Source organism: Mus pahari, chromosome 15 (assembly GCF_900095145.1).
Source record: "Mus pahari chromosome 15, PAHARI_EIJ_v1.1, whole genome shotgun sequence".
NCBI classification, from domain to species: domain Eukaryota; kingdom Metazoa; phylum Chordata; class Mammalia; order Rodentia; family Muridae; genus Mus; species Mus pahari.
The window spans coordinates 27,760,396-27,813,964 of NC_034604.1; the positions used below are offsets into that span (position 1 = coordinate 27,760,396).

At 47.1% G+C, this 53,569-nt stretch overlaps 1 protein-coding gene across 1 annotated transcript; it reads right to left on the bottom strand.

The window, feature by feature from the left end:
- Nucleotides 1-12,691: 12,691 nt before the first annotated feature.
- Nucleotides 12,692-44,507, bottom strand: Gypc (glycophorin C (Gerbich blood group)). Its single transcript, XM_021214822.2, has 3 exons — nucleotides 44,255-44,507; nucleotides 17,021-17,071; nucleotides 12,692-14,585 (listed from the first exon to the last, which is right to left on the bottom strand). Exons 1-3 carry the CDS (start codon nucleotides 44,292-44,294, stop codon nucleotides 14,389-14,391), a joined length of 288 nt encoding a protein of 95 aa, XP_021070481.1. The 5' UTR covers nucleotides 44,295-44,507; the 3' UTR covers nucleotides 12,692-14,388.
- Between the last annotated feature and the right edge of the window lie 9,062 nt (nucleotides 44,508-53,569).

Genomic DNA, 53,569 nt, shown 5'->3' on the forward strand with positions numbered 1-53,569 from the left:
TTGACAGTGTCTTTTGCCTTACAGAAGCTTTGCAATTTTATGAGGTCCCATTTGTCAATTCTCGATCTTACAGCAAAAGCCATTGCAGTTCTAGTCAGGAATTTTCCCCCTGTGCCCATATCTTCGAGGCGTTTCCCCACTTTCTCCTATTATAAGTTTCAGTGTCTCTGGTTTTATGTGGAGTTCCTTGATCCACTTAGACTTGACCAGTGATCCTAAGATCGCACGGGCCGTTCTCTAGAGACCGTGGAGGTGTCTGCCAACTCCAGGCCCTAGGTGACCCAGTGCTGGTGCAGACTGGAAGGGCTGGAGTCACAATTTCTGAAAGTATATAAAATAACCTAAATCATAGGAGATTCCCTATGTGACATGATTTTTGGACCTGCCTTTGCTTTGTAACCTACCAGAGAAAAGGGGTTTGGCACATGGGGTGTGAGTGTTTGTGTGTTGGGGGTTGAGGATGTACTTACTGTAGCTGAGGTGTTACTCAGGGAAAGGAAGCGAGATACAAACTTCATTCTGTGCATGTCCCCTCAGAGCAAACATGTTTCTCTAGTTTAGAGAGATTTCTTTCTTTCTTTTTTTTTTTTAATCCTGGATTATTTTCTGTTTCTGTATGAAGTTGAAATTTTTTTTCAATTTCTGTGAAGAATTATCTTGAAATTTTGATGGGAATCATGTTGATCCTTTGGATGGCTTTTTAAGTTAGTTATCTTCACTGTATTAATCGTACTGATTCATGAGAGATCTTTCTACTTTCTGATAGCATCTTCAATTTCTTTCCTCAATGTCTTAAGGTTTTTTTTTTTTATTATTATTATATAAGTCTTTTACTTGCTTGGTTAGAGTTACCCAAAGTATTTTATGTTTTCTGAGGTTTTGTGAAAAGTCGTATTTCCTTGATTTCTTTCTCAGTCCATTTGTTGTTTATATACGTGAAGGTTACTTATTTTTCTCTGTTAATTCTGTGCCCAACTACTTTGCTGAAAGTGTTTATCAGCTGGAGGGGTTTCGCTGGCAGAATTTTTGGGGTCACTTATGTATACTATCATATCATCTGCAAATAAAGATACTTTGATGTCTTCCTTTCCAATTTGTATCTCTTTGATCTGCTTCAGTTGTCTTATTGCTCTAAATGTCTGCTAGAATTCTACTGCCAGTACCCGTGTCTGCAGAGGGTGTGTGTGTGTGTGTGTGTGTGTGTGCGTGTGTTTTGTTTTGTTTTTATTTTGTTGTGTTTTGAGCTGGAAGTCTTTTATTTCTCTTTCAACCTTCTCCTTGTTAGGAGTCTGTTGAGGTGGACGTCGTTTAACTTTGGTGGTTTGGGCAAATGCAGAAACCCATTCATTTCTTTTTGGTTTTCCACACTAACAAAGTAAGTTTTTTTTCCCCACAATCTTTTCTTATTCTGAATTTCTTTGATGTCTGTGTTGTGTTTGTGTTCGTCTCTGATTCTGCTCATTTGGGTCGCGCCTTTCTTTGTTTTGGTTATTCCGGCCAAGGATCTGTCCATGTGTTTATCTTCTCAAAGAGCCAGCTCTTAGAGCTGTTGATTTTTGTATTACTCTCTTTGTTTCTATTTCTCTGGTTTCTGCTCTGCTTTTTGTTATTTCTTGCCATCAGTTGGGTTTGGATTTGGTTTGTTCTTGTTTTTCCAGTGTTTTGATTCTAATCACTTGTTTCTGATTTTTCAGTGTAGGCATTTAGACCTGTAAATCTCCCTCACAGGACTGCTCATGTCCCAGAGCTTTTGTTGTGCGCTGTGTTTTCATTTTCATTTAGTTCCAAGATATTTTTTATTTCTCTCTTGATTTTGTTTTTGACCCACCCATCATTAAACACTGAGTTGTTTAATCTCCGTGAGTTTGTCTATTTACTAAGTGTTGTCTGGTGTCGGTTTTAAGTTTTATTGTAGTGTGCTCAGATAGGGTGCAATTTGTGATTTCAGCCATTTTGAATTTGTCCTGGGATTTTGGTCTATTTTAGAACAGCTTCCATGCACTGCTGGGTGTCCCTGAAATAATCCCACTGTAATGATCATGCAGAATTAGGATGCAGGCATCCATTCTCGTGAAGATGTGCCTGCACATGTATTGATACATACATGCACACCATGTACTTGTATTTTCTTTCTCATTAATGCAGCTGCACAATTTTTTTCTGTTAGACTTATTTTCCAGTGGCAAGGGATTGATATCAGTCAGAAACAAAAAGTTAGAGAACTTCTTTCTGTCTCCCTAGTGGCTAGCTGCAGATAGCTGCCAAGAATTGACTACATCTTGGCTGTTTGAATTTTCAGTCTTCTTTTTTTTTTTTTCAAATAAAACATGTGTTAATATAAATAAAAAGCACTTTGTAAGGTAGGAACAGAAAATAGTTGTGATGGATAATTATTATTTTCATTGTATGAGGAATCACTGCAGAACCACACCTTTGTGTGTGCGTGTGTGTGTGATGACCTTGCTGGCTTACCTTAATTGATGTTGCAAAGGTAGGTGGTGGCATTCCGTGGGCTGACCCCACAGACTGAATAAAAACAGAGAGTGAGCTGAACATCAGCACTTATCACAGTTTGCTTCCTGACTGTGAAAGCAATCTGACCAGACGCCATTCGCTCGTGCTATAGTGACTTCTGAAAAACTCTTCCTTTCTTACAGGTATTTGATCACAGCAACAAGAAATGTGCCTCTAGAGTAGTCATGACACTGAGAGGCCAAACCTACTTCACCTTGAAACCAGCCTCCATCTTAAGAGAAACTTGACCTGTAGCTGAAACCAGGCTGCATCCAAGTACCAGGAAGGACCCCATGGCTTGTCCTTGGCCCATACCCCAATGTTACTCCCTAGCTGCTCCCTAGCAACAGTCAATCAAAGATAAGTCTGACTGCTTCAGATGTACTTTCAGACTGCTTGTCCTTCAGAGCACCCACCTGTCTATTGGCTTACAATAGTCATTCCCTTATTGATGCTCGCCAGGCTAGAAACCGCCTTGCTTGCTCTCCATTTCCTATAAAACCTTGTCCCATTGAGAGCTTAGGGCTGCTTCACTAATCCATCCTGCTGCATCAGAGTCAGTGGTGAGTAAGCCTGAACTTGAGCTTGTAATAAAGAGATCCTAGTGCGATTGCATTGGAATTGGTTCCTTAGTTGTTTTTTGAGGTTCACAAAACAGGCACAACAACATGAATCTCTCTTCAACTTTAAGCATCATTGCATCTCACAGAATTGACTTATTTTAGTAGTTTCCTGAGAAAAGGAGGGGCAGATTATTATTATTATTATTATTATTATTATTATTATTATTATTATTATTATTTTGCTTGCATGCATGTATATTTGTGTAAAAGTGTCTGGTTCCCTAAAACTGGAGTTACAGTCAGTTGTGAGCTGTCATGTGGGTGCTGGGAATTGAACCTGGGTCCTCTGGAAAGCAGTCAGTACTCTTACCCACTGAGCCATCTCTCCATCTCCTATTATATATTTTTTAAGTTGAGAGGAATTCACATCTCCAAGTGGATACTCCAGCGTGTCTTCTTCAAGTAGTGGTAGTCATCTGTAAGACACCAAGAAGCTCATTTCGACTATAAACTCTGAGTCTGGTATTCATATCGCTTAGATACTCCTCCTTTAGAGAGAGCAGGAGTAGGGAACAGGAGTCAGTATCACTCAGGTGTGGGTGTGCTGGACTGGATCCACACATGTGCTCAGTACTGCACTAGTGCTCAGTATTAAGGAGCTACAGGACATACTGGAGTTTGGATGGCTCAGTGCTTAGCACCACATCAGTATTCACTAAGTCAAGGATGCCTGGTGTGGCACAGATGTTAGTAGAGTTGAGATGCTGGTATTGCACAGGTGCCCAGTATTTAAAAAGTGTGTAGAGCCCATATCCTCTTGAGTCTTCAAATTGACATTTGGCATGACAGAAAAATGAGAAGACTAGACACAATCTCATATTTTTCTTAAATATGACATTTTAAAACATTCCTTTTAAAATAATCAGATTAGCCTGATTGTGTTCCAGCTTCTTCTCTGTGTCTAGTTTCTCAATAACTGGGCTGTCATTCAACATGAGAGAGCTGTCCTAGCTAAGCCTTGATATGGTGTTGAAATGGTAACTACCTATATCCTTTGCTGTGTCCACCTTTCTCTGCATCATACACCCACCCTTTCCATGATGGTACACTTTTGTTTTGTTTTGTTTTTTGTTTTTCGAGACAGGGTCTGTGTAGCCCTGGCTGTCCTGGAACTCACTCTGTAGACCAGGCTGGTCTCGAACTCAGAAATCCGCCTGTCACTGCCTCCCAAGTGCTGGGATTAAAGGTGTGCGCCACCACTGCCCAGCTGATGGTACACTTTTGATTGTCAACCCGATGTTACATAAAATTCCCTTGGAAAGAATCTCTGACTTATCTATGAGAGATTATCTTGTAATGAGAAAGTGTTTTCATTTTAATCTCAGGTGTGGGATATGGAGCTGCTTCACACTGTCCACAGCAGCTGACAACAATTTGCTTCATGCTCTAGGAGAGGCATGGTTTTGTCAGCTGCAAATAGTTTCTGCAATTGCAATGTTTGGAATTCTGGGAATGTTTCAGAGGGTAGGTAAATGCTAGAGCCCCGAGAGATAGGTTTGATGGTTCTTGGTCACTCGGGGATTGGTTGTGGTTTGTTATTAGTTATACTGAAAGAAGAAACAAGAAGAAAGCTCACCTTGGTATCTGAGATGCCATATTGAACATCTTGAATTTTTTGTTTTTAATCTTTCCTTTCAAATTCTAGACAAGTTTCTTTTCACCAATGGAGTACATCTAGTTCAGTGGTTCTCAACTTGTGGGTCATGGCCCTTTTCACAGGGCTCACCTAAGATCATTGGGAAACACAGATATTTATATAATTTTATGGTTGGGATGGTCACTGTATTGAAGGGTTGCAGCATTAGTAAGAACCATTGATCTAGGTGCTCACAAAGAGCTGGACTCATTTTATATACGCTTCGGTTACAAAGGAGCAGTCTTTGTTCAAACCCAGAGAGTTCATTTGATCTTTTGTCCCATGGGCTGTAGTGATCTATGTATGTGGTGCCTAGCAGCTGATACAGGCTCAAGTGGATTCTTAGCCCTGCCCCCATCTGTCTGGCTTTCAATAGGGTATTTCACATCTGGCCAAGAGCAAGTCAGTTCAGAAGCACAGCACAGCAGGAGTGGCTCCTGAGGCTCCACCCCTACCTGAGGGGCTATTGGCACTTAGTGGATGGCTTCTGGGGAAGACATAGTTACTTTCTTTGGGAAGTAGCTACTGTTAGGTTGTTCATGTGCCTATGGATGACATTATCTGTGAGCATATATGGGAGGCACTGATTGTACTCAATGGGTATGATGGGTTTTAAGGAAAATCTCTCATAGGTTCATATGTTTGGATGCTTGTTGCTCAGTGGGTGGAACTGTTTGGAAAGGATTAGGAGGTGTGGACTTATTGGAAAAGATGTAACATTCTTGGAGGAAGTGTGTCATGGGAGGGAGGAGTAGACTTTGAGGTATCAAAAGCCTACACCATTTAATCTAACTCTCTCCCTCCCTCCCCCTCCCTCTCCCTTTCCCTCTCTCCCCCTTCTTTCTCTGCTCTATGGTTGTTGTGTCAATACACAAGTTCTCAGCTACTGCTCCAGCACCATGCCTGTCTTCCTGTTGCCATGATTCCCACCATGATCATTGGAGACTCCATTCTGAAATTATAAGTAATGCCCCAATAAACTCTTTTTTTCCTTTTATAAATTGCCTCAGTCATGATATCTCTTCACACCAATATAAAGGTAACCAAGACAATGGGTTATTCAAAAAAGAAAAGGACATGAAGTTGGGAGTGAGGCGTGTTGAGGGAATCCAGAGGGAACTGGGTGGAGGGAGTTGGGGGTAGCTATGATAAGGATATGTGTCTTAGTTAGGGTTTCATTGATGTGAAAGGACATCATGACCATGGCAACTCTTATAAAGGAAATGTTTCATTGGGGCTGGCTTACAGCTTCAGAGATTTAGTCCATCATCATTATGGTGGGAAGCAGGGCAGCATTCAGGAAGACATGGCATTGAAAGAGCCAATAGTTTTACATCTTGATCCAAAGGCAGCCATGAAGAGACTATCTTCTGCAGGCAGCCAGGAGGAATCTCTCTTCACTGGATGGAGCTTGAGCACTATGGCATCCAGCCTTATGGGCTGGGCACCTACTGGACTGTCACCTTCCTGACAAGTGTGAGGCAGCCTCATTGAGGGTACTCTAACTGCTGAGGTAACTTTCTTCAGGGACAGAGAAACTAGCACTGCCTACATAGTGACACACTTCCTCCATCGGGCCACACCCATTCCAACAAGGCCACACCTCCTAATAGTGCCATCTCCTGTGGGCCAAGCATTCAAACACATGAGTTTATGGGGACCAAACCTATTCAAACCACCACAATATGTACACTGTATAAAAATTTTCAAAGACTAAGAAAGTAAGGTGTATTTGGGCTTGAATAGATTCCACTCTATCTTTCCAGAATACGTCTTCTAACTCATCTTCAGCATTTCCTGCCAAAGTGTTTGGCATACCTGTGCTCCGACAAGGACCTCACTCTCCCAGTGCCCCTCACCAAGGACTCTTGGTACGTAGAAGACAATATCCAAAATCCCCAACATGGAGGTCCAGACCCTGGTGATCTGGTTCTTTGTAGCTTTTTGGCTTCAGCCTGTCCTTACTCCCTTCCATGTATTCCATGTATTTGATGGTTGGTTTTAATGTCAACTTGTGTGGGGCAAGTGGACCGTGCCACCAGACAGAAGAACTGGTAAGGCTGAACAAGCCCAAACCCTGGGAAATCTCAGGACTGAGAACGGCAGGCATGGGGCCAGCTCACTGCCAAAGTCGACTTGTTCTGGAACATGTAACCATGACACCTCAATGAGAGGGCCATGACAATCAGTCACATAAGGACAACACCTGAAGTCCTTCCCCATGCAAATAGAGCATCCCTAACATCTCAGACTGAGCCAATGGGAAGCGCCTACCCCTGGATCCCACCCTACACTCCATGTTTATAAAGTCCTGATCCACATGGAATAAAGTGCAGGAGTTATTTACGAAGAATCATCTGAGGGTGACTGTTTTACTGAGCTGTAACACTCTGGGGAAGAATTTTCCTTCCCAAAGCATTCATCGCTGGATCTTGGGTCCCCCGCAGGCTGGGCTCATACTCCTGCCATTGAGCCTCCAGCTCTCGTTCTCTGCTGCTTGCTGCTGCTTGCTGGGGTGGTCCACCACTGCTGCTGCTGGCATGGGTGCAGGAGATAGCGAGGAGAGACCCTGGCTACCTGCCTTGTCTGGGCTTCCCTTCTAAGAGCTGTAACACTTTGGCTATTCCAGCCAGACCAGAGCTGTGCAGAACCTATTGTTCAGGCCGGACCAGAGATCCTGGGAATTTATTCCTCCTGGTTCTGGGGAAAACAATACCTGGGGACTCTTATCACAGATTGCATTCTGCCTCCCCTGAGTGTCTGGAACAGCCCCCTGTGGCGAGGCAGACAGGCAGCCTGACAGACCGACAGACTTGCCACTAATTAGGCTCACCTGAGCGGTGAGTCTTAATGGATCTATGTAGAGGGTCTCCAAATGTGGGCAAAGCCTTCCAGTGGCAGACTGGATAACAGGGTGTAGCAGAAGGGAGACCATTCACCTTTGCTTGCCTGCCTTCCTTGGTTTTCCTTCCTGCTGCTGAGTTGATGTATACTGTTACTGCTGCTGCTGTTTCTCTGCTATAAGAACCAGTGTTTCCTGGCTTTCATCGACTGAGGACCGGAGCTCTGCATGAGTCTCCAGGTTTTTGGTGCCAAATTGGAACTGATGAGCGACCCAGCCTTGTGGACTGGGAAACTACTGGGTTGTCACGTCCTGCCCAGCGTGAGGTAGCCCCAGTGAGGGTACTCTGACCGCTGAGGTAACTCTCCTCAGGGAGAGAGTAACCAACCACAGGGTTCTCAGCCTCTCAGGCGGGATTCGGCCGTTGTTACTCCCTCGTTCCAGTGGGTGCGGTCCTCCAGAGAACTGTGTGTGACTGGTGCGCGCATGCCCTTGAAAGGACGCACAATCACAACTTCCAGTCTCCTCCCCCCCATTCGTCACCTCTCCTAACATAACTCAGACAGCTCTTGGCTCAGAAGTCCATCTCCAAACCTCCCTCCCTGCCCTGCTTCTCAGGATGCTGAGTTCGCTTGACCTCCAGCAGTTGCAGCTGTTTTAATTTAACACCTTAGTTACCACGGTGAATACTCTTCAGCTAATGTGCTTGCCACATGGTGTAAACTTGGAACACAGATGTGGAATGTGACAGAATCTCACTGTGTGGATACATGCTCACCATCCTATTATTCTATCATTCCCCCTATCATTCTAATTGCTGAGTCTCATGCCAAGGACAAACCAAACAAGGTGCATGAGGAATGACATCTGAGGTCATCTGACATCCACCTGCACACTTGTGCATGCCCTTTCCCACACATATGTACATTACCCTCCAGTACCCCGCAATGAAATATTCAAGACCCCTAACGTTCCAGCATTTTGATTTGCTCACGAGAACCTGGAGTGTGACAGAGTCAAGTAATTCCTCTCCTAGGTCACAGAGAGTCAGAGCTGGAGGTGACAGTTTTGTCTGACTCTAGCCTATTCCAGAACCATTCTCCCGCTTTTAACACTACGTAACACTACACGGATACACTGAGTTGCAATGTCTGCCATTCTGTTCGTGGCACTGAGCCAGCTAAGATCCTGTGGGCCCTAAGGCATTCCGATGCTCTGTTGAGAAAATGTTCAGGAAAGGCATGGAAAACAATCTCGCAGCTTAAACAAGATAAAAGTGTCAGGAGTTCTTTCCAGGGAGATACAGTCCTCCTCTGGGATTTACACGGTGCTTGGCTCTGAGCCCGGGACTCAGTGCCCCACCTCCTGGAGAGGCCAAACTCCACACCTCTCTTGACAGGATGGGATGAATACTGTAGATTCCAGCCTCAGCAAAGGGATCTCGGGAGCAGAGTGTGAGCCTTGTCCAGCCTGTGTGCGCATGCGTGTGTATGCATGTGTGTGCAGGTGCGAGTACACAGCTCATGTGTGGGACTTGAGGTGAACCTGCGGTGTTTCGGAGAGACCTTGGTCGTTCTGTTTGTAACCCCCATGTAAGTCTCCTCTGTGTGGGAAGAGCAGCAGAGTGACTGCTCTTTGGAAAGCTAACTGGTTCAGCCGTGTGGGCTACACTTTCCCACCTGTACAACCAACACCGAAGCCCGGTGGTGTAGTTGTGGACCCTAGGTTGGAGATTAGATCTGTCTCTCAGGGATGAGGCAGAGCTGAGGAAAGGAGAGGTCTGAGCACACTCTGGGAGGCTGTGAGGAAATGCTGACTGAGCTCAGCCTCCATGCCTTGTAGTGAACACCCTTGGGGAAAACCTCACTCTAGCCTGTGGTATTCGACATTCCAAATCTGGGTCTCTCTGGGGTCCACAAGGCCACAGCTGTGGTTTTTCAAGAATGCCTTTCCTCCTAGGCCCCTCTCTTCATCATTTATCTCATCTATCAGTCTGTCCGTAGCCATAACTCTGCTCTCTGTCTCTAAAATCCTTTCTAATCTCTCGATAGCAGGGAGTTGAGCACCCAGACCCATTTCTTCTCTGCCCTGGAATCTCATCTCCTAAATACAAATTAAGAAATGAGGAAGGATGAACTGTAGAGGGAAATGAGATAGGACAGCTTGTGGTTTTGAATCTGGGTCTGTTATTATCTTAGGCTGGCCCAGGGATCTGTCTGTCTCCTCCTCCCACCCTTAGAATACAAGTATGCTTACTACAAGGTCTGGCTTTGTCTTTCAATGTGTTTTTATTTATTCTTTGAGAATTGCTTACATGTGTTCATGTATTTTGACTGGATTCAGCTTTACGCTCTCTCTTTTTCATAAGCCCCGGGTTCAGTCAGCACTGCCTGTACGTGCTTGGGTGTGAATCTATCCACTGGAAGATGGGCCGCTCACCTGGGCCCTCATCCCTGAAAACAAGTAACTCTCCATCCCGGAGCAGCCTTCAACTTAGCTCCTCAGCTAGGGGCAGGGCCCCGGGAGTCCCTCCCCAACCCATGCTGTGGAGCTGATTGGCTTGCTCTTGTGCAGGTTTCGTTCAGACGACCACAGAGGCTGCGAATGTTCAGAAGGTGCTATTTTGCAATGGTCCTTTCCAAACGCTGTCTCTTACAATCTTTTAGGCCATGTTTTTGTGATGTTCATTGAGCCCTGGGGATTGGGTAGTATGGTGCAGATGCTCCATTTAGGACTGCAAAATAAAGCTTCATCCAGCAGTTTGAGAGGGTTCTGGGGGGTCCACCTTGAGTCCTTATGTTTGCAAGGCAAGCACATTACTGACTGAGCTATTTCCCAGCCCCCTGGCCTTCTGTTGATTTCCATGGGCCATTTTCTGCATGATTTGGCCACCGAATTTTCCTTATAACAGATGTTGACCTGTTATGTTAGGGACTCCAGATACACAGGTAACAAATTCCAACTTCCTTACCTTGGGGCCTCAGCTCTCCAATGGTCTAGCCCTGTTCTGCTGACCCAATATCCTTCCTCTCTGTGGCTCTTCCTAAGTCTGTCTTACTCTTAGATTGAACTCTGTCTCTCTCTCTCTCTCTCTTTTTTTCTTTAAGTTCTCAAATTTGTATCTCTTGGCCTTTAGCATCTGCAACACTTTAGAGCTATGAACATTTGTGTACACTTTCCCTACAAAGTCTCAAACTCTTGAAGGCAAAAATAGTATTTATAGCTATGCTATGTAATCTCCACAGTTACACAGGTCCCTAATATATGTTTGTGGCTGCTTCTTTGCATGCTCGAAAACACACACACACACACACACACACACACCTGCCTTTAAAGGTCCTTATTAAATAGAGATGATTCCTGACCCCTAACTGCTCTAGCTCAGCACTTTTCTGCTGTATGTCAGGGTGAAAGTATATATACACACACACACAAAATCCTTCTGTTTTCTTCTCTTTTACACTTTATCACAACAGTCAAGAAATTACACAAGGCAGCCAACACTTTATTATCCTAAGGCATTGGATGCAGTGGTTTTCCCCAGCTCTCCTGGCAAGAGATGGAAGTGCTGTGAGCACCTGAAAGGCACCGGAGCCCCAGCGGAGTTTGACATCAGGTGTGTAAAATACGAGTGTCTGTGGATGCGTGTGCTGTTACAGCACAGGAGTGGAGAGAAAATCAGCAGATTTGATGGAAGGAAGTGAGACCAGCTACCCTTCAGATGGGGAATTCAGTAACTCCAAATAGATATTGCTGCCTTCTTAATTATACTCTCAATGACAGGCCAGCGGCTCCATGTGATGGTTACCCTCACAGAAGGTTCTCCCAGTCGGTCAGCTCTCACGACAGATGGGGATGGTGTCTCAGGATGACAGGTTTTGTGGGCAAAGGTGCTGGACAGCAGACACCTGGTTTGGGGTGTTTGGCTCCTTCACTAGTGAATTGTTCTAAAATTCCAAGCCTTGGGTATTCCTGCACTGTTCTCTGTAGAGCCCCAAATCATGGTCTCCCACCTGCCAAATGTCTGGTGTTCCTCTATTGTCAGAAGCGGCATGAGCTCTGGCAGCCCCCAGCCTCTCTGAGTCTCTAAACCTGAGGGGCAGGAGAGGGTCTGCACTGACATGGTTACTGTGGAGTTAAAGGAAGCCTTCACACTGTGGAGCTGAAACTTCTCACTGTGTGCTCAGGCCTCTACCCTCTTCCCACAACTTTCCTCCCTGAGGCCCCCTTTCTGCCTCTCTCCCTTCTCTTCCTCTTCCTCCCCTCCCTCTTATTAGTTTGTGAAAACTTCAATGTGCCCTGTGCATGCATTCCCAGAACATCACAGATGCTTTGGGGCCTACTAGGGGAAGGAGGAACAGATGCCCAGACAGGAAAGCCAGCCCTCTTGGAGGCCTGGGAACTCTCAGACCATCCTATGCAAGGAGGAATATGTCTGTGCTTGCTTGGGTACCTCTTCTGAGCCTACTGAACAGAACAGTCACTTGCGCTCACATCTATGAAGACAAAGCCCCGAACGGTGCACCCTGAAATGCTAGAAGTGATGTCACCATAGGGAAGGAAATTAGAAGGCCTTTAGTGTTTCCTAGACATGTTCCCAGGCCCCACATCATAGGAGAGAACCAACTTCCTCACAATATCCTCTGAAGGACACGTATGTACATCAGCACTCCCCCCTCCATAAATATGAAGAAAATCCACAAATATTCTGTGAAGATATGGTGGGTCTCTGGCCAAGTCCATTTAAAATTGTAGCATTTTTCAGCTACCCTCTTCAGGGTCCAGTCTACCTGGCCTTGTAGTGACTGAGATACATCACTTGAATTCAACTCTGATTAATTATGGTATTTTCTCAGCTCCTCCATAGACATGTGACTACACCTTTTGTTTGTTTGTTTGTTTGTTTGTTTGTTTGTTTTTCTACAGTTAATTTCCTAGGCTACTGTTGCGTAGTGTCATCTCCAGGATGGGCAGATATGGTAGCGGGCCCATCCATATGTGCTTTCTGAAGTTGTAATTACTCATAGCCAAACTGTCATCTGAGAATGTTAATTGAAAAATTCCAAACCTCAACAATTCATAGTTTCAAAAATCTTTTATTATAGCTTTGTAGTTCTAATTATACCATGGTGCTGTTAGTTACTGCAGTTAATTTCTTACTGTGCCTAATTTATAAATTAAATCTTAACATAGGTATGTGCAGAAAAGCCAAATACAAGGGGGTTCAATACTGCCTTGGGTTTCAATCATCCGCTAGGGAGTTCAGATAAGGTCTCTCTAGATTACTGGGTGTCAACTGTGGCCAGCCTTTTACTTCACAGATGAGAACACAGACATCCTCCATTCCGGGGTCATCTGGCCCTTGTTACAACTGACTCACTGCTTCTCTTCCCCGCAACATTCGGGGGAATCATAGCTCCTTTGGCGGGTGGCCATACTTGACTAAACTTCTGTCCTCATTAGTCTCCCAGGGATCATGACGTGACGTGGCTCCTTTTTTGCTGGCTGCTAGGTGGAGATAGCGCAGCTGGGGGGGCTCCTGAGGGGCGGTCTTTCAATACAGCAATGCTGACCTTAGAGAGACTGCAGAGCCGCTGGCAATCTTACCTGGAAGGGGTTGGCTAATTCGTTCATTTCCCCCCTGTTATTAAATTTAAATTAGTGACTTCTCAGGAGGCTTTTAGAGGTGGTGCAAAGATGAATTCTTATTGGCCAACATAGGCAGGCAAGGCATGCATCCAGTGTGTTAGTGATGCTGTAATGCAGTGAATGCCTAGCAACTGATGCTTCTGTCCCTGCCCACAATGCTGGGAGTCAGGAGCCAGAGGTAACGCAACTCAGCATCATTTCCACTTGAGAAAGGCAAACGTTAAAGCTGGAGAGGTCAATTACATGGCTTAAGGACCTAAGACCTATAAAGAGGAGCTGGGAGCCAAACCCAGGGCTGGGGATCTACAGTCTCTTCTAACACAGAGAGGCATTTCCACTGGGACACTGGCATGATGGAGTTCACTCATGGTTGTTGAACACAACTCTCTTTTTTAAATTGTTTATCAAGAAATCAGTGCTTCAGCCAGTGACCTGGTTACTGTGTATCCTCTTTCCGTTTGTTTCCTGTAGCTGGTACTGGCGAGGGGAAAGGTCACCCTTCCCCCTCTTCTTTGGACAGAACTAGACAATCCTTTCCCGGTGCACGAAGACACAATGTTATACCAGAGAAAAGCCAGCAATGGGTGGCATTTACATTTCCCAGACACTTAGAGTAGTGCCGTTTGAAACAGAATGCTCAGTTATATTTCAAACTTCTTTGCAATCGTCTTGAGCTGCGTGGGAGATGAAGATGCTCTGGCATCTGCTGGTCTTCCCAAATGTCAATGACTGACACTTGATGCCATCATCTCCAGGCAGCTTCTAGATGTCCCACTTCTATATGTCCCACTCCCAGGTCCAGACCACCTCATGCACACTGAGGAGGATGTTCATGCTGGTGAGATGATAACCTGCATTGCCCAGGGAGACCTGCGTATCCAGATGTTCTCTCTTCCTTGCGGTGCCAGTGCCACTGGGTGGCCACTGAGTCCCTGGAAGAGGTGCTCTGCGCTTTGACTCCTCCCATCTGTATCGGTTTCCTGGCAGGCACCCAGTGTTCTGCAGTAAGAGTCTTGGGGTTCCCTCGGGGGCTTCCTGGTGCTGATAATGGTGGCACACAGTGGGGGTACTTTCTCTCCTGCAGCCAGAAGCATCTTGCAGGGACAAGTCAAGTCTGCTATCCCTCAGATAAAGTATTCCTTCTTGCTGGTGTCCCCAGCATCCTGGAGGGCAGGGTCACTTTGCAGGGCCGCATCAGCACTCTCTGCAAACTCTGTGCCTTTGGCCTCATTGGTGTGGTAGGTGCCCTTGTGCCTGTACAGGTAGCGAAGCATGAGAAAGAGGAGGCAGACGAGGACCAAGGCCACAGCAGTGATCACAGCTGCAAGAGGGAGACAGGATGCAGGTCAGTCTCGGGTAGTGTTGCAGCATGACTCTTTCCTCTGGGAGCGGAGTACTCTTTGGCAAGATCAGGTAGCCATGACCGATCAGCAATATAGTACAGGGATATCTGGGCCTGTGGAACTACTGTTCAAAATCCCCACTGGAGGAAAAATAATCTCTATTCACTAGCTTATGTCTATGCATGATTAAACATGTATAGGATTAAAATAAGATGCATCGTGGGAAAGGACGTGCCCAGTATACAAAGGCTCACATAGCCAGAGACCATCAATCAACATAAAAATTCACCCAATGGCTGCCCAAATGTGAGCCGAACAAGGCCGACACCAATAAACTTGCCAGACTTGCCTGAAACATCCCATGAGGCCTCAACCTATGTAAAGAACTGTAGGCAACTGAGGGAAGCTGGGAATGGACAGGAGGCCTTCCCCCAAGGAAAAGAAGACCAATTGGTTGATTAGTGCCAAATGGTCAGTACTGAAAACATATATATTGGTTACCCTTCCCATAGAGTCCACAAGGGGGAAAGACCAGGTATGGTATGATGGGGTGGGGGGAGGTGTTTTTTGGAGAGCCATCTCTACCAGCTGCACCATTCATTCTTGTGGGGATTTCCTAAGTCTCCGGGGAGAGGTGGACTAGGTCATTCAGTGGATGATGTGCCCAGGGTATTGCCAAGGATGTGCTAGGTTCCAGGAGTCAGAGAAACAGAGCAGAAGGTGGGACAGGAGGGGTTAGATCACTCAGGGTCTGGAAAGGGAAATGTACAAGGTTCCGGGGCAATAAACCTATGGGAGGTGTTTAAAATCTGGTCACTAGGTTTGAAGCTGTAGAATCAACCTACAGGATTACTGCAGAAATAATGTTGGGGAACGTAGCTCCCATGTCTCATTTGTATGGAACAGTTTCCTAAGCTCCCTACAACTGTGACAGGAACTGCAAAATCTCCTCGAGACAAAGAAGGACCCAGGATCTGCATGAATGGGAGAACGGTCGGCTACACGAAATCGACAGGTGTCTGTGATAGCTTCCTGTCGCGTCTCTATTTTTAGCTAAAGATGATCCCTGAGCTATGCATCAGCAAGCGAGAAGGCTGGATCGCACAGAAGGGAGCAGCGCAAGACACCACCCAAGCTTGGTTGCTCTTGAGTCACGAGTAGGAAGCCACCTGCCCAGGGTCCAGCCTTTAGGATGGAGGTGTGAGCCAGGGCAGGGACTGGCTAGCACATGAGATGAGGGAGATGTGAAATCTTAGAAACCAGGGTTAGCTTATCTCCGTGTGCCTCATACTTACAGAGTTAGGTCACAGACCTGTTAGCTGCTGCTCTCTTGCTCATAAAACTCAGGCCACTGGCCTGCAGTCTCTCAAATCCAGCCCCGGAGAGTGACGGGGACCCTGCAATTCTCACACTCAATCAAGTCTCCCCCACCCTTTGCATCTGGGAGCAAGCCTAGCTGGTGTCCAGAACTCTGACAGCCTTGGATTATAACCCCGCTTTGAATCTACCCCCTTCCTGCTTTGTGACTCTCAGCATACAGACCTTTGCTTTCTGGGACTAAAGGATCCCTCCATCATGCTGTACAGGGCACCTCTCTCCTAACGCTTCCCCGCCTCAGGACCTCACTCTGCTGGGAGTCATGGTGCTGTGACCTCCACCCCTGCAGAGCCCTTTTGTAGAGGACTTTGTCCCAATTTTCTTTTCTACTAATCTTTTTTTTTTTTTTTTACCTTATTTATTTGTTTATTTATTTATAACACAGATAACTCATTCTCTAGCCAGCATCTCTGGGGATCTAAGGTCTAGAGAAAGGATGTCTTTTGACATGTAATTCACCCTTCTGTCCCTATTCCTATCAGGAACCGTATGTAACACCTCCTACAGGGACTGGAGTGTTCCTTTCCATCCTCAAAGCTCCCTCTGGGGGCAGTGACATAGTTTTTGTTAATTTGGCATAAATCTATATGCACTGAGGTGGAGGAATCTCAACTGAGGGACTGCCTTAACCAGATTGGCCTGTGGATATGTCTCTGGGGCTTTTTCCTGACTTCGGCTAACACTGTGGTTGGTTCCATCCCACGGCAGGTGGGCCTGGGCTCTATAAGAACCACCGCTGAGTAAGCTAGCAGAAACACGCTGGTCAGCAGCCTTCCTCCATGGTTCCTGCCCCTGCCTGGGTTCTAGCTCTTCCCATGGCTTCCCTCAATGATGGGCTGTGACATGGAAAGATCAGTTAAACAAACTCTTTACGCTTCAGGTTGCCGTTGGTTAAGGTGTTTATCATAGCAACAGGAGGCAAACTAGAACAGGAGGGAAGCAGCCCATGGCCAGCTCTCGTTTCCACCCAGATGCTCAAGCCAGTTCTGGCTGGGATCTTTCTTGGCTGCTAGAAAGGCGCTGCCAGCCAGCTCACCTGCAATGATGGCGATCTCCATAACGCTGTAGGACACCCCTGGGCTAGGCTCTGTGGACAAAAGCAAAAACCCACGGTGAGGAAGGAAGACCACAGTCAGAAGCACCTTGGCCTCCATGCATCCTCTGGTCACTTGCAAGCACCCTGGTGATTTGGCTGCATGCAGAAAAGCACAGTGAATATAGACCTCTTCTGGAAGGCGCAGACCCAGCTCTGCCAGGCTACAGAACCGGATTGAGAACACCCCAGGAATCCCAGGGCACTCCTCAACTATGTCAGCTCCCCACTGACTTACATCACAGAAGTCCATGCCCACACCTTGTAGATTCTGGTTGTAATGTAGACATTTCCCTCCAGGTATAATATGGTCACCATCTTGGAGTGGAGACTGTTTGGCTAGGTATCCATGGCAACTCAGCCAAAAAAATACAGAAGTAGCTATGTTTATGACAATGGCAATGGAGCTTTTGATATCCTCTAATAGGAGGAGGAAGCAGAAGTCTTAGGACTCTCAACTGATTGCATCCATCGTTCTCCTCTGGCTTATCTCAACTACAAGCGATCTTTGGAGATACTAGAGTACACAGGGCACAATAGACTCTATGATACAGCCTTATGAGTTCACCATCTAAGACGGAGGGTCTGGAAGCCATGAAGGAGTTCCGGGACCTACACAGTGGAAGAAGCAAACTGACTCCTGAAGCTGTCCTCTGGCCTCCACATGTGCTCCAAGGTATATGCAGTGATGTGCAGACAGTACGCATATGCACCCCACACCCACATTAAATAAGTAAACCACAAATAAGTAAATAATCTCAGTAATATAATAATAATAATAACAATAATGGTGATAACAAGAGTTAATAAAGAATGCAGGGCATGTCTTGGATCCCCAAGACATAAGAAAAGGGATGGGCTATCACTCTAGAATTCTGTTGCTGCAGCATCCTTCACCCATATTAGAACCAACTTCTTTGGGATTCCAACATAGACCAAAGACCTACAACTCTACAGGAACCCTCCAGCACTCCAGTGCCAGATTGGAACAGCTAAGACATTCAGTCCTGTGGATTGAGCAACTACAGGCTTCTCAGCCTTTCCAGCGGGAGACACTAATTTCTGGGACTACCTGGACCACATCCTATGAGGCAATCTAATAAGCCCTCCTTTACTACACATTTATCCTTTTAGAGAACCCTGACTGATACAAAGAGCTAATGCTACAACAGCTCTCTGCGACTCTCCCTTGAGAGATTTGAGAGACTTGGGAATTGTCTTAACTTCTGTGCATCTTTGAGAAGCCCCACATTCAGGCTCTCGGCATGTCTTCTTCCTCCTTTAATTCTCCTCTTTTCTCCTGACCTCTATACTTAAGTCTATATTAAGTTATCTTCTCTAACTTCACTTCCCAGCTACTCCCGAAATTCTTTTCAGTGCCAGCACTGAGTTCTGGTTTGAATTAATTAATCCAGAACTGGGAAACTCTAAGGGCTCTCCTCAGGCTGTCAAGGGTGGCAGGGTGGAATTGTCACTGCCCTGACCCTCTCTGCTTCACCAGGAGCGTTTGCTGACTTATGAATGGTAAAGGAAGAGATCGCTGCCTTCATCATATGGGGCACAAGATGTCAGTCCTATGGAGGGAGGGGATTGCATAGGCTTGGATTTTCATCCTTCTTCAGTCCTTCTAACCTATCTTGTAGTAGGATCATACCCAGGGGCAGTACAAAGCAGGAATAGGAAATCAGGACCAGCAGGAAATGAGGCAAGATGGACAATTCTCACCTTCTCACTCTCAAACTGAAGAGTGCATGTGTAAGCATCCCCTGGGACCCCGGGAAACCCCAAGACTCGAGATAGCCAATGATGGGAGCTGAGAACTTGCAGTTCTGTGTGTGTGTATGTGTGTGTGTGTGTGTATGTGTGTGTGTGTATGTGTGTGTGTGTGTATGTGTGTGTGTGTGTGTGTGTGTGTGTGTGNTGTGTGTGTGTGTGTGTGTGTGTGTGTGTGAGAGAGAGAGAGAGAGAGAGAGAGAGAGAGAGAGAGAGAGAGAGAGAGAGAGAGAGCGCACTGAGGACCAGCTAAGCGCTGCCATCCACCCACTTTGCTTTTTGAAGCAGAGTCTCTCATTAACCTGGAACTAGCTAATTAGGCTAGGCTGGCTTGTTAATGAACCTTAGGAATTCTCTGATCCTCCCATCTCTGCTTCCCTGGTGCTAAGGTTACAACCCTGTGGTACCATACGTGACTGTTTTTAAACACGGATTCTGGAGGAACAAACTACAGGTCCTCATCTTTCAAGACAAGCACTTCACTGACTTTGCCAGGTCCCCATGTGATCTGAGAATTTCTATTTCTCATGTAGTCCTAGCCACTGCTGGTGTTGGAGCCTGGATCTTGTGACCGCTGAGCTTGTGACTGTGCATCTTCAGAGCGTACAGCCCAGTGCAGATGCTAAGCATTATACCTTTGGCAGAAGGTAACGTTAGGCTTTGGAAAATAGACTGGAAGGTCCCCATAGTCTCTTATCAAATAAATACGAAACCATAGCACACCTCCCTCTGGCATGACGCTTGATTAGTGTCTCCTTTCTTTCTTAGGAGCCAGCTAATCTCGCTGAAAACCTAGCACAACTGAGGATGAGAACTTGTCACTTGCCTGTTCCTCTGCATGTCCCCATACCGGTTGCTGGGGCAGGGGAGGACTCTTGTGCTGGCTCTGAAATGCATGTATCTCTCTGATCAATGGCTTATGAGACCACAGTGTTTTCAACCTTGTTCTCTGGAGGCTAAACAATCCCTCAGCTGAATGCACACGCTAAGGAACTACTGTCATTGCTGACTACAGCAAAAGCAATTAAAGGGAAAATTACCACTGCCGATTACTTTAAGGGCAGCTGATTACTTTAAGGGTGATGGGGTGGGGAACTGCTCGCCTGAAGGAAGAACTCTTCACTACCCATGGAGACAGAGGTACCCAGATGTTATGTTCATCCCCCTCAGCTGTGGTCTCACAGCCCTGCGCTTCTTTAGAGGTAGATGTAGCTCAGGAAGACCTGAGCGCACCTGTTACATCCCCATCCAGGCACTTATGGAGAGAGAAGATACTCAGGATGCTATGAGGCACTGACGGAACCTTCACCTGTCCAGCCCACATCCCTTCAAGGTCAGCAGACTGGTGAATGTGGGCAACTCAGACCCAGACTGTCTCTGGGGAGTGATGTATTTATGTTTTGTTTTGTTTTGTTTTGTTTTCACATTAAAGATGGTTGCTCAACCATGTAGGATTGCTGTTAATATGTGCTAAGGATCAAGTACAGTGCCTGGCATAAGTCAGATCATTTGGATATTTGTTATTGTCTGTGGTGGTTTGAATAGGTGTGGCCTCCATAGACTCAAGTGTTTGAATGCTTGGCCCACAGCGAATGGCACTATTAGNAGGTGTGGCCTTGTTGGAGTAGGTGTGGCTTTGTTGGAGGAAGTGTATCACTGTGGGAGTGGGCTTTGAGGTCTCCTATGCTCAAGCTCCACCCAGCTCCACTCCTCCTGGCTGCCTGCCTGTGGAAGACAGTCTCTATCTGGCTGTCTTCAGAACAAGATGTAGACCTCTCAGCTCCTCCAGCACCGAGGCTGCCTACACAACGCCATGCTTCCTGCCACAGTACTAATGGACTGAACCTCTGAAACTATAAGCCAATTCCTATTGAATGCTGTCTTTTATAAGTGTTACCCTGGTCATGGTGCCTCTTCACAGCAATAAAACCCTAACTAAGACATTATCATTGCTAAAAATGTCATGACTTGGGTTAAGATGGTAGGTTGGTTTGAGTGAGAATGGCCCCTGTAGGCTCATATATTTGAATGCTTAGTCACCAGAGAGTAGAACTGTTTGGGAAGTATTAGGAATGAGGCCTTATAGAGGTGTGCCACTGTGTGTGTGTGTGGGGGGGGGGGAATTTGAAGTTTCAAAAGTCCATACAAGACCCAGTCTGTCTGTCTGTCTGTCTCTGTCTCTGTCTCTCTATCTCTGTCTCTCACACACACAAAATGATAGGTCAGTGATGGATACGACACCCCCCCACAGGACTATTTAGCTATGCATATTTCTTTTTTTAAATTTATTTATTATTATTTTCTTTATTTATATTTCAAATGCTAATCTGAAAGTTCCCTATATCCCACCCCCGCCCCTGCTCCCTTACCCACCCACTCCCACTACTTGGCCCTGTGCCTTCCCCTGTGCTGGGTCATATAAAGTTTACAAGACTAAGGGGCCTCTCTTCCCAATGATGGCTGATTAGGCCATCTTCTGCTACATATGCAGCTAGAGACATGAGCTCAGGGGGTACTGGTTAGTTCATATTGTTGTTGCACCTACAGGGTTGCAGCCCCCTACAACTCCTTGGGTACTTTCTCTAGCTCCTCCATTGGGGGCCCTGTGTTCCATCCAATAGCTGACTGTGAGCATCCACTTCTGTGTTTGCCAGGCACTGGCATAGCCTCACAAGAGGCCGCTATATCAGGGTCCCTTCATCAGAATCTTGCTGGCGTGTGCATTAGTATCTGGGTTTGGTGGCTGATGATGGGATAGATTCCAGATGGGGTAGATTCTGGATAGTCCATCCTTTCATCTTAGCTCTAAATTTTGTCTCTGTACCTATATCCTTTCATGGGTATTTTGTTCCTTATTCTAAGGAGGAATGAAGTATCCACACGATGGTCATCCTTCTTGGTTTTCCTGTGTTTTGCCAAATATATCTTGGGTATTCTAAGTTTCTGGGCTAATATCCGCTTATCAGTGAGTGCATATCTAGTGACTTCTTTTGTGATTGGGTTACCTCACTAAGGATGATATCCTCCAGATACATCCATTTGCTATGCATATTTCTTGCAATGAATTTAAATTTGCATGTCATGTCAGAACCACCAGAGGAAGACGGTTATGTGAGGGGAGAAATCACTGGGCCCCTGTGATTCACAAAACAGCCTTTTCCTGCTCTTACCGTTAATTTGCCTCTTTAATTGGGTTACTGAGGAAGGGCAGAGCCTGCCTTATTAGAGCTGCCAGGGCTCAGTCTCTTAGTAAGTCCTGTAATGAGCTTTGGAAGGTTATGCCCAGTACTGGTTCCACTCGGTATTCTTAGTTTCCAGGTCCTGGGAACAGAGCTCTGCTTGGCTTATCTGCCACTCTCTTGTCTCCCCACCATGGATTGCTCCCTCTCAAATCACAAGGGAAAAACAAACCTTGTACCTCTTAAATTGTGTCTGTCAGGCATTTTGTCACAGAGATGTGAGAGTAACGAATACACAAATATTTAATAAGGGAAAGACACTCTTGGTTGGCCACAAACCAAAGCTTACGGAGCCACTCATTTATATAAAACCCTTTGTAGGAGCAGGGCAGGTGACTTAGTAAAACTTACCTTGCAAGTGTTAGGGCCTGAGTTCAAGCACCAGAATCTATGTTAAAAACAAAACAAAACAAAGCAAAACAAAGCAAAGCAAAGCAAAGCAAAGCAAAACAAAACAAAAAACCCAAGTCAGACACACACTTGTAACTCTAGCATGGGAACTCCTGGGGTTCACTGCCCAGCCAGCCTCATCTACCTGGAGGGTGCCAGGCCAGTAAAATCCTGTCTTAAAATGTGCTTCCTGAGGAATGACTCCTCAAGCTATCCTCTTGCATCCACAGCACGTACCACTCCGGAGCACGCACTTCACAGTAAGTGCTTTGTGAGGTCCTCTAAGTACAACTTCTTACACAACTACTTAGTACATACTGAGCTTCTCTAAGCAGGGAGCCCACAGAGGTATACCAAGCTCCCAGGTACACAGATGGCCGTCACTCATTAAGTTCCTGGCATGAACCCCATGGACAGAGGCTGAGGGGTATGTCTTCTTCACGCATGTGCGCCCATATGTGCTTTGCACACCCCCATCCATGTGACTTTAGTACAGATCCAGCAGTCCCTGCATCCCTGAGTCACGCTGCACAGACGTGTAAGTCCTTGCTTCCCGACTGGCTCTTGCGTGTTCGTGATCGCCATGTCTCTAAAGCACTCGATTAACTTAATACAGTTGCGTTTTCAGTATGATTAGGTACCTAAGGATGTGACTCAATGACCTTGATCAGATTACATGTGTAACTAATGATGATTTCCTTAGCCCTGCTAATTCTAGGGGGGATCATTTGCCTGCACATGGATGGGAAGGTGTTCTTTCCTTCCTGGGCAGCAGCAGATCCCATGCTCATAACAAGCAGGTCAGTTGGGTAGGAAGAGCTTGAAAGGAGTTTCGAAGCTTTCACTTGGATTAGTCTCTTGTGTGTGGGTGTGAGCGGCCACGTGGGTGGGTTACAGGCTCTCACTAAAACCTAGGGCTTTCCAGTTAGCTAGGCTGACTGGTATGTGAGCCTCAGGGATCCTCCTGTCTCTACCCCCCCCACACCCCCCCCAGTGCTGGAGTTGCAAGCGTCACAAACTGAACCTTCTGGGCTCTCTACGTGGGCTCTGGGGATCAGACTCAGGTCTTCCAGCTCCCCTTTGCTAACAGTTCCCTCCCTCGTCCTTGGACAGCATCATGATTAGAGGCTGAGCTTCCACAGTCCAAGGCAAACAGCAGAGCTCCAACAGCCAAGGTGAGCAAAAAAGGGGCCAAGGGTTCCGAGGCTTCAGAGTACAGTGTGGCCCCAAAGAGGACCGTCCAGGAGCCAAGCATCCTGGAGGGAAGGAAGGGCAGGGGAGCAGGAAGTGGGTGTCCTTCCTGCTCTTCCTGCAGCGTCCTTTCCTCTTGATCCTGGGAGACTCTGAGAGAGCTTCGGGGCTACAGGATGGGTACGGAGACCCAGAGGAGACCCTCTCTTTGAGGGCTGTGGCCAGGCCTGCAGGAAACCATACTGATAAGGAGCAGGTGGGAGTCATAGACACTGTTCCTGACACAGCAAACTGCTTAGCTCTCCACAGGCTGGAAGTAAATTCCTCAGATAACTGTTTTCCTACGTTGAACTTAACTTTCTTAAACGACTTTAGGAGAAGATTTAGGGTATTGTAGAGGCAAACTTCCAAGGTGGGTGTTCTTTGTGCAGAACCCAGTGCTATTTATTGCTTTGGCTTCTCTGGGCAACACTGCAGTTTGACTCACATGCTAGACTTACAGAGTGCATTTAGATTTAAATATTAGGAACACACTGGCTGGGTAGGGGTAGAGGCAACAATATGCAAAAAAAATAGCACAACACTTTCAAAAAGCCACCTCACAGTTCTTCCAGAGGTCTCCTCAGTGGGCGACACAGGGAGTTTGGAATTTGGTATCAGAGATTTGGGAGTCTTGACTCCCCATCCATCCCGGCTACACACACACACACACACACACACACACACACACACACACACACACACATGTCTACACACAGGGCCTCAGAAACCAGAAGCCTGGACCTGTGCTGTGGGGGATGAGATGGCAATAGGCTCAGGGCCAGTGTTAGCTTATCATCTGAGCCATTTGGGTTTCCTGAGGGTCCACATGTGCTATTTGCCCTTCTCTCCCCCCCCCCCTCCAAATCCTGTCTGCTAGGTATCAGGGCAGGAAAAACACTCATGGGAGTCACCAGTTCATTTCCTCTTTGCATCTGGGATGGAATCAGGAAGCTGCCAGCCCTGTTCCACCCTTGTCATGTCTTTGACTGTGCTTGGGGGAGGATAGGCCGTTTCTCTCCACTGTTCCTGCCCCATGATTCCTTTACGCCCTGTTCCCACCGTCTCCCTAGCTGTTAGAATGTTCTATGAACTTCTCAATCTGTCACCCTCGGCAAGCTCCTGCTCCATCTTCCCCATTCCCTTCCAGGTCTTGTGATTCACATATGCCCAGGTTAATTTATTTATTTTTTTTTAAAGCAAAGAAGCCACAAATACATATATAACCCTTCCTCTTGTCAGCTGAAGCCCCATCACACACGCCAGCTGCCACGTAAGTTGTTTCTTTGATAGAAAGTGATAAATACCAGAGACTAATCAGAGGAAACCCAACACCCATAGACCCAGTGTCAAGTCAGGAATCCACGGGATTCCTGCTGGTTTCTTCAACCGAAGGAAGTATGGCTGAAGTCTGAACCCTGGTAGGTGGGCAGACTGACACAGCTTCCTGCTGCAGTGACCAGTGATGCACCCCTCACCACTTAGCAGGGTCTGTGCTCTTCAGAAGCGGTTTGAGTCCTGTTAACATCTGCCTGGGACGAAGAGTCACTGATGTGTGATCTCCCAACAGGCTGCTGTGATTATTTCTTTATTAAAGGTGAGGAGATTTTGTTTCACCAAACCAAATAACAGAATAAAATCATTTACCCTAGAAAAGTCAGAAACAGGATTGGGTCCATTGTTCAGTCCAGAGTAAAAATTTCTTACCCAGGAGACGGTCTAAAAACAGGACAGATTTTACTTTCTTGCATTCTTTTGATGTATGGATGCCTTCACACGGGATCAAATGTAGTTTTATATTTTATACATTTCAATTTATTTCTTTTGAGTTTGACTTTGGAATTTTAAAAGATGAAACTGGGAGAGAAGAGTGAGAGCGCACGAGTGGCTAAGGCCGTAAGTGTCATGGGTTCATTTTCTTCCGCCTTTCCTTGTCTTATTACTTAGCTCACTGTCACTATCATGTTCAGTGCTATTAACAAGGTTTTGTCCTTTGTCTGCCTGGGTGAGTGATGGACAAGGAAAGATCCTAAAGACAAGGGTATGAGAGCCGAGTCCTCTCGTGTGAGCAGAGTAGATGCTGTGGGAGACAGGGTCTAGGAAAAGGGTGTAATGGTTTAAATAAGACTGGCCCCCATAGACTCATATTGAGTGCTTAGGGAGTGGCATTAGGGGGTGTGGCCCTGTTGGAGGAAATGCCTCACTGGGGGTGGACTTTGACGTTTCAAATGCTCAACTCGGATCCAATGTTCTCTCTTTTCCTCCTGCCTGCCAATCCAGATGTAGAACTCTCGGCTACCTCTCCAGCACCACATCTGCCTGTGTGCCGCTATGCTTCTGACTATAACAGCAAACCTCTGAACCTGTAAGCCAGCCCCAATTAAGTGTTTTCTTTTACGAGATTTGCCACGGCCATGGTGTCTCTTCACAGCAATGGAAACCCTAAGACTGAGATATTCTTTATAAATCCTGGAGAAGGGGCAGCTAAAACTAGGAAGGATCAAGCAAGATGTCAAGTAAGATGGCTTAGTAGGCAAAGGTATTACTGCCAAGGCTGACAACCTGATTTCACCTTCAGGTGAAGTCAAGGTCACAGGAAGGAAAAGGTCAGTGAGGTCAAGGTCACAGGAAGGAGAAGGTCAGAGGTTGCAGCAGGACTGTGGTTAAACGTTAATGAAGGGACTGTCCAAGAGTAGGGAGAGACAAGAGGGTCATGAATAACATTCTATATTTCTGTAAACAGGATTATTAAATCACAATATCACTCCAACTATTAAAAATAAAGGTGTATCACACATTTTCAAATTTACATAAAATACATTATTATATATGGGAGTGTAAGTAAGTGAGAGCACCAAATATAGAAAAAAAGATATTGCTGAGGGTTGTGGGAGGCTAGGCTGAGTGTGTAGCTTAGTGGCAGAGTGTGTGTTTGGCACACTGGCGCCACCACAATAAAAACAAAACAAAAGAGCGTTGTCTAGGTCCCATTCTAGTAAGATTACTTCTAAAACTGCAAGATTCCTGATAAGCTTCATTTAAAAATAAACAAGAGTGCTTTAGTGTAAGTACACCCCCAAATACTGTCTGCGGGACCCACAGATGTTCATCTGAAAACCCTAGAGGGGCAAAGTCAGAGAAACTTGGAAGCTAATGTGAGTGCTCATGCGCTCGTATGAAGGTCCAATGAAAAGTCTAACTGGCCCCCTAGGAGGGGGAAGGCAGCCTAGGGGGCCAGCCAACATGGTTTCTAATCTGACTATACCTTATGTGAAATATCTTGACATCTCTGAAGGAATCTCAATGTCTGGGCATTAAAACAGGGACAGAAGTGCCAGACTCACAAAACCCAATGACACTTCACAACCCCATGATCCCAAAGGGTCCCCATCTGTAATGCCACACTGGCTCCCAAGAGCCTTTCAGTAGCTCTGTTCCACCAAGGCTCCTAGCAATGTCTTATATGTCCTTAAGCATGCTCTGCAGCAAGGCTATGATCAGCTTGACCTACTGTGGGGTGCAGGAAATGAATGAGATTTCCTGGGCCTCGGTCTCCTGTTTCTGAGAACCGCAGCTCTAGGGACAGGTCCAAGGCGGCAGCTGCTGAGTGTCTGGCCCAGGCCCACTTTATCAGCACCAACTGTGCAGTGCAGAGTCCCTGGAGCCCTCTGCAACTGCCTGATAAGAGGCTCAGCTACTGTTTCAGGCTTATCAGAGGCAGACCTGGGCGAAGAGGCCACTTCTATCAGCATATGGAGGGACAGAAAAGGCTCTCTGAAGAAAGTCCTCACACTCACACATACACCCGTGCTAGCTGTCTCTCCCTTCAGCTACCCTCTGTCCCTGGCTGACATATGTGAGCCATTTCCCTTTTCAGGAAGCTATAGATCACTCCATATCCTTTTGTGATAAAGTGACAAGATGCTATGGGCATCTCTACTTAAGAAGTAACTAGGGTTCAGAGCTGCTTGGGATCTGAAGCAGAGCAGAGGCTGGACACAACCCAGGAGGCCAAGCTCTGCAGGTGGTGGAGCCATCTGGGTCTCCTTAACCTCTGTGTGTGTGTGTGTGTGTGTGTGTGTGTGTGTGTGTGTGTGTGTACACGCATGCGCAAATATGCTCAATGAGGATATGTACATAGTGTTTACCATGAAGTTATTTGCCCCTTGATATGAGGTTACCTAAAGTACACTATGATCCAAGGGAAAGATGACACAGACTGTGGTCTCACCATGAGTGACCTACTTGTCTTGTCTGCTTTTCATCACTGCTTGTGGCTCCATCACAGTTACTCTCTGCTTCTCCCACGTGGTACCAAATTTATGAGTACCTGCAGAAGTCATCTTTTCATCCCTATCACAGAGTCATGAAGAGGAAAGGGCTTCTGTGGCTCACATGTTTGGGTTGAGCCTTTGATCCTGTGTCTCGCTGTCCTGTGGCTGTGCTGAGCTGTACAGAGGGCACGCTGTGCCTCTCACATGCCCAGTTCTCTTTTGTTTCTCCCAGATCTTTCTCAAACATCGCCAGCCCATATCTCCTGGCTATACCCTATTAAATGGCACTCTCTTGGGCCAGGAAGATGGCTCAGTTGGTAGAAAGCCTGCCTTCCAAGCATGAGAATCCAAGTCGGATCCTCTGAGCTCCCTTTAAAGAAATGTATGGGGATGTGTCTCTAATCTCAGTGCTTGGGGAGAAAACCCGAGGGCTCCCTGGTCAGGCAGGGAGACTCAGACTGGTGAGAGACCAAACCTAAGGTGGATGCTGCCTGAAGAATGACAACTGAGGTTACCCAAGACCTCCAGAAGCATGTGCGTATGTATGCATGCATACTCCCACATTTGAATCTTCATATATATGAACATGTATGTACATGTATACACATGCAGTCACACAGCCACATAGCCACACACACAGACACACAGACAGACATACACAGACACACACACACATACACACACACACACACACACACTCATCCCTCCTCTTATCTACCTTCCTCATCTCTTCAGAGTGAATGTTTTCCCTAACCCTTAGCACTATCTGATGGATTTAGCCTTCTTCTGCGTGTCTGTCCACTCTCACTAGAACATCAGCTCTTCTTGAGGATGACTGCTGGTCATTCTCATTGTCACATCTTTGGGGCCTGGCACACAGCTGGTGTTCAACATGTAATTCCTTGGCCATAGGCTTACTGGTACTGGTTAAAGAGACAAAAAGGGAAACTGAGGGCAAACCTGAATAAATTACCTGCTTTTTATCCCTAAGCCATCTCTCTGCATGTAACCCACTTGCTGCAGTCTACTGCTTTTAGGTGACTCTAAAATTTATGAGTACGTGTGTATGTATTTAGTGTGTGTCCCAGGCTTGGGGACAGACGCCGCCTCAAAGGAATTAAGGCAGAGAGTGATAGAACACTGTCACTTTGTCTAGCCTACAGAATGCACAGGTGCACACACCTACACACACGTACTTCAGACGTACAAGAACACCTCCGGTGTGTGGGTCAGGGTGGTACTTGTAGATCACGTTCCATGACACATGCAGGGACCACCAATGACTTCATAACCTCCAATGGCCAGTCCCCCACTCCTTCCGCGGCCCCAAAGCTTCACTCCACTCTACCCTTGGGAGTGGGAGTTAGAATTCTGACAGCCCTCCTGTCTCCACACATGGAAAACTCCTTGTGGCACTTGTCACACTGTGCCACAGGCACAACTGAGAAGCCCAGTTCAGGGTCAGGGAGAATCCTGCCTGTGCTTGGGAGATACCATTTTATATGTGGCAGATACAGGTACACTTAACCCCAGAGTCTCAATTTCTAACTCTGAGGACTGTTTCCCAAGTGGGCAGACCTTCAGTAGGACACATGAAGTAAGTCTTGTCTGGCACATCCCATGTGGAAAGTTTGCCCATATTGGGGTGCCACATACCATTTTATGAACATGGGAGAGTGATGGTGGAGCCCCAGCTTTCGGGTCAGGGGGAGCCTGTCTGACACTCCCTATGCCTACTCCATATTTTCTCCTGAACCTGCTCAGGTGAGCTGAGAGGACAATGGCAGAGCCTAGGGTGCCAGTTTTGCACAGGGGCTGGTGGGATGGTCAGGATCAACTGTAAGAAGGCCCTTGGCTGGCAACCGGGGCAGTGAAGATCAGGAATGGGTACAATTGTGCTTTGGGGGACGCGTTAGTTAGCCAGATGTGGCCCAGGAGGCTTTATGCTGCTGCTTATACCCTGACCTTAGCTGCAGAGCTCCTTTCCATAGATACCAGCCCTGGAGTTGGTCTCTTCAGACAGCTGTAAGGGGCTAGGCTGGGTCTGAACTTGGAAGTTATATCCCTCTGTCTGTTTAAGTGAGGAATTAGCAGAATTTTTTTCCCTACAGAGCTGGAGAATAAACAGTTCAGGCTAGGTCAGTCTGTGGCAACAGCTCAGCCGTCACAGTGCAACAGAGCAGCTGTGTTCCAAGAACACTTTACACAAACAGGCAGCAGGCCTAGGAGGATGTCTCAGGCAGTAACAGCTTACCTTGCATACACCAGGACCTGAGGTTAACCCTAGGACCCATGCAAAAATGGGAGCACATGCTTGTAATCTCAGAGCAAAAAAGGGGGGTGTGGGTGGACAGAATCCCAGGGCTCTTTGGCCAGCCAGTCAGCCAACTAATTGGTGAGTGCCAGGTCAAGGAGAGAGCCAGTGAAACCCAAGATTGTTTTCTGGTCTATACATGCATGTGCACACACATGCACCCTCACACAGGAACATGCACACCAATCTGCCCACATACTTACATTTAAAAAGTAATAAAAGAAACAAACAAACAGAATGAAACAGAAGAAACCAGGCAGTGGCTTATTGCTAGGTAGCCTGCTGTATGCAGAGGGGAAACAGCAGAGGGGGGCAGGGAAGCAGCAGCCTGGATACAAAGGGAATGAAGAACATCAGCCAGCTCCAAGGCAATTACATTCTGATAAGAAGGCTCTGTGGTGTTCATGAGCTGGACACGGGGCCTCTCAGGGCATCTGCATGTTTTAAGATCAGCATCAGCTGCACCCGTGACATCCTCAAAGATGCACCTCCCTTCCCTCAGCACTGTCTGTTTTCTCCGTGGGCAACAAGTATCATTTCACTTGAATGTTTAAAAATAGATTGTTTTGAGCTGGCTCGAAAGGATCTGGAATTCTCACGTAGGAAACGACCCAAGGGTAATTGCATGAACAAACATACTTAGCTTATGTGAAAGAACTTTCAATCTTGTGAATGAAAACTCTTTTCCTAAAACTCCTCATTTCCTGCACATGTGAGGGCTGGCATTATGGAGGGACCATTCGGGGAACTGTAGTAAGTTCAGATCATACGTGCCCCCTTCACAGGGAGGTCCTGTGCTCCACCATAGGGCATCACATAACTAACCCACCCAACAAAGAGGAAGATGGGCATTGCCTTGCTTCTTGTGGAAGCCAGACCATTTCTGCACAGTGCAAGGACTTTGTACACCAACCCCTACTTTTCTATTTGGCATCATTCCAATTCAGCCTGACTTAACTCATTCTCCAAGTTATACCTTCAACTAACATAGAATCACACAGATAGTTTCCTTCTTCAAACACAAGGTGATGTGTGTGTGTGTGTGTGTGTGTGTGTGTGAATCTGTGTGTGTACATGCACATGTGTGTAGTTGTGTGCATATGTTAGGGTGTGTGCTCAGGCTAGATTGGATGCTGTTTCTCAGTGTAGTTTAATCTTGTTATCTGAGACAGGATACCCCTGGCCTGGGGCTCTGATCTCAAGAATATAAGACTAGCTGGCTAGCAAGCTCCGTAGAACCACTAGTCTCGAAATCCCCTGCACAATGATTACAAACCTGTACCACCATACTATGGTTTTCTAAGGATTAAACTTCTTCTGGTTGCATAGCAAGTACCTTCCCTACTAATCTATAGCCCCAGCCTAGACACACCTTTTTAATTCAGCTAGGTAAAACTATATTGTGTTAAGTAGAAATTCAGTATAACTTAGCATTAGCTATAGGGCTGATTGAGGCCAGGGTGAGTACACACTTCTTGGAGCTGTTCTTTAATATCCATGTGCCTGTTTAGATATTAACTCAGCCACTAGGAAGACATTAGGCAGTTTGATCCCAAAGCTTGTGCAACAAAATGCCCTTCAACAGAATTGGGCACACTGTATTCCAGTCATGACTTGTACCTGATGCTCTGTGTGTTGGCATCCTATTTACCTTCATTTCTCAGACTGGAGAGCCATGACCAGCTCTCCATAACTCTGCGTATGAGCAAGCACAGGTGTCCACAACATCTATGGATAAACTGCTTCCATCCTAGAATTTCCTATCCAGCTTCTCTTTCAACTTTCCAAGTTTCCTTTATTTTTTTAAATATAAGAATATTATTGAATTAATGTGTGTATGTGTGTGTGTGTGAATGTGTGTTTGTGTGTGTGTGTGTGTGTGTGTGTGTGTGAATGTGTGTTTGTATGTGAGTAAGTGCTCATGTGTGTGTAGGTACCTGAAGAAGTCTGAAGAAGGCTTCAGATCTTCTGGAGCTGAAGTTATAGGCTGTTAAGGGCCACTTGATGTGGATTTGGGGGTCTGAACACAGATCCTCATGGCTTGCTCGTAACCACTGGGCATTCTCACCAGCCCCATACATTTCCAAATTTTCTTTATGGTATTGACCCGGCATTGACGAGGTTAGGTTAAGAATTTTCTTCATAGGCTGGCCTGTGGTGGCACCTTTTATCCCAACACTAGGGATAGCAGAGACAAGCAGAAGAACTCTGAATTCAAGGCCAGCCTAGTGCACAAATCAAGTTCCAGGACAACTTGAGCTACACAGAGAAACCCTGTCTTGAAAAAGCCAAAATCAGAAACGAACAAAGAAAAAAAAAAAAAAAGAGTTTTCTTCCTGGGATTAATTAGCAAAATGACACACTGTGGTCTGGACAGAGGTGGACAATGAATGACGATGAGAACCTTTTACAACTTCCCACGGTAGAAATCAGTCATCTAAACGGCTCTGTTGAGATCCAAGCCATGGCATCTTCATGGAGAGCAAAGCAAACAGTGGCTGACCGCTCTGGCTCTGAGATCCACTGGGTCACACTGCCGTCGCACGATAGACATCACAGGGGTCCCAAGGTGGTGTGCATCTCAGCTTCTCACTTCCTACTCAGCTGGCTCACGTGGAGAGTCTGTCTTTCATTTTTTTGTACTTCAACAAAGTCATTTTTTTTTTTTTAGACTTGTTACCGTTGGTGCTAGCATATTAACTAAAACTCAAAATAATTGCAATGGAGATTTGAGGTAATACCGTCATTTTTGTGAGTGTGACTTAGGGAGGGGACCTCAAGTGGGAAGCCATTTCTTTCGAAATTGCAGTGACGCGTGGCAAGGATTCCAGCTCTGTTAGATGGGCCTGAACTAGGTGAGGCTGTGCCAGGTGTTCCTATGTGATGCAGACCTCCCGGGTTCTCTCGTGTTCTTAGGTCTTGACTTCCTAACCAGGTTCCAGTCAACAGTATCCATGTGCCCCCTACATCTCCTACAGTTCTCACTCAGACAGGACTTGCTGGATTAAAGCCACTGCTCACAGCCTGGGAGATGCTTTTGTAAGTAAAGTGCTTGCTGAGTTTGAATCCCCAGCACACACATAAAACCAGGTGTGGTAACATGTCTGTAATCTCAGCACTCCTACAATGAGAGGAAAGGTAGAGATGGAAGAATTCCCAGAAGCTTGGGAACAGCTAGCCTGGCATGCACTGTGATGAAAACCAAGGGACCTTAATTCTAATGAGGTAGACAGTGAGGACTGGTACCCAAGACTGTCCTGTGTCTTACACAGCACACTTTCACACGCATTCACACATATACGGAGCATCACACGTAGCAGCTCTGGGGTGGAGGTAATCCCAGAACTCACAGAGGGCATTGTTCTCTCCTGACAGCAACTCTAGCAGGCATCTGCCCACTGCTTCCCCTTTGGGGAACAGGGGGTGGACTCACGGATAGGACCCACACAACTACCAACTGCCATTGTATATCTGTCCACAGACAGCATTAACAGCTGCTGTCACAGATGGGAAGCCAATGTGGGTGAGGCAATGCAGGCACCGGAGGTAGGCCGAAGGTTTGAGGCATTTTGTACTGTGACTGGTAGCCCGGGTCTCTTGTCTCAGCTACCTGGTGGGTTGAGACAGAAGTCTCAAGTTCAAGTCCTGCCTGGATGACTTGCTGACACCTTGTCTTAAAATTTAAAAGAGGTAAAAGAAGGCAGTGGGTCCAGCCTCGCCTCACATGCACAAGATCACAGTGACATGAAAAGGGAAAGTCTCAGGAGATATCCGGGCTGGTGATGTGCTTGCCCCCAACATGAGGTCTGGGATTGGTTCCTAGGACCCACATAAAAAGCCAGTTGTGGTGGTGCACATGTATGATCCCAGTGCTGGATGCAGCATATGGGCATCTCCAGGGATCGCAGCAAGCTAGACTAGCCAAATCACTGAATCTAAGTACAATGAGAAACAGTCTCAAAAAGTAAAGTGCGAAGTAACCGAGGAGAACAGAAAACTTACCTCTGGCCTCCACGTGCACATGCGTATGCACACATGCCCCGACACACGAAGACATAAACACACGTAGGCCACACAAAGAAAGGAAAGAAAGATGATGAAGAAGTAAAGGCCTTTCCTTCTGGGGATGTCGGAATGACCTTGGGTCTTACTGGGGTCAAGCAGAAGGCCCCAGTCTGGCAGGGGAAGTTCTGGGGAAGAGGAGACACATCTGGCACCAAGGCTGGAGTGCTGATGATCCTCGGGAGTGGGGGTGGGGGACAGGGGTTAGGAGGTGGAGAAGATGGCCTTTGAACCCCAGCACCACTGTTATAGCCTGGAATTAACAGCATCTACATAGAGGACATTGTGGTTGGATGGAAGGCTGCATGTGTGTCCCTGAGTTGGACGGTGTGGGCCTTTGCCATGTGCCACTCGCTGCCTTCCTTCAGATGCCTGGGCTAAGGCCCTGGCTTTGGGCTCTCCCCATCTCTGACTGTGGTGATTAAAATGTGAACATCCCCCATAGGCTTATGTGTTTGACAACTCTTGATCCCTCACTGGTGCTGTTTTAGAAGGTTATGAACCCTTGAAAGAACTGGGTCACTCAAGGACTGCTTTGTGGGTTATAGCTCCTCCCCACTTCCTGTTTGTGCTCTGCTTCCAGACTAGAGTAACAAGGTTACTAGTCTCTTGCCTCTATACCTTCTCAACCACGACAGATTAAATCACCTTGAACTGTGAGCCAAAATAAATTCTTCCTTCCTTACGTGTCAGGAATAGCAACTGGGACCGTAACTAACGCACTAGACTACACACCAAATACGAGTGATCAGTGTAAACCCTAGACCAGCAGTTCTTGACCCATTGGTCATGACTTCTTGGGGGGGTCACATATCAGATATCCTGCATATCAGATATTTACATCATGATTCATAACAGTAGCAACAAATACAGCTATAAAGTAGTGATGAAATTATTTTGTGGTTGGGGTTACTAGAACATGACTAACTGTATAAGGTTGTAGCATTAAGAAGGCTGAGAACCACTGCCCTGGACTCTCCATCAGGATGCCCTGCTAGTTCTTTCTGCCTAACTCCCTCTTAACCACCTTTAGTTGCTGCTTGTGTGTCTCCTGAGTATTTCCAAGCCACTGCCTTCCCTAAAGAACATCCTCTTACACACCATCTTCCACCTACTGACCTACCATTCTTAGGTCAATACCATTGTTTCTGGAATAATGAGCCACAAGTCTCGAACATTTAAATGAAGAGTAACCCGATTTCATGGTTTAACAAGCCAAGGAAGGACTCATGAGATGGCTTTGTGGGTAAAAGTGCTTGTAGTATTAGCCTGATGAAGAAAGGTTAGGTCAGCAGAACCCACCAAAAGACAGATGTGGCTCACACCTGTAATTTCACACAGTGAAAGAGGAGGCAGAGTGGCCGCTGCCCTGGAGGCCTGTGGACCAGCCAGCCAGGAATACACAGCACAGCAGAAATAAGAAACCCTCATGCCTCAATGTGGAAGGACAGAACCAACTCTTGAGAGTGGTCCCCCGTCCTCCAAATGTTGTCCCCTGACCTCTGCATGTATGCTGTAGCATAACCTCCCCTCCATTCATCAATAACGAACAAAATCTTTACAAAAGAATAAAGAGAAAGAGGTAGGTATACAGGCAGGCAGGCAGAGACACTGAGAGACAGACAGACAGACAGAAAGACAGACAGGCAGCTAGGTGAGGTGCGGGATGGTAGCCCAGCCTTTGGACCACGGTGCCTACCACGGAGACGCAATTCTTTGCTATTGCAGATGCCTTTTTTCTGACAAGTGTTATACTTTATAGCTGCAAAGACAAGGGCGCTGCTTGTCTTAAAGGGTCGTTTCCTTCCTTCTGGTTTTGTGGTCCTTTAGCAGTAAGTACTGTGAACTCTGATTCCTCTGTCCTGGGGTGGGCGGGATGTGGCTGAACCCCTCCTGCACTCTCAGCGAAGTGGGTGAGGACACAGGAAAGGAGAAGGAGAGGCCAGGCAGGGCTGTCTGCAAAGTCCCCTGTCACCTCGCTGGCTTCAGTGCCATGGCAGGCAAAAGGGAGATAAAAATACCTCCCCTGGGGCTGCTCAGGGGTGAAATGAGATAACTTGTGCTGCACACAGGCGGTGTCTCCTCTCTGCTTTGAGTCATGCAGTCCGTCACGGGAAGAGAGGGAGGGGCAAGTGCCAAGAGAGGGACAGAGGAGAGAGACCGTGAAACTGACAAGGGAAAGGGGGAACTTTCAGGCATCCCTGAGATTCATTTTCCTAAAATGAGAGGTTCTTCAGAAATGGGAGGAAGGAGTGCCATTTGAAGAACATCGCACCCCGCCCCCAGGGGCAGGATCCAATAAAGCATCCGGGGGCCTGGCTCCCCTCAGGGCTTCTCTGGAGCCTGCTGTGTGGGCAGCAAGAGGAGGAGAGGGGAGAGAATGGAGAGGATGGGGGAGGTAGGATGGGGGAGGGGAAGGGAAGGTGTGATTCCTCAGGAAAGGGAGGAGGAGGGGGAGAAGAGAAAGAAAAGGAGGCATTCTTCAGGAAGAGGAAAAATAGTTACTCCTAAAAGGAGAAGGAGGAGGAAGAAGAAAGGGAAGAAGTAGGAAGAAGAGGAGGCAGGGGGGGGGAAGAGGGGGGAGGAGGAGGAAGAGGCCTGCCTCTTGACAGAAAGAAGTCAAAGCCTGGGCCCCAGCTGTGGACTGCTTAGAGCACAGCACAGAGGAAAAAGAAGCAAAGGGCCTGAGGTCAGGAGCAGGCTGGGCCTTTACTGGCACAGTCTAAGAGACACCCTGAACACTAGAGGGCTGGCTAAGAGGCAGAGCCAAAGGTTGCTCACCATCCACCATGGGCCACGAACTGGTGAAGTTCTCCTACGGAATAACAGTTTCTCCCCCCAGGGCTGACTGATGTAAACATGAAGGAGCAGGCTGGGAGTCGGCCCTTCTGGCTTAGAGGGAGGGCTGTGCTGTGCTGTGCTGTGCTATGCTGTGCTGTGCTGTGCTGTGCTGTACTGTGTGCTGTGTGCTCTGTGCTCTGTGCTGTGCTGTGCTGTGTGCTGTGCTGTGCTGATTGTGCTGTGTGCTGTGCTGTGCTGAGCTGAGCTGTGCTGTGTGCTGTGCTGTGCTGTGCTGTGCTGTGCTGTGCTGTGCTGTGGGCTGTGTTGTGCTGTGTGCTGTGCTGTGCTGTGCTTTGCTGTGTGCTATGCGGTGCTGTTCTGCTGTGCTGTACTGTGCTTTGTGCTGTGTGCTATGCTGTGCTGTACTGTGTGCTGTGCTGTGTGCTGTATGCTGAGCTGTGCGCTGTACTGTGCTGTGTGCTGTATGCTGAGCTGTAGGCTGTACTGTGCTGTGTGCTGTATGCTGTGTGCTGTGCTGTGCTGTGCTGCTGTGCTGTACTGTGCTCTGTGCTGTGCTGTGTGCTATGTGCTGTGCTGTACTGTGTGCTGTGTGCTGTGCTGTGCTGCTGTACTGTGCTCTGTGCTGTGCTGTGTGCTATGTGCTGTGCTGTACTGTGTGCTGTGCTGTGCTGCTGTGCTGCTGTGCTGCTGTGCTGTGCTGTGCTGTGCTGTGCTGTGTGCTGTGTGCTGTGCTGAACTGTGTGGCTGCTCTCCTGTCTCAGAGGGATCACTGTGCCATGCTATGGGAGGGGAGGACACTGTGATGAGGTCCTCTCTGCCCACTCTGCAGGACCTGATAGTCTGTACTCTTCCGTTAAAAAGCAAGTTTTCAGTAAACTGACATACAGTGGAACCACCGGGAGGCAAGGATGGAGCTGGGTGCTGGGGAGAGAGTAGGCACTCATTCAGAACAGTCATGAGCTTGCATCTGGCATCACTGCATGAGAAATGTGTGTGTGTGTGTGTGTGTGTGTGTGTGTGTCTGTGTGTGTGTCTGTGTGTGTGTGTGTCTGTCTGTCTGTCTGTCTGTCTGTCTGTGTACCAGTACACATGTGCACACATGCACATGGAGGCCACAAGTTTGCTTTAAGTACTATCCCTAGGGTGCCATCCACTCTGTTTTTTTAAAACAGGGATTCTCATTGGTCTAGAACTTTCCAGGAGGCGAGGCTGGCTGGCCAGAGAGCCCCAAGGCGTATATCTGTCTCCGCCTTGCCAGTGTAAGCCACCACGTGCTGCTGTTTACTTTTCTTATTTTACATGAATTCTGGAGAATCCAACTTTGGCTTCTGTGCTTCCAGGGCAAGGGTTTAACTGACTAAGTTTATCGCCCCAGCTCAGGAAAAAGCTTAATCTACCAGGAGATATTCTATACTCAGAATATCCTTCACTTAGAGATTGTCAGCATCCCCTTAACTGGATAAAGACTAGCTATAACATTCTGGGACTCAACACACATGACAGTGTGGCCCCCTTGTTAATACACAACAAAAACAGCAGTAGTAGTCAAGAAATAAGTACCGAGTCCTCTGCATTCAGGTCCTTGTGGGCCAGCCAGGGTTACAGAAAGAGGCCTAGCAACTTGCCCAAGGTCAATGCTGGTTCATAAGGGGTCCAGACTCCAAATCCCACTCACTAACTACTACAGGCAGCCTCTACACCACTAGCACATTGATCAAATCTATTTGTGCTACATGGTGTTTGAAACAGGACAGAAGAGAGCTTGGGAGATGGCCCAGTCCCCTGCCTCAAGCATGGGGACCTCAGTTTGACTGTCTCGACCCAGCACTAGGGAGGCAGGGTTAGGAAGATTCTGTGGTCAGGTAGTCTAGACAAATTTCTGAGCTCTGGGTCAACGAGGAGAAGGTTCACTATGTAAAGCGTTTAACCACACAACCGTGAGTTTGGATCCCAAGAAGCTGTGTTAAAACTGTAAACATTGGAAGTAGACGTGTAGGCATCTGAGCTATAGGGAGAGAGGGAGGCAGGGACAGGAGGATTCATGGAAGCACTTGGGCCAGCAAGAAAAATTCTGTCTCAAAAATGATTGGACCAACACCCCACATTGTCTTCTGGCCTCCACATAGACACCATGGCACTCATGGCATCTGTATACACACACACACACACACACACACACACAGTCACACACACAGTCACACACAGAGAGGGAGAGACAGTGACACACAGAGACAGAGACACACAGAGAGATATGGATGGGAGGTAAGGGTGTAGGCTATGAAGGCAATAGAAAGAGCAAGGGTCTCAGGGTTAGAGGTCAAAGGGACAGCAGGCCCTTTCTCAAGCTCGGGGCTCCCTGTGACATGGAAGCAGCTATGCACAGGGCTTTCTAGCAGCTGCTGGGAGGTCCTGTCCAATCCCCACCTACCTCCAGATGGAATCCAGTGCCTTGGGCTGGGTTCTAGCCAGCAGGCGGGAAAGAGGCCATTGTCTCGTTCTACCATGGCTAAAGGACCGTACAAAAACCCTTGTTTTAGAAGAATGCACAAAAATTAAAATTTATAAACCTGAGGGCAGCAGCCAGCACTCCCCCAGAAGGTCAGGTTATATATGGAATCAAAAGGAAACACCAGGCCAAGCTGAGAGGTGGTGGGGGAGGGGGAGACAGGCCTGCAATTCGGCTGCTGTGTGCTTCCCATGCCTTGTCTTCGGTGTGGTCTCTGCTTGTTTCAATGTTTTATTTACTGGCTTTTCAGTATATGTCAAGTTCCAGCCTGGGAGCTCTAGGGGTGACTTCTCAAAGACACCTGAAGGGGCTTTTGGCCTTAATGTGACGCTAACTTTGAGTATTAATGTGGTCCTATATAATCACCACCTGTTTCTGAAGGGCTCAGAATGGCTCAGTTGTCAATTCTTTGTGCCAGGCCCTAAGCAGGAAACAGTGCCCAGGGGACGATGTGGACACAGAGCCACTCAGGAGGTCAAATTCCCGAGAAGGGGCAGAAGCAGGACCCACTGGGACAGTAAAATATCTCCTGTGTAGGGTATAGGTCTGTTTAGTGGATGGCTTCCAAGGCTGGGGGCTTTTTTTTTTGAGTTGGACTACACAAACAAGTCCTTGATGACAAGCAGATGTGTTCAGGGGAGGGTGTCCTGACATCTAGGAGCTGGATACAGGTTGTTCGGGAGGGTGAGGCTGGAAAGACAGACAGCATGGGCAGGTGTGTGAGGGCCATCGGGGAAGATGCAAGCAGAGCGAGACAGCTCTGACCACAGGAAAGGGAGCGGTAGTGTCAGGAGGTGGGCATGGATCATGGTGGGAATGCGGGCCTGACTGGAGAACTGGAACGCCTGGCAGCTGTCACCCCGGGCTCCGTTCTGACTACTCAGACACCATTCGTGCAGCGAGCAGAACACTGTGCCTTGCCTGTGCTCGCTGGCCACAGGCCTTTTTAGGCACCGACACCCACTCAGTGGATCTCAGATATCTGCAGGGTCTGACGACTTGGTTTTGTACTTAGGAGGTTGGAAGCCTGAGCCACGAAGTCCTCCCTGACCCTCCAGTCCTTCTTCTGCCAAATAACCATTACTTCAAGCATGGTGGGGCGACCCAGGCAAGGTCCACACCAGGGCTTGGTCTAAAAGCACTAATACTGTCGTCACACTGTGAACTAACAGCCACCTGCTTGCAGAGAGGACCCACATCTGCAAGCCATTTTGCTTTCTTCAATGCCAGCACTGCTAGGCATGGCTCCAGGTCACTTCTGTTCCCCGGGTGAATACTGTGACATTGGAGTTGGTTGCTCTTCCTACCAGCAGAGGCGGAAAGCTGAGACACTGAGATATTGTGATTCCTCCCAAAGCCAGTGAACGCCCAGGTCTGACACCCCATGTGGACAGATAGAGAGATGGAGGAACAGGGCTCTGGCAGGCACTTCCCACCAAAAGTAATAGCATGTCTTATCAGAGCCGTAAAACGTGCTTAGACTCTCTTCTAGATAGAGAGGCGTATTCTGAAGTGACCACGTTTCCTACCCATCGGTTTAGCTGAGATGGCGAGACGGAGCAAGAATGTGGTGATTTTCAAGTCTCGTAAGTGGCCGTGGACATTAGAAACTGGTGTAGGACTGGAGACTCAGTTCCTAAACTACCTGCTACGCAAGAGAGAACCTGGATTTGATGTCCAGGACCCACGAGAAGAGGCTGGGAGTGGTAGCGAATATTGAAACCCCGGCCCTGGGGAAATGGAGATAGAGAAGAAGGTCCCTGGTGCTCCCTGGGAGGTTGGTCAGTCTGCTGAGTGAGTTCTCACGACTTAGTGAGTTCCAGGACAGCTACAGGCCCTGTCAGAAGCACAAGGGGAGCAGCACACCTGAGAAATGACAGCAGAGGCAATCAGGTGGTTTGCTTGCATGCCTGCATAAACAGGTGCATCGCCATACGCATGAATAAACATGTACACACACACACACACACGCATGCACACACACATACACATGCATGTGCACACACGCACACACACATGCACACACACACACATACACATGCACTCACACACAGGCGCACACACACACACACACATACACATGCACACACACACACGCACACACGCACACACGCGCACACACACACACACACTGGCATGATCTTTAGGAGGACAGTTTCTGAGTAGTTAACATTTTAAACACATAAAATATTTGTCTCATAGATTAAACCATGGGATAGGGCATTTTATCCTGAAAACTTATAATCACATATAGGTCACATTCCACTTACGAAGATGGCCGCACCAGCCACCCAGAGATAACCGAACCTCTCCCCGCTCACCGTGGAAGCAGTTACCCACATCCACTGCACACACACAACGCCTCTTACCCATAGTTCCCTGCTTTCCAGAGTGTTTTGCAAGCCACTAAAATACTTGCCCAACCAAGGGTACCCTGGGAAAGGTCCAATTCGCTTACCGTGCCAGTCCCATGAGACTCGAAATGTCCCTAATATCTAGAGGGATTGCACAAGGCTTGAGATGTAATTTCACTTGGCACGTCTCATCACCCTCTCTGCCTCTGCCAGCAACAGCCAATTCTATATAAAGCTGTCAAACCTGGCATCTCTGCACTGAGCCGTGACCCCTTCCGACCAAGGGCAAGGCACAAACGGCCTGTGCATAACTTGCTGGTAATAATAGTGACCATCAGGCCTAGCAGAATCCCTAAACCCTGCTAGGTCAGAGCAGAGCTGACACAGGGAGGTCGATTCTCTCTGCTCCGAGGCTCTCAGTAACTGTGGCTTCATCGAGGCTCTCAGTAACTGTGGCTTCATGGTGGAGACAGGATATAGATACATCCTGTCTGAGTTAGCAGCAAGAAACAGGATCCCAGGGGTCTCCTATAGCAGGGGCCTTGCCACTAATCCAATGGGGGAAAGTAATTTGGTAAACTACTTAAGTAAAGGTTATAACCCTACAGCCGCAGCAGAAAGGGGTTTGTCCCTATTAGCCAAGCAAGGCCTGAAACGGAAATCTCAGAGAACTGTTTGGGGGACTCAGGTGACCCTCATCAGACCCGAGTGTTTGCAGCCTCGACTTCCACCGTGCCAGAGATGAAATGAATATAGCAGTCCTGACTTCCTGTTCCTTAACCCAGGTCCTACGCATGTGTTCACACGTGTTCCTGTGCATCCACACACAGTGAGGTAAATCTGTTCACACAGGTATATCAGTGCGCCCACGCACAGGAACTTGAGTCAGATACACACGGAAAGAAATGCTCGCGAACCCTGCAATCCACACTCTCTGGTAAAGTTCACCTCGGGGTGGTAGACATTTGTAAACACCATGGACGTTTCAGCCTCAACTCTCAAGGGTTTATTGATATGCATCTCAATCTCTCACAACCCAATGAGAATATTCCATGAAGAATCTTCCTTTGTGGATGCTGAAGCTGGAGCTAAGAGCTGTTGGCGAGGTGACCCCAATACACGCAACATACAGGATAGCATGTCCTGGTGACGCACATGGGGCACATGGTTGCCGACCACACAAACCTCAATGTTAGGTACCTATCCACAAGACAGGGGTCCCAAGAGGCCTCCACCACCTATATTTACAGGACTTAACCAAAGAGGGGTGGCAGACTGGGGTATGTAGTTCAGTTGGTAGCGGGCTTGCCTCACATGCATGGAGCCCTGAGTCCCCTCGGTAATATGAGTGGTGCCACATCCACCTAATCACAATACCTTGGAGGTGGGGGGGTAGAAGGATCAGAAATTTAAAGTCATCTTTGATGACATGGTATTGACATGGCCTGGTCCAGTCTACAAACTAGTCTAACTAGTTGTAAATACAACTCTGTCTCAAAAAGAAAATTAAAATTAACATTTGAAAAAAGGTTTCTATTATTTTATAACCGTGTGTTAGAGAACAGCATGTAGATAGAATCTTGAGGAATTCCTCTCTGAGGTGAGGAGCAAAATAGATCAACAGTGGTGTTCTTTTAAAAACAACATTTTGGATTGCAAAAGCCCCAAAGTCGAGGAGAGCAGGGCGGGCAGGCAGGCGGGCCGGGGAGGCCCATCAGAGTTTCCTACATCCGGAGACTCTCGCTGCTCCAGTCACCCAAGAAGTTAAAGCCTTTAAAAAGACAATCTTGTTTGTTTGTTTGTTGTTTCATACTCCCAAAGAGTCAAGGACAGCGACAGCGGATGCGGCAGGGTCTGCGCCTGTCCCGCGCCTGTCCCGGGGGCCAGTGGGCCGGAAAGAACTGTTGGGGAGTTTCTTGGAGTTTGCTTGATGTTGGCCCGGGCTCCCTGGTGCGAAGTTGACCCTGACCGCTTGACTTGACTTGCGAGGGGTGGGGGTGGGGTGGGCGCCTGGTTGCTGAAGGCTTGGCCTCTCCCTCCCTCGGGTCCCGGACCCTTCCCAAACCCCACACAAAGAAACAGCGCGCCATCGCGGGGCTGGTGGCCTCTCTGGACCGGGAGACATATATCGGACCAGGGTGCCGGGCCTGTCCCCGGGGTTCCGACCCCGCACGCTCTGTGCGCCACAGTAGGACCTGCGTCTGGCCAGGATAGGGACATCCCCGGTACTCACCAAGACGCTCGGGAGGCGGCGTGCTGACCGGGCTGCTCATTGCCACGCGGCGGCGGGGAGAACGCAGTGGGGAGCACTGTGGTGGGGGGATGGGGGCAGGAAAGGGTCACCAACTTCTGGACCGTGAACCGGGCTTCTCCGTTGCACCTGGGGCTCCCACTCCGCGCGGCCAGCAGAAGGGAGGGGCTCCGCTCCAAGATAGGCACACTTCAACTATTTTTTTCTACAACTTGGCCATGAGGTTTCCACCCATTTTTTTTTTTTTAAACACACACCCGCCCGCCCACTTCCGAACGTTTTCTCTGCGCTCTAACTTTCTGCTCACAGTTCTCCCTGTTTCTGTTTCCATCTGCCACTATCAGATAGAGGGCTTGCGGTTAGAACCTCCCCACCGTGAGATCACTGGAAAAGTCCCACAGGAGACCCGGGTGGCCTGGCTGGGCACTGTCCAAATAGGGGCACAAAGTCCTTTCAAGCCTGGTGTGGATGCTGTAGAAAACAGAATTAATCTAAACATCTAAACATTTCTTTTTTAAATTTTTCCTCTTAATTAGCATTAATTGTATGTATTTACAGGGTATGACACAATATTTCAGGACATGTATAGGCTGTATATTAATGATGTCGATTAGCAATCCTACTTTTAGAGACATCCAGCTCAGTGTGTGTGTGTGTGTGTGTGTGTGTGTGTGTGTGTGTGTGTGTTAGTACCCAATCTCGCTCTCTTTTCCTCTTTTTCACTGGTCATTAATGATTGCTACTGGGCTTTCCTACTTTGAGATGACATTTTAGATTCAACAAAGCAGATAATGTTTGTATTTATTTCTCTGTCTAGCTTAATTCACAAAATGCCCCTCACCCCCGCCCTTTCTATGGCACCTGACAGGGTTGCTACCTTGTATCATTATCTAAATAGTGCTGTCACCTTGCAAGCATGAGGACTGGGGTTCAATCCTAGTGTGTGATTTACTTTTCTCGTTGCTGTGATAAAAGAGGATTATTGCTACTTTATAGTTTGAGGGTACACCGACTGGCTAGTGAAGGCATGGCAGCAGGAGCTTGAGGCAGCTGGCCACACAGCACCTATGCTCAGGAAGCAGAGAGGAAGAAGGGAGAAAGATGCTGGACTCAGCTCACAGATATGCCCAGATGCTAGCACCTAGTCAATTAAAAAAGGAAACAGCCAGATGCAGTGGTGCGCACTTCCCATGTCAGCGCTGGGAAAATGGAGGCAGGTAGATTCCAAGGCTGGCCAGCTAACTTAGACCAGTCACTGAGACACCCTGTCTTAAAAAAATCAAGGTAGATCGTACCTAAGGAGCAGCAGCTGAGGTTGACCTCTGACCTTTATTCAGGCATGCACCATGTGACCTTAAGTATCTGCATCTCACATTTTCCCTTAATTTGTCATCCCACAGGTGCCATTCCTGTATTAAGGTTAGAAGTATGTTTAAAACTTTTTTTTTTAAATAAGGAAGCTTTCCTTTATTTTTTAGTATGTGTATTATAGGACACAAACACAAGAAGGCAAGAACAAAGTTACCCAGTCACAAGCAGCTCAGCTCAATGTGTCCTTCTGGATCCTGCAAGTGTACACACACTTGGGTAATTGAGATTGTATAGTATGTACCATGCTTTCCCCACATTGTGAATATTCACCAACTGAAAGCGTTATGCTACACAAGGATTTTGATAACCAAGAATACACTAGACTTTCAAGTTTCAATCAAGATGACCTGTGCCAACCTAGGAGATGCTGGTCAGAATGAAGCACTAAACTCCACACTGATGTCAATTCTGTCGGAAACTTTGTTTCTGTTCCTGTTGCTGTGATAAAATACCCTGCTAAGAGCAACTGAAGGAAGGACGGGATTATTTGGCTCACAGTCCACAGATACTGTCCATCCCCGGGAAAATCTTGGCGGCAGGAACATGAGGCCCCTGAATAATTTCTTAGCAGTCAGGAAGCAGGGAACAATGAATGCTGGTGTTCAGTTCACTGGCTCCTTTCTATGCCATTCAGGACCTTCACCCATAGAACGATGCCACCCATATGGAGGGTGGGTCTTATCACCTCACATTAACCTAATCTAGATTCTTTATCACAGACATGCTTAGAAGCCCATCTCCAGGTGATAACATTAAACATCCAGCAGGAGAACTCATCAGTAAATGCAGTGCTAGACCCAAACAAAATTATACTCTCAAAGCGATGGGGTGTGGGGATGGTGGCAGCAGGTATAGATGATGTTGAACCTTAAGCCTTACAGCTGACTGAAGGATAACCTGACCAGGAGAGGGGAAGACACCACTGGAGATGCAAAGACAGCATCAGCTTCTTGCACAGAGTGAGTTGTTATAGAATAGAATGCAGTGAAGCTAGAGAGAAAGGCAAGGGGGTAGGGCCCCAGGATGCAGGCCACCGTGGCCAGGCCTGGAGGCAGTGCAGGAGACTGCGGGGGTTTTAATTTGGTACCAGGGGCTGGCTAACCAATAAAATCCTAGGAGGAAGTCAAAAGAACACAATGTGGGCTGGTGAGATGGCTCAGCGGGTAAGAGCACCCGACTGTTCTTCCTGAAGGTTCTGAGTTCAAATCCCAGCAACCACATGGTGGCTCACAACCATCCGCAAGGAGAACTGACTCCCTCTTCTGGAATGTCTGAAGACAGCTACAGTGTACTTACATATAATAAATAAATAAATAAAATTAATGCATTCTTTAAAAAAAAAAAAAGAACACAATGTGATTGAGCTGTGTGATCATAAGGCAGTAGCACGCCTGGGAAACATAATGAGGGTTACGTTGCTTTTCTGCAAGGAAAGGAAGGAAGGAAGGAAGGAAGGAAGGAAGGAAGGAAGGAAGGAGGAAAGGAGGAAAACAGAAAAGAAGCAAAGAATCAGGAAGATATACATGGTGCTGGAGATACTGCCCCATGGTTGAAAACACTTACCATGAACCTATGAGTTTGGATCCCAGCATGATCCTGAAGGCACCTGTGACCCCAGCTTCAAACCAGATAGGAGATGCTAGGAGTGTAGGCATGAACAACTTATGAAAGATGAATGTGAAGAGCCCTTCCTCCCTCCCTCCCTCCTTCCCTCCCTTCCTTCCTTCCTTCCTTCCTTCCTTCCCTCCCTCCTTCCTTCCTTCCTTCCTCCCTCCCTCCCTTTCTCTCTCTCTCTCTCTCTTTCTTTCTTTCTTTCTTTCTTTCTTTCTTTCTTTCTTTCTTTCTTTCTTTCTTTCTCTCCTTTTCCTCCTTTCTTCCTTCACTCATGCGTGCATGTGTGTGTGTGTTCGCATGAGTGTGTGTGTGTGTGTGTGTGTGTGTGTGTGTGTGTGTGTATGCATGGGGCTCTCTTGTATGCACAGATGCAGAGGGGAATTGTGACCAGAGGTTAACCCCGAGTGTATTTTTCAGTGACCTTAGAGCCAGGGTCGCTCAGTGAATCTCACTGACCATGAATGTTGCTGATGATTAGACTGCCCGGCTGACAGCCCTGATGCTCCCCCGGTCTCTGGCTCCTCAGCGTTGGATTACCAGCATGTGGCACTGCACCCAGCTTTCAGGCAGGTGCTGGGGATCAAACCCAGGCCCTTGTGCCTGCATGGCGAGGCAAGCACTTTACTGGCTGAACTCTCTCTAGCCCTAGGAGATGTTTTCTGAAAGGGATTTCCAGTATTGTTATTTTTGGAGACAGTGAATGGGCTGGGCAGAAATTCTAAATTTTAATCCTGTTTTGATTAATGAGTTCATTTGGGTACTTCCAGCTCAGAGATGTTGGTATACACATAGCCAAGGCCACTGGAATTTTTAAGATAATATCAGACAGTCCTCCCAAATGTATCAGTTTCTGTTGCTGTTAGACGTGACCAGGCTTCTATCTTTTCAATATTTAGTGGTTTGGTTCTTTTACATGTCCTGACTATTGGGTATTGATCTTAACTTGGTATAAATGGATACGTGTCATGACATGGCTAGTGAACTGAAGGACTTAAATCAATCAGAAGGACTGGGCAGTGTAAGCTTTGGCACTGTGCTGGCTAGTTTAACTGTCAACTTGATACAACCTAGAATTGACAGGCAAGGAGGTCTCAGTGAGTTATCTTGATCAGGTTGCCTTGTACAAGTCTAGAGAGGATTGTCTTGATTACCTTAACTGACGTAGGCTACCCTGATTTGAGGACCTGGACTGTGTAAGGGTAGAGCGGTCTAGCTTAGTACAAGCATGCATGTATTCACCCTCTCTCTGGTCTTGGATGTGATGTAACTAGCTTCTTTGAACTGCTGCCTTGACTCCCCTACAGTGATGGACGACAGCCTGCGATCCTGCTGATTTTCACACAGTTGTTTTAGTCACAGCAGCAGAAACGAAACCAGGACAGGAATTGACTCACAGGGGAACATCAGATTTGGTTTTCTCTCTTCTGTATACAGCTTTCTCTTATGGGATGTATCACACACAGAGTGGCTTGGAAAGAGGTATTCAATAAAAGTGAGGGATGACGATGGTGATGATGATGATGATGACGACGACGATGATTTTTGCTTATGGAACAGCGAGCAAGTATCAGGGTTGCTGGATGAAGCCCATTGGCCGTTTGTTATATCATCCAACAAATATGTGTGTTCTTCTTGTCCTCAGTATGAGCTCTGCAGCCAGCCCCTGCTGCCTGGGATCTGCCGTGCTGAGAGGAATGTTAGTGAATCTCCCTCGGCATCCAGCAGAGGCCTGGAATGTGTGTGTGTGTGTGTGTGTGTGTGTGTCTGTGTGTCTGTGTGTGTGTGTAAGGGACAATCTGGGTCTTCTGCGTCAGCCCTCCCTATGTGCGAGCACACATAGGTGGCACTGCTTCCCTAGCCCTCTGGAGTGTGGATGACTCTTAATGACACTGTTCTGATGTATGTCAAACTCAGTCAGAACCTGCTGGAGGTGACACTCTGAGGCGTCTCAGAATTCGTTGCCTACATGATAGTGAAAGCCAGTGAACAGGAAGAGGATATTCTCTTCCGGTAAGACTATGACAGCAGGCAGACTCATGTCCCTGAAGCTGCTCCGTGCTTATTTGCTCTGAAGCATGAAACAAGTAATACATAGGAGAAAGGAGAAAATGGTACTTACGGGAAACTTAAATGCCACAGGTTTCTCGCTACCAGTACGCTTGAAGTGTGGAAATTGGATAGGAACTTTGGGGGATGGGAGCAGACCGAGTGTGAATATAGAAATATGTACAAACCAGTAAACTATAGACAGCATTCTTCGTACATATAAGGAAAAGATTTTTATTAGCTATAAAGTATTTTGTTCCTTTCCTCTCTCCCCTCCCCCACCCTTCCATGTCTCCACCCTCCCACTCGCTTCTTCATTCATTTTGGCATACATTTATCCAACCTGTCATTTATTCAGTAGTTGTCCATGGACGACCCAGGGAAGTCACTGTGGGAGCCAAGGGTGATTAATAAAGAGTTGCCGGGAACAAAAGCAGAGCCAGAACTGGAGATAGCAAGTCTCAGAGCGGAGATTATCTCAATTGTAGTGAAAGTGGGGATACCCACCCTAATGTGGGCTATGTAATTCCGCGGATTGTGGTTGTAGACAGCACAAAAGGGACAAGGTTGCTAGCCGATCACCAACTGTCATCTCTCTGTTTCTGGCTGTGGATGCACAGCCACCGTGCCTTTTCTTTCCTGCCGTGGACTGTACGCCTGGAATGTAAGCCAAAATAAACCTTTCCTTTATCTTGTTTCTGATAGGTATTTTGTTGCAGCAACAGCAGAATTAACTAAGACACCGCTCCTCTGAAACCATGCCCTGGTCTACATCCAAATGTTACCTTAAAAACATAAGCGTCTCTACTAACTCTTGAGGCGGTACCAGACGGTCCCATAGCGCAGTTCTCTTCTGACTTTAGCCTCCTACTTTACTTCAGGTCATACTGGGATATGCCTACTGTCTCTATGTCATTGTGAGAATTAACAAAATAACTCATACAAAATACTAGGAACAATGTCTGACGAATAACGGAATCTCAGCAAACGTTGAGAAGCCTGCCTCATGTACTTCTGTGAGGACTTCAGAAAGGCAGTTAGACGTGGAATTGCTGGGTGAAGAATAGATAATTTTGGAATAACTGAGGGCTAGCAGACAACTGAAAATTTTCAATTGGACTTTTCTAGAATACAGAAAGCCCAATTTGAGGGAGCGGGGAGATGAGTCAGAGGGTAAAACATTCATCACATAGTGTGGACTTGTGTGCATATTCTCAGAATCTCCATAGAGCCAGATGCAGCAGCAACGGCATCTGTAATCCACACGCTCGTGTGGGAAGAAGGAAGGCAGAGACAGGAAAGACCTCAGAAGCTGTGAGCCAGCTAACCTGGTATATTGGAACTTGTCTCAAAGGAGGTAGAAGGCGAAGATCACAATGCCTGAGGTTGTCCTCTGTTCATGTGCCATGGTATGTATGTGCCTGCATACACACACACACACACACACACACACACACACACACACACACACACACACACACACAATCATAGACTGTAAAAAGTGATGAAACTCAGACACAGCATTAAGAAAATTGGGTTATGGAGAATTATCAAAGTTGGCGATTTTGAGGGATCCAAAATTCTGAAGAAAGAAGGGAAGGAAAGACTTGATATTTGGCATCAGTTTTCCTGCTGAGGCTTTTGCTTGCAGCTAGTCATGGGCGAGAAGCCTGAGAAGAGTTAACAGTTTCCTTTAGAGGCTGAAGAGAAAATGGAATTCAGGGAATTCCATTTACCAGAGCCCCTGGGAAGAGGGGCTCTGGTAAAACCCCAGCTTCTGCGTGGGCTTTCAGACCTGTTAGTGGGCATGAATGTGCTGTGTGGGCTCTCTGACTTGTTAATGTGCATGAATGTGCTGTGTGGGCTCTGTGGCTTGTCAGTGTGCATTTGTTTGCTGCATGTTCAATGATTGGTGAATTTATACGATGAATTATTTTTTTCTCTGTGTGTGTCTGTGTTTGTGTTTGTTGGTGAGCACATATGTGTGTGGAGGTCAGAGGACACCTTCAGCTGTCATTCTTCAGGTTCTGTCCATCTGTTCTTTGAGACAAGGTCTTTTGCTGACCTGAAACTCACTGAGTTGGCTAGACTGCCTGATTAGCAAGCCCTGGAGATCTGCCGGTTCCACTTCTCCAGAGCTGGTGTTACAGATGTGCACTGGCACATCTGACCTCTCAAACTGTACGTTCTGGGGGTCAAACTGAGTTCCTTGTACTTGCAAGGCAAACACCTTACTGACTAAGCCATACCCCAACCACAGATGTGTTATTATTGAGGACAGTCTAATTTACTTGCAACTAAATGGTAAGAGAAAGTAAAACATCACCTTGGGTCATGAAGTTCCATAGGCTCTGATAAATACAGCATCATTATCTCCTATGGAAATGTCTTAAACAATAGTCTTTGCCACAAACCTGCAAACCTGTCCATTTTCACCTGTCTTCTCCCTTCTACATTTTACCTGTGTAAAAGGTAAAATCTATTTTGCCTTTTAGCTTTCTATGACTGAGATAGAGTCTCAGTGTAAGGCCAAGGATAGCGAAGAACTTTCCACATAGCCTAGACTGTCTTCAAACTCCACATCTTCCTTTTCGACCTCCTCAGGCTGGGTTACAGTGCTTCACCAACATGCCAGGCTGGCTGGTGGCTACTATGACAGCGTCTGAACTCTCGTAGGTAATTTGGATAAAAACAGTACGATCTTCAGACCTCCTGAGATATGTATCTGAAGTGTGACATATCCTGTGGGATGGTGCTAAGGGATCTGTATTAACCAGGAAGGAGCAGAATCAAGCCGAATTTGGGACAACTAGCTGTAGTCTGCAGGAACTTGGAGAATTACTTGGGGTGTAATTAAAATCTGTATTTTTGGTCACTGAATATGTCTGTGTTGAATGCAAATATATAGAAAACACCCTTTGAGCTCTCAATTTCCTTCTCTAACAGTCTTCCAAAAAAAAAAAAAAAAAAAGTATTTTTGTTTTTCAATTCATCTATGTGTGCATGTGCATGGCCCGTGAGGGGCAGAAGAAAGCACCACATCTACAGGAGCTGGAGTTAGAGGAGATTGGTACCCACCCTGTGGTTGCTGGGGACTACATTTCAGTTCTCTGCAAGAGCAGCCAGTGCTCTTAACCTCTCGGCCTTCTTTTCATCCCTGGCTCGACCGAGTTTCTGAACTCTCTAATTTTCCTTAGTCTGAGTAGCTCTTAAAAACCCTCTCTTGTTTTACTGCCTTTGTTTATGCAAGAAATGCCCTTTGTCCCCTTATGCTTGTGAGATAGTCTCATCGATGGCTACTGCTTCGTTCGGAGTCTTAACTTTTACTTCTGACCTTTTCGATTGCTTCACTCCAAGGGAGAAGCCTGATGTTAATCTTTGTGCCTGTACTGACAAGGTGTTTCTCCTGTGTCTTCTTTCAAGTGTTGCTCACCTGGCCAGCAGCCCACTCACTCTGGAGCCCGGGATAGGAAGAGTCCAAGGTCAAAGTCTTTATAGGTTCCAAGAGGAGAGTTTAAGGACAGTCCAAGCCATTTAGCAAAATTTGTCTCATAAAAAAATAAAAAGAGGACAGGGCATGTAGCTTGGTGATGCTGCCTAGCCCATCTGAGGTCCTAGATTCAGTGCTCAGTGGTTTTTCTTGGCCTTACATTATGTAGTTCTAATACTGTAAGCCTGTATCTGTGTATTGTATCTGTTTCTCTTGGTTTCTCTCACTCTACTACACTCATGGCTTGGTGCCAGTCTACAATTTCGAAAATGTCTCAGGCATTATTACTTCACAAGACTCCTCTGTTTCGTTTCTGAGAAGTAGTTTTTTTTTTAATTAAGTTTTTTACTTGTTTACTTTACATCCTGCTCACTGCCCTCCTCCCGGTCATCCCCTCTCACAGTCATTCCCCCAACCACTTCTACTTTGAGCATGTGGGGGGTCCCCCTGGGTATTCCCCCACACTGGCACTTCAAGTCTAGGCACTTCCTCTCTCACTGAGGCCTGACCAGGCAGCCCAGCTAGAAGAACACATCCCTCATGCAAGGCACAGCTTTCGGGAAAGCCCCTGCTCTAATACATCTGAGTAGTTTTGGTTTAAGTGACTGGGTATTTTAGTAATGAATCAGGTTTCATCTTTATTTAATTTTCATTGTTTTTATTTCGTTGTTAATGTGGTCTGATGTATGTGTGTGAATGCATATGCACACATGCATGAACATGCCACAGCGTTGGGTGAAGGTCAGAGGATAACAACAGGGGAGTTGGATGGGAGT

What these genes read in the sequence shown, in the direction of transcription:
- Gypc (XM_021214822.2), bottom strand. Translation starts at nt 44,294, where the DNA reads ATGAGCAGCCCGGTCAGCACGCCGCCTCCCGAGCGTCTTG. An exon ending in GCCGCCTCCCGAGCGTCTTG is followed by an intron (nt 17,072 to 44,254) that starts GTGAGTACCGGG and finishes TTTTGTCCACAG; the next exon opens with AGCCTAGCCCAGGGGTGTCC. An exon ending in GGAGATCGCCATCATTGCAG is followed by an intron (nt 14,586 to 17,020) that starts GTGAGCTGGCTG and finishes TCCCTCTTGCAG; the next exon opens with CTGTGATCACTGCTGTGGCC.